The sequence below is a fragment of the Microcebus murinus genome, chromosome 4 (genome assembly GCF_040939455.1).
Source record: "Microcebus murinus isolate Inina chromosome 4, M.murinus_Inina_mat1.0, whole genome shotgun sequence".
Classification (NCBI taxonomy): Eukaryota; Metazoa; Chordata; class Mammalia; order Primates; family Cheirogaleidae; genus Microcebus; species Microcebus murinus.
The window spans coordinates 4,629,297-4,684,480 of record NC_134107.1 but is presented as its reverse complement, the minus strand read 5'-3'; the positions used below and the strand labels follow the sequence as shown (position 1 = coordinate 4,684,480).

General features: G+C 67.1%; 1 protein-coding gene across 7 annotated transcripts; it reads left to right on the top strand.

Moving 5' to 3' along the window:
* Positions 1-263: 263 nt before the first annotated feature.
* BRSK2 (BR serine/threonine kinase 2) lies at positions 264-49,867 on the top strand. 7 transcript variants are annotated; one of them, XR_012918883.1, is made up of 22 exons: positions 264-400; positions 28,790-28,884; positions 30,138-30,223; positions 32,130-32,270; positions 32,671-32,787; positions 33,246-33,279; positions 33,434-33,502; positions 34,022-34,168; positions 35,722-35,753; positions 36,053-36,217; positions 36,302-36,399; positions 36,467-36,617; positions 38,403-38,468; positions 39,918-39,978; positions 40,712-40,919; positions 41,370-41,418; positions 44,708-44,831; positions 45,808-45,988; positions 46,059-46,148; positions 46,342-46,436; positions 48,219-48,266; positions 49,727-49,765. XR_012918883.1 is itself a non-coding variant. In XM_076001591.1 (21 exons), exons 1-21 carry the CDS (start codon positions 310-312, stop codon positions 49,744-49,746), a joined length of 2,073 nt encoding a protein of 690 aa, XP_075857706.1. In that variant the 5' UTR covers positions 264-309; the 3' UTR covers positions 49,747-49,867. The 7 variants fall into 7 exon arrangements, 4 of the variants coding, with proteins under 4 accessions (XP_075857706.1, XP_075857704.1, XP_075857705.1 ...); XR_012918882.1 differs by lacking the exon at positions 49,727-49,765 and adding an exon at positions 49,350-49,383; XR_012918884.1 differs by lacking the exons at positions 38,403-38,468; positions 49,727-49,765 and adding an exon at positions 49,350-49,383.
* The last annotated feature ends 5,317 nt before the right edge of the window (positions 49,868-55,184 follow it).

The window sequence follows — 55,184 nt, the reverse complement described above, 5'->3', positions numbered from 1 at the left end:
CGCGGCTCGGCCCCGCGGCTCGGCTCGGCTCGGCTCGGCTGCGCGGCCGCGGACGGGTGTGCGCGGGGGGCGCGGGGCGCGGGGCGCGGGCCTCGGCGGCGGCGGCGGAAGCCTGGTGCCCCCGCCCGCCGGTGCTCTCGACGAGGCGCAGGCGTCGCCGCGGCCCGGCCTCGGACGGCCGCCAGGAGCGGGCGCGGGGCGCGGGGCGCGGGGCGCGGGCGCGGGGTCGGCGCTCGGCGACGCGGGCGGACGGCGGGCCGGCCCCTCCCTGCCCGCGCCGGGCGCCACTGGCCCGCGCCGCCGGGAGCGATGACATCGACGGGGAAGGACGGCGGGGCGCAGCACGCGCAGTATGTGGGGCCCTACCGGCTGGAGAAGACGCTGGGCAAGGGACAGACAGGTGCGTGGCGGGGGCGGCGGGGCCGGAGCGGGCCGGGCCTGGCGGGGAGGGGGCGGCGCGGCGCGGGCCCGAGGGAGGCCGGCCCGGGCCCAGCCCCGGCGGCCGCGAACAATGGGCGGCCGTGCGCCCCCGCCCGCCGTGCGCCCCGCCGCCGAGTCCCGCAGGCCGCGGGCTGCGGTCGGCCGGGCGCGGCCCAAGGACACGCGGCGCGGCCCGGGGCGCACGGGCGGACGGGGGCGCACGGGCCCGGCCTGGGCAGCGCCCCTCGGGCCCGCTGCAGGTGCGCGACCCGGGCCGCATTGTGCGCCCGCCAGAGCGAAGGGCCCATTGTGCCGCGGAGGAGGGGGCCGAGCGGGCGCCCATCTGCCGTCTGCCGCGGCCGCGCTAATAGGCGTGCTGCCCGAGCAGCTGCGCCCCCGGCCGAGACCCCCACCTCTGCGCGGCGGCCGCCGGGCCTCCCTGGCCAGGCCTGGGCCTCCCTCGCGGTGGGGGTGGGAGCGTGCGGGACCGTCAGAGGGCTGGACAGCGCCTTGCTCTCCTCCCAGGCTCAGCAGACTGTGACGCTGCACCACCCCAGGGGAGGGAGAGGCTGACCGATGCTGAGACCAGAGTGTGCACCGGGGCCTGGGCCAGGGACAAAACCTGGACCCGCCGGGAGGAGGGGTCTTCCCCGCAGATCCTGGCCGTCTTTCCAGGGGACAGGCTAGGTCCCTGCAGGGCCCAGCCCAGGCCGGCAGTGACCACAGCTCCCCTTGCATTTGGCCAACTTTCCCCGGCCTGGCTGGGCTGGCCTGGCCAGCCCCCTCATCTGGCCAGCCAGGCGCGTTCACAGAGTCGTCTTTGTCGCGGCTGGGGCTCAGCCATTTTCTTTCTTCTCCCAGGGCCAGCCAGTCTTGGTGTCCCAGAGGTCCGACTGGCACTGTCCGCCTCTCCCTTCCTGTCTGAGAAGTTCCTTAGACCCCAGGGCGGGCAGGGCAGTGGCGGAAAGGAGGAGGCTGGGATGGTGTGAGCTGGCGCAGGGCGGGGGCTCAGGAGGCCCTCTGCGAGCCCCCCAGGGCTGCAGTGAGGCGGAGCTGGGAGCTGGTGTTGGGGATGGAAAGTGGGGCAGGGCCGGGCTCTCGGGGGAGGGCAGCCCCGTGATGTGACTAAGGCAGAAGCAGGAAGGCATCTCTGCTGGGGCCGCTGGGGCCGGAGGAGCTGCCTTGCTGGGCAGACCGCCCCCTCCCACCTGCCCTGGCCCTGGCAGGACCCCGGCCACGGCACCGGGCCGTGGGCAGTGGGGGTGGTGTGGCCCAGGTTCGAAGAAGAGGAGGTGGCAGACGGCCGGTGTTGAGCTGAGCTCAAAATACGCCCGGCTGCTGGTAGGAATGACTGCAGTTTGTGGACTCGCTGGTGAAGGTGGGGGCCAGGACAGGAGAATGCAGGAGGCAGTGAAATAATCTAATTATTGTACCAATAAAATGTTATTATAAGGAAACATCAGCGTGTAAGCGATGACAACAGTGAATTATGTGCAGTGGCACGCGGTCTCAGTGGGTAGGGGCTGGTCTCCCCGCTCTTCATTGAGCTAGGCTGCCGGTACAGTTAATTACTGGGGGTTTCCGCTGTAATTAGCATAATGAATACAAAAGGATGCGCCCCGTGCGTGTGTGTCGAGGAGCTCCAGTGTGGGGTTTGGAAAACAGCTCTGAGTGGAGTGCAGCCCGCCTCCCTCCTGGGGCGCTCGGGAAGCCATCCCCTCCCTGGTCCCAGGACGAGGCCGGCCATTGCTGTGCGTCTTCCCGTCCCTGCTGAGGGAGGGTCCTCCGGAGTTTGGTGGACACGGGGTCCCACGTGTGCGCCGGCCGCACCTGGAGAGGCGCCGGGTCTCTCAAGCCAGAGAGGGAGAGAGGCTCCTGCAGGGGACCTCAGTGGGGAACACACGGATGGGCTCCCACCCACCGCTGGGACGTGGGCCCTGGCGTGGCCACCCGTCGTGGACCTCAGCTCCAGCCGGCTCTTGTCCACGGCTGGCGGCTTGTTCGTTTCAGCCCTGCCGTTCTTCCCCTCTCCCTCTGCCGGAGTCCTTTGCCGTGGGGGCTGCTCCCCCTGAGACGGCTGCGGAGAGGGAGGCGGTCTCATGGCCAGGAACCTCGTGGTGTGGCGGGAGCCTTTCCACCCGCCCGGCTGACCCAGGTGTGCTGTGGATCTGCTCCAAAATGGTGGCTGTGGGGACTTGGGCCAGGCGGGGAGAGGTGGCACCTGGCCTCCCCGCCGGGCTGGCGTAGCCATGGCGTGTGGTCGTCTCGATTCTGCTCAGGTGTGTTCTCTGCACAGCTACGCTCGGATGGCCCGAGTGCCCCAGCCCGGGTACCCACCAGGCCAAGTGCACGGCAGCTCCAGAAGCTTGCTTCCCAATGGCGTCGGTGGTTTCTGGCCAAGGCTGTTGGCGGGGGGTGGGGGGTGGTTGGGGGCCTAGCGGGGGCAGGTGGTGCTAGGTGGGCGGGAATCCACCTGCAGAGATGCCCACTGGGCTGCCCCATGACCCGAGAGATGCTTGTTGAGCCCCCCGCCCTGGGCTGGGCAGATGTGGGCACAGTCCCTGCCCTCGAGGGACTCGGGCGGGGTGGGGGCCGGAGGGTGAGGATGTGCAGGGGCCACGTCCAGTCCAAGCCCCTGCAGCGCCAGGAGGGACTGTCACATAGCCATGTGGCCTTCATCCCTCCCGCCCCTTGGTAAACGGAGCAGGGCACCTTCCTGCCAAACCAGAGCACAGCCCGGAGGACCCTGTGGGAGGTGGGGGGCGCAGGCCCTCTGAGCTGAGCCAGGCTCCCAGAAAGACGTAGGCATGCCCCCCGGGAGCCCTGCGCCCAGGGGCGGGAGAAGGGAGGTGGCCGGGGCAGGGCTCCCAGGCTGGTGGGTGGGCTGGGGGAGGGCTCTGGGCTCCCTAGGACTGGGGACACCTCACCACAGTCCCATGTGCCTTCAGGAGGGTTGACCTGGGACCCTGGTGGCAGGAAGGATGGGGGCAGGGGAGGGGGCAGATGAGAGGGAGGGAAGGGCAAGGCAGGGGCAGGGGCCAGGCGGGAAGGGTGGGGACTCTGGTGTAGACCCTGGCGTGGCTCAGGACTTGGGAGGTGAAGGCAGAGGTGGGGGATGGCAGGGGTGAGGTGAGGGGGCAGAGGGCCTGCTAAAGGCCCTGGTGCCAGCGAGGTGGCCTGCTTGGGGCTGGGGCCCAGAGGCCGTGGCTGGGCAGATGGGACCCAGTGGCCTCTGCAGTGGTGGAGGTGGCTGGGTGCAGCTGTGGGTGGCCTGTCATGTCACAGGCAGGCCAGGGTCCCCATGAAGTCATCGGGAGGCCCCTGCGGCATCCCTGGGTGCCTCAGGATGCCACCCCAGCCCCCCCCTTCCGGGCTGGGAACTGGCCTGGGGGGGGGACTGTCCCTGTCACAGCTGCTGGCACAGGGGCTCCCAGACAGTGGGGGAGGCGCACCTTGCAGGACAGGCGGTCCCCTAGGTGGGGGTGAAGGAGCCGCCGTGGGCCCCCAAGCACCTCAGGGCAAGTCTGGGTGTTGTCCCTGTCAACACGGGTCTCTGCCTGCTGCTGGCAGGGGCGAGGGGCTTGGCCAGGCTAGGGGCCGTCCGTGTCAGGACAGGCGCCCTGAGTGGTGGGCACGGTGGCCCTGCCCGCACTGGCCGGGCGTGGGCTCTGGCCGGGCCCCTCCGTGTTGTGGGTTCCTCCACGTGGCAGCTCAAGGCCGGGCTGCCTCTCGCACCCCTGGCCCTGTGCAGGCTGAGCCAGGGAGGCCCTTCCCGTGTCACCGGTGGCTCCGTCTCTGCCCTGCCGTCACCCACGTGGGGAGTCCTGTCCAGAACCGCGGGGAACGCAGCACTCTGGGCAGCCCCCAGCTGTGCGAGGAGGCGGGGCCCGGCTGCCCCTGCGGTGGGAGGCTGGGGCCGGGCCCCCCAGGCCTCTGTTCCCAGCAGAGCCTCTCCAGGCTCCGGCTAGGGCCATCCCACTGCGGATTGTGCCTCCAACCTGGGGCTGGGGCTCCAGGTCCTGCCCCATCCCTGGCTGCCCAAGGTGGCCAGGGGTTCTGGTCCTCGCTCTGGTGGGCGTGTGGGGGCCCCCACATTCCTCATCTCCCGGCCACTCTCGCCCACCAGCCACCTGGGGGACTGTGTGGGGTCAGGAGAGCTGAACTCCGGGGCTGCCCGGGCCAACTCCTGGACGTGGGCCGGAGCAAGCGTGCACCCCGCCCCGATCCCTGGCAATTTCCCTGGTTTTCACGTCTGGGGGTGTCTGGGGGTGACCCCGGGGTGCGGGGATGAGCCTGGCGGCCAGCGGGCAGGTCAGACGCTGGGACAGCCTGAGTCGGCCCTGCCACCCCACCATCCCTTTGTGGGAAGTCTGTGGCTGGCTCGGTAAGAAGACGCCTGCTCTGCCATCTGGGGGCCCTGTCCGGAGCGCACCTGTGCCCCTGGGCCTCTCTGGGCACAGATAGGCTGCTTTGGGTACCTGGGAGGGTCCGGCCGCCTCTGAAGCCGGCACCTGGCGAGGAGGCAGGCAGGCCACTGTGAGCACTGGCCGCCAGCGCCCACCTGCGTGGGGCTGTGCTGGCCCTGAGGACCCCGTGGCACGTTGGAGCTCGGCGGTGCAGACCTGTGCCCGCGGTCCCGAGGCTGTGGACAGCCCACCTGGGCGTTGGCAACTTGGCAGCTGAGGGACTTGGAGCCTCAGGCTCCTCGTCTGCAGAATGGGCCTCCCTAGAGGCCCCAGCGCCTAGAAACGTGTGAAGCGGGGAGACGGCAAACCAGCTCGTGTTGGGGCATCAGCATTGCATGGGAGGGGACCCTCTGGCCTCCTGCGGGTCTGGGTGGTCTTCCGTGCTGCCCTGTACCCTGCAGGAGGTCTCGGCGCTCTGACCAGCCCTCCTCGGCGCCAGGGCCGCTGCCACTGGGCGGACGGCTGGCGCCAGGTCGAGGCAGTGGGGGGTGGGCCTGGTGGCTGAGCTGCCCTTGGGCCTCCCCTCGGCCTCGCCCAGGGAGGCTGCACCAGCCTCCTCGGGCTTTGGCGGGAGGGAAGCTGCTCTGGGCCCAGGCCTCGGGACAAAGCAGTGACTGTGCCAGGCGGCCGCCTCTCCGGGCCCAGCCTGCTCCGGCCAGGCCTCGATCTGCCGCCTCTGAGGGGCCAGCGTCCCGAGCCCACCGCTGGCTGGAGAGAGAGACTCCCCCCTACCCGAGGGCGTCGCCTGCTTCCCGGGCTCCTTCCGCTCCCAGGCAGATTGAGAGGGTCACGGAGGTTGATGCCGGCCCGGCCCAGGCACCGTGTGTGTCCCTGGGCCGAGGTCCGGTCCCCTGTGCCCTGCGGGTGCTGGCCTGTGGGGACAGAGCCACCTTCCCTGGCTCCCGTGGCAACCCGGGGGCCCGGCGGCGGGGGGAGAGTGGATGGTTCCTGGTCCTGGTGGCTCTGGGCTGTCCAGGTGGGGGCTGGGCAGGGGCTCCGGGCCCGTGGGGGTGGGGTGCCCCAGGGCATTCACTGTGGCCACCCACCCACTCTGCCGGGCACAGGGCCGAGGGCAGCTTGGACGGCTGTGACGCAGCTGTCCTTGGCGGGGGCGGGGGCCCTGCCTGGCCAGGAGTGTGGCTCTGAGCCTCTCGTTTGGACGCAGGGTTAGGAAGGGGGCCTGGGGTGGTGGGGAGGGGCCCATGGGTTGAGCCACGTGGCCACAGGAGCCTAAGCACCCCCCCCACCCCGTGCCCCCAGGGCTCCACAGCCAGAGCCTGGGTGACCTGCAGGAAGACAGAACCTGGGCTGGGCGGGGCGGGGGTTGCAGGGGCCTGCAGGCTGTTTCCTGGGTGGGCTGCTGACCACACTGTGCCAGGTCTGCAGTTCTCTGGAGCAGCTGGAGGTTGGCGCTCACCCCAGCTGGACAGTGCCGGGTGGAGGCAGCCCCCAGACCGGGTTCTTCACGCGCTTAAGTTTATCCTGGGGCCAGTGAGGGCGGGCTGCTCAGCTTCTTCCCAGGTGGCCCCTTCGGTGGTGACCCTGGGCCCAGGCTGGAGGCTGGCACGGGTGGGCAGGGCCAGTCGGGGGCGGCCCCCTCCCCCGGTGGTGAGCTGCAGACCTGCTGGGCGGCATCAGGACCCAGTCCCCACCCGGACTCCCCTCCTGCCTGTCTGCAGTGGACGCAGCCTGGGGGTTCCTCCGTGGGGCCCACGGGGTGCACAGGGGCTCCCTGGAGCCTCGTGGCCCCCTCCGCACTGCCAGGGTCGAGGGCAGAGCTCGGCTTCCGCCCCGTGCAGTCCGGGGTCTGCAGGTCCTCTGCCAGCTCCACGGCGGCTCCTGCCACACAGGGGCTGCAGGAGTGACCTTCCGTCCCTGCCACGGCACGTGGCCTCTTCCATCAGGAAGGAGCCGGGCAGGCCGGGACCTGTCTGCGACCGTCTGTGGTCGGCGTGTCTGCGGAGCCCCCAGGCAGGGCTGCCGTCGGGTCTCTGGTTGAGAGCCCACACGTGGCAGCCAGTTGGGCACCTGTCTCCATGCCTCAGTTTCCCTGTCTGTGCAGTGGCTTGGGGCTGGACAGCAGGGTGGTGCCCGGGGTGGGGTGGGGGGCTGTCTAACGTGCACGGGGCTGAGCCTGGGGACAGTTGGGCGGCACGTGCGCCAGGGTGCGAGAGCAGGAGACGCGAGGCCAGGAGGGGTTGCCGTGGTTGCTTCCCGTGGAGCTCTCATCTGCCACGGTGTGGGCGGCTGGGCCCCAACGGGGGGCACCGGGGCGTGGACCCTCAGGGCTCAGACGGGTGACTGCCCCACCTCAGGTTCCGGAATGGCGAAGGGGGCTTGTCCCAGCCATGTCCCTTTGCCACCTGCTGCCATGGTGACCCGGACATGTCCCTGCCCTGTGTGTGCCTCCCGCCCTGGCCCCGCCTGCTGCCTGGCCCGTGTGGGGGGACTCGGGGTGCAGGGGCAGCAGGACAGCCTTGGGCCCCACCGGGTTTTCCTGCCGCCATCTGGCCACAGCGTCCTTTGTCGTCGGGGCTGGGGGCCGAGTCGAGTCGAGGCTGCTGTGGGACCGTGAACACCGGCTCCGGCCTGCGGCGTCCTGCGGCTCAGAAGTAGAGAGCATCTGGTACCCCAGACCCCGAGACCAGCGCCCGCGCCGGCGGCCGGTTCTGCTCCACCCGCCCCCACGGGAAACACGTCCCGGGCGCCCCTCGGCTGTGAATGTTTTGGTGGGCACATCTGAAAAGCCGCGGTGCCGTTGTCACTCTCAGGCGTTCACACCGATTCCCAAAGACCAGCAGAAATTCAGTCGAATGCTGAATGCCGGAATTTTAACTGTAAACAACGCTTCCTGCAGCCTGGACCCCCGCTGCGGGCCGGTCCGTCCGCGGCAGGGCCTGGGCTCTGCTCGGGGGTGGGCTTTGGCCCACCCGTCCTGGTTCGTGGGCGCCTAACGCCGCCAGCCGCGCAGCAGACGTGGCCTGGCGATGCCTGGGGACAGCCAGCCCACGCATTCCGGAGCGTTCTCCGCAGGGCCCACACGTGCCAGTGGTGCAGTCCCCGGAGTAGATGCCACGTGGGCGGGGCCCCATCCGCCCCGTCCTGTGGGGGCGGGGCCCAGGCAGGTGAGGACGCCGCCCGCCCGGGGAGGGTGCAGCAGTCTGGGGCCCCAGGGACACTTCACGCAGGGTCAGCTCCCTCGGCCCCGGCTCCTGCTGGACGCCGGGCACTGTGCCTGCCCTTCCTCCTCTTGGTTCCCGGCTCCGGCCCGGCCTGGGACTCGGGGGACCCGTGGCGACGCCCCTCCCCCAGTCGGAGCCTGAGCGCCCACGGAGTCCCCACCTGGGCACTGGAGGCCAAGCAGTCTGGCCCCGTCTCCGCCGAGCTCCTCCGCCTGAGCATCTGCTGTGGCCTCGGCCTGTGTCCCAGGTCACCTGGGAGCGGCTGGTGCGTGGCCGCCCCTCGAGGGCTCCTCTAGGCGTCGGGCGGCTGAGGCTGGGGGCTGTGCTCGCCCCCTGGAGCCAGAGCTCACTCTGTGCAGACGCTGTCTTGACAGGCGGTGAGTGACCCAGGAGCCTGGGTCTCCCTTGACGCCCCACGGCTGGGGCCCGCCCACCTGCGAGTGCATCCCTGGCCCGTGTGGACACCTGATGCCCGGCGCTGGTGGCCCGAGGCCCTGTCTCTGCTGTGTCCTCCTGGGGACACGTGGGGGCAGCTTGCCGACCCCCAGGAGCATGTGAGGAGGGCTTTGCACCCCATCCCGGAGGCCCCGGAGAGCTGTCCGGCCTCCCGTGAGGGCCCTCCCAGCCTGGCAGGGAAGGGCCTGTGTGCAGGACTGGGGGTGCTTGGCAAGTTCCCAGTCCTGCCCAGAGCAGGGGCCCCTCCGTGGCCAGTCCCCAGCTCTGGCGGGCGCTGCCTGGTCCCACGGGGCCGAGGCCTTCCTCCGGGAGCGGCCCCCACCTGGGGTTCACTCAGCGACCTCCGACCTCCAGAGCAGCCCTGGAGTCCTGCTGACGCCCGGCTCATTGCGGGAGCCGATGGGGGCACATCCTCCCTCTCGGGTCTGCGCCCGCCGTGTGTGGTTGCCGTGGTGCAGGACGGGGCAGCCTGGGCCCCGCCGCCCACCTGGCGCTGTCTTGGGGTGGGGGGCTGGTACAGCCCTCTGTCTCCTGGCAGCCCCTTGTTCTGGGCTCTGCGGCTCAGGGCCGAGGCCAAAGGGCCTCAGGGTGGCCATGGGTGGACGGGGCTTGGGTGGGGGAGGGGCTGGCTGCGAGCCGGGTCAGGGCCATGTACCTGGGAGAGGGTCCTCTGGGGCCTCAGCGTCTGCACCTGCAACCCCACCCCGGGGCTGGGGCATTGGAGGAGGGGCAGGACGGAAGGGCTTGCCCTGGGCTTGCTGGGGCAGGGAACCAGGTGGAAATAGGGTCTGGCAGGGGCTGGGGCTCAAGGCCCGGCAGAGCAGGGGCTGAGCCAGGCAGATGGGCCGGGGGTGGGCAGCTGGGTCGTCTCTCAAGAGACAGAGGGCTCGGCTCAGAGCCGACGCTTGTTGACCCTAAACCCCAAATCCCCAGGGATTTACCATTAATCAAAAGTGGCACAGAGAGAACATCCCCGGGCAAGTGCTGGGCTGGCCGAGGGCGTCTGCAGATGGCCAGCGCCACCCCTTCATGCCCACATGGGGCAGCAGGTCCCCGGGGAGGACACCTTAGGGCCCTTGGCCTGTGGGGTGCCGAGGGCCCCGTCCCACAGCCGTCCTGTGGGGTCAGCGGCCATGTGGCCTCTGACCTCAGGGAACCTGTGTCACACCACCTGTCCCCACTGTGTCCCCAGGGGCCTGCTGGCTGCAGGACAGGCAGCCCTGTGTGCGGGGGGGGGGGTGTACCTGAGCCCAGCCGGGTCCCCAGACCAGGGGGCAGGAAGGAGGCTGCTGTGCGTGGCTGGTCGAGGAGTCAGCATGGGACGTCCCCCCACCCCGCCACGCCCACTGGGCCACAGAAGCCCCAGGCTCGCAGGTTGGGTGGGCAGGTGGGGCCTGGTGGCTGGGAGCGGGCCCTTTGGGGGTGGTTTACACCCGTGGCAGGTGGACAGAGCTCAAGTTTCGTGGACTCTGGGAACCCTGTTCTCCCCCCAGCCTGGTGCCGTGGCAGCCCTGTTGGGGGCCTGGGTGCGTGAGCCAGGGGCCCTGTGCTGGCCTGCGTGGCCTCGGGTTGGGTGCCCTCCCGATGGTGCTGGGTACGTGGTGGGTGCACCATGCCTGTGCCCACGGGTGGGTGCAGAGGCTGACATAGGACCACAGAGGCTATGCCCTGGGGTCGGGCTGGTGGGGCCGGGGGACGGTGGCCAGGCGCCCGGCCTGGCTGGTGCCACGACCCTGCGTGTTCCTGGACTTGGCTGCACCGCCTGGGGCCCTGGGGAGGACCCAGCTCCAGGAGGGCGGAGGTTCCCGGGCTGGGACGGGGATCCCAGCCCCTCCCCTGGCCAGGCCAGGACTCCCGTCAGAGACAGGCTTGCTTTGGCCGATGGCGTGTGAATAGAATTCACATCGGTCCGGGTAGAACCTTCCGGAGCCAGCAGAAGCTCCTGCAGGGATGTGGACTGGAGACGGGGCCCTCGGCGTCCTCAGCACCGCTCCCTCGGGGGCCTGGCTTCTGCATGTCCCTCCTGCCTCTGGGTCCCCAGCACCCCCCCCTCCTGCTGACCCTAATGTCCCATGACGTCCCCTCTGCGGAGGGCGGGACAAGATCACCCCCGGTCGTGTGCCTGTCCATCTCTGGACACCAGCCTGAGGGCCGGTCTGGCTGGACGTCCTGCCCTGGTCCCTGGCGTGGCCGCCGGCTCCGGGACACGGGGCGCTGGGGACGGGCTCCTGTGTCTGGGGAGGGGCAGCAGCCAGTGCGGGGGCGGCAGGCTCCATCTCCGCCCTGCCGCCTGCTAAGCGGATTCCGTCCTCACCCCCGCCTGCCTGCGGGGATCACCTCCAGGGCGGGCAGTGCTCTGTCCCTAATCCACGCCCGTGGCTGGCGCGGCCCTCTGGTGTCCGGGGAGTGGCCTGGCCAGGCGGGGAGCAGCCCACACCGACCAGAACCCCAACGCCTCCTCTCGTGAGCAGTCGGGCTGCCGAGTGCTGCACGGGGGGCGCTCGCACCCTCTGCCTGCCGGCCCTGCCTGGCTTCCTGCGCCGGCTCTCGGCTTGGAGCAGCGGGGGACAGCCAGTCCTGCCCTGCACAGAACCCGGCTGGTCCCCAGGGAGGAGGCTGGGGTGGGGAGTGACCCGTCGGCCTCTGCTCCCGGCCTGGGGGATCAGGGGAGAGCAGGAAGACAGGCTGCTGTGTGCAGACAGGGTCAGGCTGTGTGCCGAGGGAGGGGGTGTCCGTCCTTCCTGACATGACCTGAGCTGAGTGGCAGCCCACGCAGGGGATGGGCCACGCTGCCCCCCTGGTGCCCGTCCCTCCTCCCAGCCTCTGTGTCCAGAGCTGTCGCTGTCCCCAGTTCCTGAGGTGGCACCTGCTCAGTGTCCTCCCTGGGGCTGTCCTGCCCCTGCGGTGTGGCCTCTGGACCTGCGTGGCCACCAGAGGCACCTTCTTAGAAGGTAAACTGAGTCAGGTCACTCCCACGCTGGTCGGTAGCAACACTGCTCCCTCCCCAAGGTCCCAGTGGGACCCCAGGTCCCACACCAAGGTGTCACCTGGCCGGAACCCCGGTCCCCCAAGGTGTCCAGCCTCTGCCACCTGTGGCTTGAGCCCCACCAGCCTCAGGCCCCCAACACCCTCCTGCCACGCAGAGCCTGTCCGGAGCGTCCTCCCCCGCTGGGCCTGGCTCACCAGGCAAAGGCGGCCCCGGCTGCGGGGGCCACACAGCTGCGGGAGGGGCAGGAGTGCCGGCGGGCAGGCAGAGCGGCTCGGCCGTACCGGCCACAGGGGCTAGAGGTGTCCCTGGAAAGAGGACGCAGGGAAGGCCCTTTCTGCCCTGGGATCCCAGAGAGCTGGGCAGACACCGGGGGCCTGGCTGGCTGGGACCCCGGGGCCCCCCACCGCAGAGGATGCCCAGCTCTCAGCACGGGCCGGACGGGGCGGGTGTGAAGCCAGTGAGCTGAGGACAGCTAGGTAGACAACCGGCCCCGAGACTGTGCTCTGGGAGGACGTGGGGGCCCTGGGAGACGGCGGGTCTCAGCCTGCAGCTGCGGCAGAGCCCAGGGCCCTGATGGGAAGGCTGGCGGCCGGCTGCGGTCTGTGCAGGGTTACGGGCCTGTGTGTGTGTCTGTGTGCGTGTAGAGGTCTCTGCGTGTGTCGGTGTGTGTGGCCAGGTCTGGGGTGTGTGTGTGTGTGTGCAGGTCTGGGTGTGAGTGTGTGTGTGCAGGTGTGAGTGTGTGTGTGCAGGTCTGGGTGTGAGTGTGTGTGCAGGTCTGGGTGTGAGTGTGTGTGTGCAGGTGTGTGTGTGTGTGCAGGTCTGCAGGTGTGTGTGTGTGTGCAGGTCTGGGTGTGAGTGTGCAGGTCTGGGTGTGAGTGTGTGTGCAGGTCTGGGGTGTGTGTGTGCAGGTCTGGGTGTGAGTGTGTGTGTGCAGGTCTGGGTGTGAGTGTGTGTGTGCAGGTCTGGGTGTGAGTGTGTGTGTGCAGGTCTGGGTGTGTGTGTGTGCAGGTCTGAGTGTGAGTGTGTGTGTGCAGGTCTGGGTGTGAGTGTGTGTGTGCAGGTCTGAGTGAGTGTATGTGTGCAGGTCTGGGTGTGTGTGTGTGCAGGTCTGGGTGTGTGTGTGTGTGCAGGTCTGGGTGTGAGTGTGTGTGTGCAGGTCTGAGTGAGTGTGTGTGTGCAGGTCTGGGTGTGTGTGTGTGTGCAGGTCTGGGTGTGTATGTGTGTGCAGGTCTGGGTGTGAGTGTGTGTGTGCAGGTCTGGGTGTGTGTGTGTGCAGGTCTGGATGTGAGTGTGTGTGTGCAGGTCTGGGTGTGTGTGCGTGTGTGTGCAGGTCTGGGTGTGTATGTGTGCAGGTCTGTGTGTGTGTGCAGGTCTGTGTGTGTGTGTGTGCAGGTCTGTGTGTGTGTGCGTGTGTGTGCAGGTCTGGGTGTGTGTGTGCAGGTCTGTGTGTGTGTGCAGGTCTGGGTGTGTGTGCAGGTCTGGGTGTGTGTGTGTGCAGGTCTGGGTGTGTGTGTGTGCAGGTCTGGGTGTGTATGTGTGCAGGTCTGTGTATGTGTGCAGGTCTGTGTGTGTGTGCAGGTCTGGGTGAGTGTGTGTGTGTGCAGGTCTGGGTGTGTATGTGTGCAGGTCTGTGTGTGTGCAGGTCTGGGTGTGTGTGTGTGTGCAGGTCTGGGTGTGTATGTGTGCAGGTCTGTGTGTGTGTGCAGGTCTGGGTGAGTGTGTGTGTGTGTGTGTGCAGGTGTGTGTGTGTTTGCAGGTGTGTGTGTGTGTGCAGGTCTGGGTGTGTTTGTAGGTCTGTGTGTGTGTGTAGGTCTGGGTGTGTGTGTGTTTGCAGGTCTGGGTCTGGGTGTGTGTGCGTGAGTCTGGGTATATGTGTGTGTGGGGGGTCTGGGTGCATGTGTGTAGGTCTTGGTGTGTGTGCAGGTCTGGGTGTGTGTGCAGGTCTGGGTGTGTGTGTGTGCAGGTCTGTATGTGTTTGTGTGTGCAGGTCTGGGGGTGTGTGTGTTTGCAGGTCTGTGTGTGTGCAGGTCTGTATGTGTGTGTGTGTGCAGGTCTGTATGTGTTTGTGTGTGCAGGTCTGGGTGTGTGTGTGTGCAGGTTTGTGTGTGTGTGTGTGTGTGCAGGTCTGGGTGTGTGTGTGTGCAGGTCTGGGTGTGTGTGTGTGCAGGTCTGTATGTGTTTGTGTGTGCAGGTCTGGGTGTGTGTGTGTGCAGGTTTGTGTGTGTGTGTGTGTGTGTGCAGGTCTGGGTGTGTGTGTGTGCAGGTCTGTGTGTGTTTGTGTGTGCAGGTCTGGGTGTGTGTGTGTGTGTGTGTGCGGGTCTGGGTGCGGGTGCAGGTACTCGTGCATGTACGTGTGTCTGCCTGCACATGGGTGACAGGGGCCCCTGGGGTTTCCCCAACCTTGTCACCACAGCGACCCCTCTGCCGTGCCTGGGGTCTTGGCGGCAGGGCCGGCAGGTGCGGAGCGAGAGGGAGCTGCCGTGGCCTGTGCGTGCTCGGCCGTGGCAGCGTCTGTGCCCGCCACCTCCTCTCCTTCCCGCCCAGCCCTCGCAGCCCCAGGCTCTGGTTCCAGCTGTCCCCATCGGCCACCTCTGCTCTGTCCAGCACAGCACCATGGCCTTGAGAGCGGCACCGTGGCTGGTCGGGGCCCTGCCACCAGCCACGGGTCCTCTGGTCACTCCATGGTGTCCACGCCAGGCTTTCTGACCCCAGAATCCAGCTCCACACCCTCCCAGCCCAGCCCCGCGCCCCAGGAAGGAAGCTGCAGTCTCCCTGGGGGGCCCTGAGGCTGGCCACGGTGGGGGCCCAGGGCGGGGCCCAGGACAGCAACCCTTGGAGGCTGGGGAGGGGCAGTGGGTAGCATGGGAGAGTGCCCCGCAGCTGCCAGGCCAGGCGTCACCGGGACTGAAGCCCGTGGCGGGCCAGCTGTGTGATCCTGGGCGGCTCCTGCCTGCAGAGAATGAGGGCCTGTCCTCCAGCCAGGGGGTGACACCTGGGGCTGCTGCTTCGGAGCTTACTCGGCGAGACTCCCCCAGACCCTGACGTGTGGCCGCCCCGGCGAGGGCCCAGCTCAGAGCCCCGTCCCCGAGGCCCCACCAGGGCTCTGCTGCCACCATGGGTGGGCTGTGCAGCCAGAGGCGTGGGCCTGGCCAGTTCCCCACCACCGCTCCAGGGAGGTGGTCCTGCCATGCTGCAGGAGGGAGGCCTGGTGCTTCCTGCTCCTCTGCCCCCCCACTGTCTCCTCCCCTCCCTGGACTGTGCTCAGAGCTGGGCTGTGGGGGTTGGGGGGAGGGCCAGCTGCTGCTCTCCGACTGTCCAGAGACCTTCTCCAGGCCAGCCCAGCCCCTCCTGTGCCACGCCAGGTGCCGCCTCACCTGGGCAGGCTGGCAGGTAGGACAGGTGTCTCCTCGTGTCCAGTCATCCTTTCTGGGCAGGCTCTGCCATCTGTGCACAGGCGTCAGGTTGTCTGTCATGGCCTCCGAGTGTTCACAGACAGTCGGGGGTGTTGGTGTTTTTTTTGAGCAACAGGTCAGAACTCTCTTTTTATTTTTTTAAGAGACAGAGTGAGTTTCACTCTGTCACCCGGGCTAGAGTGCCGTGGTGTCAACCCAGCTCACAGCAACCTCCAACTCCTGGGCTCAAGCAATCCTCCTGCCTCAGCCTCCCGAGTAGCTGGGACTACAGGCATGCGCCACCATGCCCGGCTCATTTTTTCTATATATTTTTAGTTGGCCAATTAGTTTCTTTCTATTTTTAGTAGAGATGGGGGTCTCGCTCTTGCTCAGGCTGGTTTTGAACTCCTGACCTCCAGCGATCCTCCCGCCTCGGCCTCCCAGAGTGCTGGGATGACAGGCGTGAGCCACCGCGCCCCGCCGAGTCAGAGCTCTTGACGCACGCAGGGCCTCCTGCCCTTCTGCGCAGGGCGGCGCGCGTGTGCGATTCCGTTTATGGGAGTTCCGGGGAGGCGGCTCGCGCCACCTGCCGTGGGGGAGGGTCGTGAAGGGTGCGGGACGCTTTGGGGGATGCGCGTGCGGGCGCGTGGGCCAGACCGTCCACGCGCTGTGAATTCGTGCGCTCGGCCGCGAGCGGAGGGTGGGGGTAGGCAGGGTGGGGAGCGCGTCGGCGGCTGCAGACTCGGAAGAGGGAGGAAAAGCCGTGAGCTGCGGGGTGCTCACCGCGGAGTCCCCGCGCGGGGCGCGGGTGCGCGCGAGGAAGTGCGCCCGAGAGCGAGCGCCTGGGAATGAACGGCCAGTGGGGTGCGCAGCCCGCTGCCGGCACCGCTGACCTGGGCGCTTTTGTTCTTGCCTTGATCTCTCTCGGGGGCGCTGGAGTTTAGGTGGGGGCGGAGGCAGAGCGGCCACGCACAGTCCCGGATGCGGGGCACCTGCGCCGGCATCAGAGTCCTGGCTGCCCACCCCCTTCCCGCGGAGCCTGCTGCCTTGGGGTGGGCCTGGGGGGCGTCCTTGTGGAGGACCCTTGGCCGGGACCCGGCAGGGACGAGGGTCAGGGGGCCAGCGCTGCTGTGGCCTGGGCCGGCGCAGGGCTCCTTTTGTGCAGCGCAGGAGTTGGGTGGTCTCAGAAGCCAGGGCCTTGCAGGGTGGGGCGGGGTCTCCGGGAGGCCCCAGCCAGGGGGCGTGGCCCCGCAGGGACCTGTCTTTTCCTCTCCGTCACCATGACGACAGATGGCGGTTGGCAGGGAATGGAGGGAGGGCCTGGTAGGAGGCGGTCAGGGTTTGGAGACCAGCTGGGCATCCTCCGGGGACGGTGAGAGGGTGGGCTTCCCCCTCCCAGCCTCGCCCCCAGGCCTGAGTGGTCGACTGGGAAGGGCCAGTGCCCCCACCTGTACACCACGAGCCTGAGCCGGGCCACAGCTCTGCAGGGCGCCTGCCCTGGCATTGGTGGCGGCCTGGCCGGAACCCAGCCTTACCTGTGTGACCACTGGCTGCAGGGACGCCCCTCCCCCCACCCCTCTGGGGCCCAGAGAGAACCCAGCCTGGCCCAGCATGTGGGAGGTGGAGGGGTCCTGCTCACCTGGTTGCTCACCTGGTCGAACTCCCAGGCCTGAGGCCAGACCTGGCTCTGCCTGCAGAGTCCAAGGTCTGTCCTGGGGGTGCAGCCGGGCACCCCCACACACTCCCTGCCTGCCATGTCCCCACATGTGAGACACATGGTCTTGCCGGGAGACCCAGACAACAGCCTGTTCAGGACCAGCAGGAGGTGTGGGGGGGGGGCTCCTGGGCCAGGGAGGCGAGTGTGGTGCCACAGGGGCAAGACCACGGAACCACGTGGCCGCCTTCCTCCCAACGAGCACTGCTCCTTGCTGCCCCCTCCCAGCTCTGCTGACATCTGCCCCGGTCCCACGCCTGGGTCCTGTAGCCAGCTCCACTGTGGACCTCCCACCCCGATGGCCTTGCAGGCCCCGGCTCCCTGTAAGGCCCCCGCCCACTTTCCCCAGCCTCCCGGACAGAACGGGGGGAGCCAGGAGGAGGGGCCTGCAGCACCCCTCAAACTGATAGCCCATCCTGCCATCTGCAGGGGCATGGGTGGTCCAGGGCCAGGAGCTCCTGGGAGGAGGCCCCCGGAGGAGCTGTGGGCAGACGGGACACAGGGCTTATCCACAGGACCTGGGTGGCCACAGCCTGGCCTGCATGCTCCTCTGTACAGCAGAATATGCTGATCATCATGTGACACTCCATGATAGCTGTGCTTTCTTGGTCCATTCTATAGTTTTAAAACAAATATTCAGGCCGGGCACCACGGCTCACACCTGTAATCCTAGCATTCTAGGAGGCCGAGGCGGGAGGATCGCCTAAGGTCAGGAGTTCGATACCAGCCTGAGCAAGAGCGAGACTCCCATCTCTACTAAAAATAGAAAGAAACTAATTGGCCAACTAAAAATATGTAGAAAAAATGAGCCGGGCATGGTGGCACGTGCCTGTAGTCCCAGCTACTTGGGAGGCTGAGGCAGGAGGATCGCTGAAGCCCAGGAGTTGGAGGTTGCCATGAGCTAGGCTGGCTCCACGGCACTGTAGCTCGGGCAACAGAGTGAGACTCTGTCTCAAAAAACAAAACAAAAAACGAAAAGTAAATATTCAGTAGTTGAAAAAGAAGAATTTACCTTCAACTTTAAAGACATTCAAATATTTCACATATGAGGAAACTGAAGGTTTGCATTGACCAAAAGTGTCCCGCCCTGCAGGTGCCATGGTTCCACTGTTCCAATTCCAGATGCAGACAGGTGCTCCCAGAGGTCAGGCGGGAGGCGGTGTGGGAGTGAATGGTCATCCAGGTGCAGGGGCACTGGGAGCTTCCTCTCTGGGGAGGCTGAAGTTTCTGGGGTTCTAGGAACGAACTTCTGCCTTGAAGACGTCTCCCAGAGGCTGTGGAACCTCACAGCACGCTAGGGTAACACAGCGTGCGCGGCAGATGTGTATTTAGCATGTAGACCGAGGCAGAGCTGTGTTTGGGGCGGGATGTTTGTTTTGTCACCAGCACTGTTCACCATTGTCATTGTCTGGCGATAAAATGTGGACCGAATTTCCTTTTTTCGTTTTTGTGGGGCGGGGTTGGGGTGCGGTGGCATCATCACAGCTCCCTGCAGCCTCCAACTCCCGAGCTTAGCGAGCCTCCGGCCTTGGCCTCCCAGAGTGCGGGGACCGCAGGTGCACGCCACCACGCCGGCTAATTTTCCTATTTTTAGTAGAGACGGGGTCTCGCTCTTGCTCAGGCTGGTTTCGAACTCCTGACCTTGAGCGATCCTCCAGCCTCGGCCTCCCAGAGTGCTGAGACTACAAGCGTGGGCCTGGCCCTCGTTGTGGTTTGGGACTGAGACGGGTTTCATCACTTGAGATAAAAGGAACCCACGGAAGGGCCGGGTTCAGGGGTGTTGTAGCACATTCTCAGAGTCACGCACCCGCCGCCTGCCTCCCACCAGCCCGGGGACATTCCCGCCCCATTCGTGCTCACCCCTGACCCAGGCAGGAGCGCCTGGTCCACTTTCCACTCCGTGGGTTTGCCTGGTCCGGGCGTTTCATACACATGGACTCTCACAACACGCGGCCTGTGTCACCCGCTGCTTCTGTTCAGCATGATGGCCTTAGGTCCCCCTCCGTGTGGTAGCGTGTCGGGATTTCCTTCCTGTGCAGCTGAGTGATGTTCTGTCTTGCAGAGAGACTGCACTTTCTTCATCTGTCATCCGCTGAGAGACGCTGGGGTCGTCCCTGGGAGGTGCCTGGGGGTCCGCGCCTGGGCTGGGGGTTGCCGGTTGAGCGGTGGTTCTTCTGGCTGACGCTTGAGGGACTGCCAGGCTGTCTTCCGGCAGACCCAGTTCCAATCAGTTTTATTTTTGTTTTTAAAGTCTCCGCAGTGGCCGGGCGCGGTGGCTCACGCCTGTCATCCCGGCACTCTGGGAGGCCGAGGCGGGCGGATCGCTCAAGGTCAGGAGTTCAAGACCAGCCTGAGCAAGAGTGAGACCCCGTCTCTACTAAAAATAGAAAGAAATTAATTGGTCAACTAACAACATATAGAATAAGTTAGCCGGGCATGGTGGCGCATGCCTGTAGTCCCAGCTACTCGGGAGGCTGAGGCAGGAGAATCGCTTGAGCCCAGGAGTTGGAGGTTGCTGTGAGCTAGGCTGACGCCACGGCACTCTAGCCCGGGGAACAGAATAAGACTCTGTCTCCAAACAAAACAATAAATAAGGTCCCCACAGAGAGGGCACCCTGTGGACCCCCACCCTGCGCTGGGCTGCCTTGCCCCCTGCCCCGCCCTTGGCACGCTGCTCCTTCCCTTGTAGAATCCGTGGGCTCCTGTGTGGTTCGGGGCCGTGGCCTGATACCTGTGCAGTGACCGCTTCCTACGGCTCCCTACGGCTCCTCTCAGCTCCTGTCGCCCTGGAGGGCCACGTGGGCAGCCCCGGGGCGCCCAGCCTGGGCGGGCAAGTATTCTGGGTAGTTCTGTCCTGTCACTTAGTTTCTGCAGAGTTGGGGACGCCCCCTGCTAGCTGGGCCCTGGACCCAGGCTGGACAGAGTTCATCGTTGGCTCCCGTGGGGACCCCAAGCCACGTCCGGCACACAGGGATCTCCCAGTGGCCAGGACCTGAGACCACCTGTCAGCGGGCAGGTGGGGAGGGGCTGGGAGGGCTGCAGGGGGGGGGCAGAAGGCGGCACCTGCTTGGGGGATGGGCTGCGTCACAGTTGGGGGGAGCCCAGGAGTGCACCCGGCATATCTGGGCTGGCGCCTGTCCTTCCTGGGTGTGTCCAGCGGTGCTGGGGCTCCTCTTTGTAGTTTCTCTCCTGTGCTCGTGAATCTCAAACGGTTTAGAAGGATGCTTCTCAGATTCTCCATGGCAAAGGGCGAGTTTTTAAAAAAATTCCCGATGGAGTGCTTTAGTAAAATAAAATAAAAATTAGTGCAATAAAATGAAGTGGAGGAGAAAACCCAGAGCCTTTTGCAGCCCAAGCCCGAACATCTTGCTTGGTTTACAGACACGAGACCCCCTGCTCCAAATTGCCACAAGCGTCTGATGGTGTCCGTGACAGCACCTGTCGTGGGCCCCGTCCTGGCCGGTGGGACTCCGGTGACAGGACCGGGTCCCAGCCACCCCAGAGCCACTTCTCGGAGCCCCCCCCACCATGGTCCGAGTGCTTCTGGGGGCTCACATCCGAGTCTTGGCCACCACCGGGCAATCCCTGACGCTCCTGCTACAGAAAGTGGACAGGCTCCGTGTCCCCAGACCTGCTCTGTGGAGTGGTAGCGCCTCTTCTCCGCCACAGGAGCACTGCGTTGTCCTCACCCCTCTCTGTCCCTCCCATGCCCTGCCTGACAGTGGCTTTTACCTTCCGTTTCTTTTTCTTTTTTTTTTTTGAGACAGAGTCTCACTCTGTCACCCTGGCTAGAGCGCCGTGGCGTCAGCCTCACTCACAGCAACCTCAAACTCCTGGGCTTGAGCCATCCTCCTGCCTCAGCCTCCCGAGTGGCTGGGACTACAGGCATGCGCCACCATGCCTGGCTCATTTTTTCTATATATATTAATTGGCCAATTAATTTCTTCCTATTTTTAGTCGGGACGGGGTCTCGCTCTTGCTCAGGCTGTTTTCAATACCTTTGGTTTCTTAAAAGTACAGCATCTCTGTCCTTCCCTCGCCGGGCCATGCTCCCGGGAGCGCCTGTCAGTGTATCTCGGGGGTCGAACATCGTCCACGTGGGGATGTTGTCCCCTCCTTGTTGGGGGCCGGCTGGTGTGACCTCTCGGGGCGGTGGGGCCGTACGCTGGAGCTCTGCCCCAAGACCTGCTTTTCTGGAGCTGGGAGCGTCGGGCTCCGGAGTCTGTGGTTTCGTGTTCTCCTCGCTGCCGTCCCAGCGTGGTCTGCGTCCGTGAGACTCTGCGTCTGCATCCCCTGGCGTGCTCGGGAGTTCCGAGTGGCCTTCCTTTCTGTGTCACGCCGTCTGTGGTGACCCAGCTTTTAAAAGACGGTCCGGACACGCCGTCCGTTCTGGCAGCCCCTGTGTCCCTTGCCCCAGGCTGCTCCGGTTTGAGGAGACCCTCCTGCCGGGGCAGACGGCTTTTCCCAGATGTGACCCCCCGGCCCCCCTGGCCTGCTGCCTGCACGGTCGGGGGCTTCCCGGGCCCCCTTTATCTCAGAGCCCCTTAGAACCGCCATTCTTGGTGATCCTGCCTCCCTGCAGGTGGGACCTTCCCAGTGCCAGGTCAGAGGTCCCTGCTCAGTCCCAGCGTCCCGCACTGACGCCGTGGGACGTCCCCACTCGGTGGGCTCTGTGGGAACAGCCTCCTGCCCGAGTGTGCACACGCCTGTGCACGCGTGTGTGTTGGGCTGTTGATGGGCACACGTCCCTGGCTCTTCCTTCTCCTGTGCTGGCAGAGAGGGAGGAGGTGCTTACTGGGACGGCCCTGCACTTGCTCCCCCAGTGGGTGCTCCCGAGGTGGGTGCTCCCAGGGTGGGTGCTCCCCCGGTGAGTGCTCCCGTGGTAGGTGCTCTCAGGGTGGGTGTTCCCCCGGTGAGTGCTCCCGTGGTGGGTGGTTCCATGGTGGGTGTTCCTGTGGTGGGTGCTCCCCTGGTGAGTGCTCCCATGGTGGGTGTTCCCGTGGTGGGTGCTCCCCTGGTGAGTGCTCCCGTGGTGAGTGCTCCCGTGGTGAGTGCTCCCGTGGTGGGTGTTCCCGTGGTAGGTGCTCCCCTGGTGAGTGCTCCCATGGTGGGTGTTCCTGTGGTGGGTGCTCCCCTGGTAAGTGCTCCCGTGGTGGGTGCTCCCAGGGTGGGTGTTCCTGTGGTGGGTGCTCCCCTGGTGAGTGCTCCCGTGGTGGGTGCTCCCAGGGTGGGTGCTCCCGTGGGGTTGCAGCCCCTCTCCCTGCCCCCCGCCTGCCTCTTCCAGAGGGTTCTGGAATGTCGTGAGGTTTCTTGTCCCTGCCAGGTGCCCTCTCTCTGCAGAGGGTCGACCACGCGAGGCGAACTTGAGGGTTGCCCCTAGCGGGGCTCTGACAGCCACCCCACACAGACCCCGCCTGGACCTCCTTTCTGGGCACCCCCACACCTGTCTCAGCCCCAGAACTCCAGAAGCCCAGGCTCCTCCCCATCACCTGGGCCGGGACATCCTCTTGGGACCCCTCCTCCCTGCAGCCCCCCTGAGTTGCTCAGCAGACGCCTCTGGGGCTCCTCCACCCTTGGCTCTGGGTGGGGCCGGCGCCCACCTCCCAAGGTGCCCATGGGTGCCGGCATCTCGGGAGGGGGCCTGTGTCCCTAGGGGGCCTCCCCCAGCCCTCTGGTGGGTGCTGTGGGCAAGTCTTGACCACAGGGCTGATGGCGGCTTCTGTCAGCACCTTCCCCTTGAGTGCAAAGGAGGGGGCCCCGGAAGCACACGCAGGATTGCCTGTGGGTTTCGGGGGGCCCTGGAAGCACACGCAGGATTGCCTGTGGGTTTCGGGGGGCCCTGGAAGCACACGCAGGATTGCCTGTGGGTTTTGGGGGGCCCCAGAAGTACACACAGGGTTGCCTGTGGGTTTCAGGGGGCCCCAGAAGCACACGCAGGATTGCCTGTGGGTTTTGGGGGGCCCTGGAAGTACATACAGGATTGCCTGTGGGTTTTGGGGGGGCCCGGAAGTACATGCAGGATTGCCTGTGGGTTTCAGAGGGGCCCCGGAAGCACACGCAGGATTGCCTGTGGGTTTTGGGGGGCTCATGAAGCACTGATGCAATTACCTGCGGTTTCAGGGGGGCCCCGGAAGCACACGCAGGATTGCCTGCGGGTTTTGAGGGGCCTGTGAAGCACTGGTGCATTTGCCTGTGGGTTTGGAGGGCCCCGGAAGCACACGCAGGATCGCCTGCAGGTTTTCGGGGGCCCCTGCTGCTGTGGGCCCCCACTGGGCCCCTTCCTGGGTGCAATCCCAGGCCACCCCTTGGAGGGCGGGAGCAGGTGTGGGCGCCAGGACTACAGGGCTGGGGAGTCCTCATTCCGTCTCCCCACCACAGGGGAGCGTGTCGGGAGACCCCTGGGCTGGTGTGGCCCGGGCACCCCCGGGAGGGCAGCCCAGCCCGGCCCTCCCTCGCCCTCGTGGGGCTGCAGACGGGGCTCGGCTCCCGGGAGGGGCTCGGTGCCGCCCCCACCCCGGCCCCACGGAGCGGCAGGCAGCCCTTGTATTTGGGTGCCGGGGCGGCGAGGGCGGGGACCAGGCAGAGGCTGCCGAGCGTCTGTAGCGCCTGTGAAGTATTTCAGGGCTTAATTAATTTAATTTGAGAGGTTCCTTTTCTGAGCGTGAACAGTCGTCTCCCAAGAGACATGAGCCGCCGCCGCGGCTCTGCCTGGCGCTGGTGGGCGGACAGAGGCAGCGGGACGTGTGGGCCTCCTTCCCGCCGGGGCGGGGATCGGGCGTCCCCTGAGCAGAGGAGGCCGCAGGGGCGGGAAGAGCAGGGCCGGGTGCTGTGGAGGGGACTCTCAACGTGGCCGCTGGGTTCTTCAGCGTTCAGGAGGAAGCTTGGGGTTCTCTGTGGCCTTCCCCTTCCTCTCTGCCACGTTCCCTGGGTCCACGGGCTGCCGTGGGGCAGCACCAGGGGACGGGCCTCGGAGGCCGCTGTGCTTACTGCGTCCAGAGCACGGGACACTGAGGGGACAGACGCTGCCAGGACGGCCCTGCACACACATGCTGTCCCCAAACAGCGCCTGTGCCTCCCCCCTCCTCCTGGCCGCGCCCCCAAACCTGCCCCCAGGCCTCAGCCCAAGGGTCAGGGAAGCCCACGTGGGCCAGCTGGCCCTGCAGACCGGACCCCTGGCCGCCTGCCCCGGTACTCTGAACCAAGAACACCGTCCCGCCCTCTTCCCTTTGCTCCGAGCCACATGTGTGCTCTCGCCTGCCACCGATATCCCACCAGAGCACGGGTAAGCTCTGGAGGCCCGGCCTGGGTGTGGGGCCGTGGTCTGTGTGCCGGGGATGGGACCAGAGGCAGTGACCCGTGAGGTCGCCGCGAGCAGCCGAGAGCACCCGCAGAGCCACGGCCGAGCTGGCCGTCTGCACATAGCTGGGGAGCCCCGTCCCCTGAGGCTTGGGGGCACAGTCCGCATCCTGCAGGCCTGGCCGAGCCGGGTCCTGCTCCTGCTCTCGGCAGGACGTTGTGTAGCGACCCCAGAAACCCCGTCCACTCGGGGGCTAGGATCCTTAGTCACGGCATGGCGCCGCCTGGCCCCAGCTGCCCCCTCCATGGCGTCCACCGCTGCTTGCCGTGGGCGGCCCAGCCAGGGAGCCAGGTCAGGCTCCGAGGCATCCAGCGTTGCTGATTCATTTTTCCGGAGAGCTGGGGGATGGGGAGTTCTCCCTCTCGTCCCCAGGGAATGGGAGCCCTGCGCACGCCCCAGGACTGCAGCGCCCCATGGCAAGGATGTCCAAGAAGTGGGTCAGCGAGAGCAGAGCTGGACAGCTGAGAGCCCGGCCCAGGACGAGGTCTGCTCCGTCCAGGCACAAGTGACCCTCGGTGCTCTGGGGGCAGAGGGGGCCCCACGCTGGTCTCTGGGGAGCTTCCAGAGCTCAGCCTGCGGGAGCTGGCAGGGGTGGGGAGCTGGGCGTGTCGGCGCGTCTGCCTGTGATGGGTTTCGGCCCCCAGGACCCATGGGGAGGGCGTTGCCACCCCGCCAGCTCCACGGACCAGCCAGCTGCCAGGGCTGGTGCAGCTGCCAGGCTATTCGCAGGCCCAGGCCAAGTTCAGCACCAGGGACAGCGGCCCCGGTGCCTGCTCCCCTGGTCCTCTCCGCTTAGTCCTTGTCCTGGGCCCCTTTGATTGTCCTGGGCTGGCCGATGCGCACGTTTGTGCGATGCCTGTGGGCAGGGCGGCCGTGGCGCCCTGTGGAGGCTGGAGCCCTTCACCACCGTGGGCTCAGGTGGCCCCAGCACCCCTGGGCGTGCGCCTTGTGTCCTGGGCAGCTCCTCACGGAGCAGATCTCACCCTGGCCGGGCCTTTCACTGTCCAGCTCCACTCTCGCCGGCCCATTTCCTGCACATCCTTGTCGTGGGGTTGCTGCAGTCCCCAAGCAGCGCCCGGTCCGAGCCGGCGGCTCCTTGCTGCCGTGCGCCCAGCCCCCAGCGAGGCCACGTGCCCTGATCCGTGGCACCCTGTACTTTTCCTCTCTGCGTGAGCCTGTGCTGCGTAAAGACGGTAATTAGAGACAGAGTCTCAATTGGAAAATGAGCGCCCGCGAGCTGGAGGGCTGGTGACTGAGGGGGGTTGTGGCCCCCAATCCTGGGGGCTGCAGCTGAGCCGGGAAGGCCTCAGCCGTGCCCCCCCCCCCCGCTGCCTGCCCTCAGGGTGTGGTGGGAACGCTCAGCACCCAGATAGTCAGCTCCAGAGGACCCAGGTCTGAGGAAAACAGGTCAGAGAGGGCTGTGCTGCTGCCTGGGGCGTCACAGAAGCCTAGTCGGGGAGGGACTTCTTTACACGGGGCATCGAGGGGTGTGTAGGAGTCTTCAGGGCAATGACTTTCTGGGCAGAGGAGCTGCAAGTGAAGGAAGATGGAGTCAGGGGGTGGGCAGGGCTCTCCCTGCAGCCCTTGTTAGAGCCGTGGTGAGGCTCCTTCCCCTGAGCACAGCGGGAGCAGAGGCCCACGGCCCCCGCGGCCCATGCCCAGCCCAAGGCCGTGTTTCTGTCGCTGAGCCTGGTCCGGGAGGGCGCAGGGCGCTATGCCCTGTTCCTGGCTGTCATCTGCCAGCGTCTGAAACGTGTGTGCCGCTGGGTGGCGTGACCCCAGCTCTCTCATCGGAGAGGTGGGGGTGAGACAGGCCCCGCCCAGACCACACCTGGCACAGGTGGTGCCGGCAGCTTTGGCGGTCACAGGGGAGCAGCACCCTCATTTTACTGAAAACTTCTGGAAAGTTGGCCCAGGGCCGCCCTTGGGCTCCTGCTAGCCTTTTTCTTTATTTTGAGACAGAGTCTCGCTCTGTCACCTGGCTGGAGTGCAGGGCTGTCCCTGTAGCTCACTGCAGCCTCCACCCCCTGGGCTCCAGTGATCCTCCCGCCTCGGTCTCCCAAGTAGCTGGGACTGCAGGCCCCACCAAGCCTGCCTCCCTCTGGCTTCCATACCCACTTCCTTTCCTTTTCTGGAAGCAGGAGCACGTCGTCCCATGGGAATGCTGGCTCCTGTCACTGAGAGGTGTGCGTGGGGGGAGTGTGCATGTGTGTGTGCGTACTGGGTGTGTGTATGCCAGATGTGTGTACACGTGTGTGCACTGGACATGTGTGTGCATACGTGTTTATTACGTGTGCACACTGGGTGTGTGTGTTTATGTACTTATGCACACTGGACGTGTGTGCGTGTTTGTGTACGTGTGCACACTGGACTGTGTGTTTATGTACATGTGCACACTGGGTGTGTGTGTGTTTATGCACTTATGCACACTGGACACGTGTGCGTGTTTATGTACGTGTGCACACTGGGTGTGTGTGTGTTTATGTACTTATGCACACTGGACGTGTGTGCGTGTTTATGTACGTGTGCACACTGGATGTGTGTGTTTATGTACATGTGCACACTGGGTGTGTGTGTGTTTATGCACTTATGCACACTCGATGTGTGTGTTTATGTACGTGTGCACACTGGACGTGTGTGCGTGTTTATGTACATGTGCACACTGTGTGCATGTTTATGTACATGTGCACACTGGACGTGTGTGCATGTTTATGTACGTGTGCACACTGGACGTGTGTGCGTGTTTATGTACATGTGCACACTGTGTGTGTGTTTATGTACTTATGCACACTGGACGTGTGTGCATGTTTATGTATGTGTGCACACTGGATGTGTGCGTGTTTATGTACCTGTGCACACTGGGCGTGTGTGCATGTTTATGTACGTGTGCACACCGGACATGTGTTTATGTACATTGCACACTGGGCGTGTGTGTGTTTATGTACGTGTGCACACTGGACGTGTGTGTTTATGTACATGTGTACACTGGATTGTGTGCACATGTGTATGTGTGTGCACTAGATGTGTGTGTTTACGTGTGCGCTGGACTGTGTGCACTGGACGTGTGTGCGTGTGCTCCATTCCTGCACCGGTTCCTGCTTCTCCGTGGCCAGCGCCCTCCTGCCGTGGCCAGCTACTGGGCGTTTCTCGTGGTCCATTGGGCCACGCCGTCAGCTCAGGGCAGCTGGGAGCTGTCCGCTGTGCCGTAATGAGTCAGTGCCCACCTGCCCTCAGGTGCCGTCTCCCGCCTCCCGGCCTTGCCCTGTGACGTCCTGGGGGCAGAGGGCCAGCTCTCTGTCCTTTGGGGTCTTGGGACCCTCCTGGGGGCTGTCTGGGTCATGGTTTGTAACCCACCGCCGTCTCTGCTGCGCCATCCCGGGAGTTTGCCTTGCAGGTTTGAGGGACTCGTTCCCCTCAGGGTGAGGCTTTCGTCCCTGGTCACGCTGCCTTCGTGTGTGTCATCAGCCTTCCAGCCTTGCTGGACGGGGTGCTCCTGCTGTTTGCCGTGTGTGGGGGCTGAATCCTGCCGCCAGGCGCCTCCTGGCCTGGGGTGCAGGTGGCCTCTTGTCTGGGGAGGGGCCTCCTGGCCTGGGGTGCAGGTGGCCTCTTGTCTGGGGAGGGGCCTCCTGGCCTGGGGTGCAGGTGGCCTCTTGTCTGGGGAGGGGCCTCCTGGCGTGCCCAGGTGCCCTGGTGCCCTGGCGAGGAGGTGCAGGGTCCGGGCCAGCCCTGGGCTGGGGCAGCAGCGCATCCTGGAGGTGGTGGTGGTGTCGCTGGGCTGCAGCCGCCGCCCGCCCGGCCTCCCAGTCCCTGGGCATCTGTGTGGGGCAGGGACGTGTCTTCCACACAGGGTTCTGGCCCCCGCCTGGCCCACCCACCCACCTGGGGGCGGCAGGACCGTGGGCAGGAGACGCACGGGCCTCAGTGAACCCAACCACGCAAGAGGCAGAGTAGAGCCCAGGCCGGTGACAGGGCGGGGAGTGCACTGCAGGTGCGTGTGACGGAGGTTTAGCTCCCGTGCCACCAAAAGGCTCTTGCCAGCCGCTGGGGGGACGCACACGCAGGTGCGCACGCCAGCTAGCACGAAAGCGTGGGGAGGGGACGAGCGAAGAGCAAACCACGCCGTGGCATTGCGGGAAGGTGCCCGGCGTCACCGTTTGGTGGCGGCAGTGAGGTTCCGCCTGGAGCCACGGCAACCTTCTGCAGTGGACGTGGCTCCCGTAGCCCACGGAGCCGGCGTGGCCTGGAAGGAGCCTCGTCCGTTGCGGCCAAGTGCAATCCGGGCCAGGCTCCGTGTGCGTGTGACCCTCGCGGGCAGAGGCTGTGACAGCACGGCCCCCACACACCTGGGACCCTCGCGCGGGGCGAGGACAGCGGGAGGCCCGGGCGGGAGCCCAGTGTCAAGGCCACAGCTCAGGCCGGTGGGGCTTCAGTGGCAGCAGCTGGGCGGTGGTGGCCTGAGGTCCACGAGGGAGGGGAGGTGGGTGTTGGCCGTGGCACACGGAAGGCAGGGACATCTCCGCAGGTGGGGGTCTCGGGTGGCCCTGTGGGGACGGCCTCCTGGGACGGGGCGGGAACGAGGCAGGGGCTGCCCTGGCCCCCCGGCTGGGTGCACTGAAGGCCTGGGGAGGGGCTCGAGGAGGCGGAAGGTTCGTGGGAGGAGAACGTGGCAGGGGGGCCGGTGGCCCTGAGCTGCCCCAGACAGCGACCAAGGGCTGGGGGCAGCAGGCCCGGCGGGGACCCCCCAGGGTGCAAGGTGGGCGCAGCCACGGCCGGGGTGGGTCTGAGCCCGGCCTCCCCCCTCCGCCCCCCGCAGGCCTGGTGAAGCTCGGGATCCACTGTGTCACGTGCCAGAAGGTCGCCATCAAGATCGTCAACCGAGAGAAGCTCAGCGAGTCTGTGCTGATGAAGGTGAGACGCCGCCCAGCCAGCTGGGGGGACCTGCCACCCCGTCACATGGGCTCTTGTGGGGGGGGGGCATCCCTGCCCCTCGCCCCACCCTGCCTGCATCCTTCCTGCCTCCACACGGCAGCAGCCCCTGCTGGGGCCAGGACAAGGGAGAGGCCGGCAGCCGGTTCCCCCAGTTAGAAAGGAGAGGAGGCCCCTCCCGTCAGGGCCAGGCAGGGACGCTGCCCTCCTCCTGTGCTGGGGGCCTTGCCTTGTGGGATGTGGTCACCATCGGGGACGGGGCAGTCCCCGCACAGTGGAGGCAGCTGAGGACCCCCCGACTGTCAGCGGGTGGGGGGGCTTCCCAGGGCAGCCTGACCCTTACAGGGGGCAGTGTCCAGCTCCCAGACCCTCGGCTTCCTGGCCACACTCAGGCCTGGGTCGCCGGGACCTGGCGGGGGGCGGGGGGTGGCATGCTGGGGACCCCGTCACAGAGGCTGTGGCTGAGGCCCTGGACCTTCTGGGTGGCTCATTGCTTCTCCCCCAAGTGCAGGGCTGGGGCTGCCTGGGTGGGCAGGAGCAGCAGGTGGGCGGGAGGGAGAGCCAGTTAGGTCTTTACAGACCCCGGCCACGGAGGACGGGGGCCACAGGGGCAGCGGTAGGTCAGACGGCTGAACAGGGACCCAGGGAGAGGCAGGTTCTGAGGAGGAGCTGGGCTCCTCGTGGCCCATGGAAGGAACAGTGCGGAAAGGGGGCCCCACCTGGGGTGCAGGTGCCACAGCTGCTCATCTGCCCTGTGCCCAGCTCAGAAGCAGGACTGGGCATCCTCTGTGCCCCTCTGCCCCTCCCTGGGGTGCAGTGCCAGCTGGAGACCTGTGGGGGGGCACAGCCTGCCCACGGAGCCCCACGCGTGTGTCCTCCCCAACCCAGGAGTCTGCCTAGACCCCTTCTCCTGGGCTTCCCACGGCGGGAAAGGACTGAGCCCAGGCTCCCGGGCAGCTGGCGCAAGGACAGTCTCGTGGGCCCAGGACAGCCACCGGCCCTCTGGCTGGAGGCCTGGAGACCGGCTCTCCCCAGTCTCGGGGCTGCACCCCTGCAGCCACGGCCCAGCGGGCAGGGTGGGCCTCAGCCAGGGCTGGTGTCAGCTGACCTACCCCCACCCCCACACCCCGGCCCCCTGGCCCTCACACCTCTGCCTCCGCCACCAGCCGAGCGGCCCCACATGCAGCCCCCACCCCCGCCCCTGCCCGTGGGTGACGCCCTCCGGTCTCTCCCAGGTGGAGCGCGAGATCGCCATCCTGAAGCTCATAGAGCACCCGCACGTTCTGAAGCTGCACGACGTTTATGAAAACAAAAAATATTTGTAGGTATTGCTGGGTCCGGAGAGCCGGGGAGGCAGGGGCCGTGGCGGGCAGGGGTCCACAGCCCCACTGGCAGGGTTGGGGAGTGCGTCTGCAGTGCCACGGAGATTGGGGGTCTCAGTCCAGGCCGCAGCGGGGGTGGGGGGTGCTGCCCCACTGGCAGGGTTGGGGAGTGCGTCTGCAGTGCCATGGAGATTGGGGGTCTCAGTCCAGGCCGCAGCGGGGGTGGGGGGTGCGGCCCCACTGGCAGGGTTGGGGAGTGCATCTGCAGTGCCACCGAGAGGCGGCGGCGGTCTCGGCCCGGGCCACGGGGGGCCCCACTCCTGGACCAGGCCCGTGGCCAGCTCTGTGGGGGCTCACATAGCTGCCGGCTGGACGCACAGGAGGGGACGGGCTTCCTAGGGCTGGGGGACTGGGGACCTGGGGTCGAGGGGCAGGAACATAGGCCCTGCACCCCACCATGCCCCACCCCAGCCTGGGCCCTGCGACCCCACGGCTGCAGGGCCAGCGGAAACCTGCCCAGGCCCGGGTGGGGGCCCCGGCAGCTCTTGGGGGGGGGCTGCAGCAGTTGCCCGCCGGGCAGGGCCCCTGGATGTGGGGCCCGGGGAGGGTCAGTGCAGGGGCTGCTGCCGGCCCTGGGTCCTCTGCCCTGGGGTCTGCCTGGGGACCCAGCCAGGTTCCATGCCCAGCTGCCCCAGCAAGCAGCTCGGCCTCCTGGGCCTCAGTTTCCCCGCTTCTGTGGGGCCAGCTCCCGGCACGCAGCGTTTGAGGATCCCGAAAGATGTAGGGTAGCCTGGCTGTGGGCAGGCCCCCGTCCTTGTCACTGTGGGCCTGGGGGACGGGGGCAGGGCAGGGCAGGGTCAGCACCTGCACCTCCCCTGCTCCTGGGGTCCGCGGCCCGGCGGTACACCTCACTGTGTCCTGGTGCTGTCCTGGGAGCTTGGGGACAGGGGTCGGGACAGGCACCGCCCACATAGCAGTGCAGGACCAGTCACTTCCTCACGCTACCATGTGAGGCGTGGGGACAGCATGGGGTGACTGCAGCGTGGAGGGCAGGGCTAGGGTGCGAGTGGGCGGGCTCGGCCAGCAGAGGCCTGGGATGGATCAGGAAGGAGCCAGGGCTGGGTGGACCCAGTGCCGGCCCCAGGCCCCCTCCCTCGGGCAGCCCCGCCCCCACCACGGACACAGACCCATTTGGGCTGCGTGGAGCCTTGGGCCCTTCCTGCCCGGAATCCCACCCAGGGGCCCCTCTCTGCCCCCACAGCTACCCCGAGTGTCAAGGCCCCACACCCTGGTCCTGCATGCCCTCCCCGGGGACTGGCCCCTCAGGCCCTCACCTGGCCAGACCCCAGGGCAGGGAGGCTGCCCGCCAGTCTGCTGCTCACGGGCAGCTCAGGGGAGCGCAGGGCACTGTGGGGAGGCACCACCGGACACCTCCTCTCCCTGACCCCAGTGCCCCTTGCCACACTGCACCCCGCCTTGCACCTCGGCCCCCTGCACAGCAGCCCTGTGGGCCTCGGGCCTCGGTGCGGGGCCCAGAAGGCGTGAGAGGTGGTCTTGCTTTGCAGGCCAGGCGCGTCCCGAGGCTGGCAGGACGATGCCCGCCCTTGGCCCCAGAGCACTGGCCGTGCTCAGCCAGAGAGCCAAGGCTGTCCCCAGCCACTGACCGGCCCTAGTCCAGTCCTGCTGGGGGACAGCCCCAGCCTCCCCCAGGGCCTCTGCAAACACCTGTCTTCCGAGACGCCTGTTAGGGGGGCCGCCCAGGAGCCCGGGGCATTTGAGGCCCCCCCTTCTCTAAGGCTCCAGTACCCCGGGCTCCTCTGGGCCCTGTGGCAGGGTGGAGGCCGGGCGGTGCAGCGGGAGGCTGCCGCACAGCTGGACACAGTGATGCCCGCCTGTCTCCCGCAGATACCTGGTGCTAGAACACGTTTCCGGCGGGGAGCTCTTTGACTACCTGGTGAAGAAGGGAAGGCTGACCCCCAAAGAGGCTCGCAAGTTCTTCCGTCAGATCATCTCGGCGCTGGACTTCTGCCACAGCCACTCCATATGGTGCGAGCCCTGCCCCGGGCGCCCCTCCCCTGGGTGCCCCGTCAGCGCCTGTGCCGTGGGGTGGGCAGTGCGTCCTTGGCCCCCCCTCCAGGGGCCTCAGGAAGGTTCTGCCAGGTGACCCCCCCAAGGGCTGTGGGATGCTCCTTGGGATTGACAGGGGTCCGGCCAGTCATGTGGGGTCATCCTCTACCAGGGCAGGTGCCCCTGAGGGTGGCTGGGGGCAACCAGGGAACTGGCCCCAGGACCGGGTCCAGAGGCCAGGCAGGCACCCTGTGATTGGCTGCCTGTGACATCACCAGGCTGGGCTGCCATTGGCCGGCTGTGTGAGTTGGAGGTGGGGGAGGGGCGGGGGTCTCCCTTCCCAAGGCGCCCAAGTCAGCCCCCCAGCCTTCCTCCCCAGCCACAGGGATCTGAAGCCCGAAAACCTGCTGCTGGATGAGAAGAACAACATTCGGATCGCGGACTTTGGCATGGCGTCGCTACAGGTGGGCGACAGCCTGCTGGAGACCAGCTGCGGGTGAGTGGCCCTCCCGCCAGGGCTCTGCGGGGCCTGGACAGCTGGGCGGACCCCTGGGTGTGGGCGTGGACGCCTGGTCGGGGGCGCAGACCCCTGGGAATGGGAGGAGGACCCCTGGGCCTGTGCGCTGACCCCGCAGGGATGGGGACCCCTGGGCCAGGTGCAGTGGGGTGGGGGCAGACTGCCCTGCCCTGGAAGACTGCCCCACTCCAGGGCTCCTGACCGGCCTGGGTTAAGGCAGGGTCCGCTGGGCCTCCTGGTGTCCACTCGTGGCTGTGGGGGCTGGCCCTATGGGCTCTCAGGCTCCCTGGCGCGGTCTCCCCACAGGACTACGGGGGTCTGGGTGCACCGTGTACAGTGGTAGGGGCGTGGGAGCAGGTCCAGGCAGGGCAGGTGGACAGGCCTGGTTGCAAGTCCTGAGCCTCTGTCCCCGACCCGCTCGCTGCTTTTGCCTTCAGGTCCCCCCACTACGCCTGCCCGGAGGTGATCCGGGTGAGTAGCCGCAGACAGCCCTGGGCCCGCTGGGCGAGACCCTGGCCCCCTCCGGCCCTGGCCGGTCCCTGGGCCGACTTCCCCCAGACCCTCTGCCGGGGCCCTGGGACCCCGAGCCCTGCGCGCGCCAACGCCCGGACACTGCTGTCTGCAGGGGGAGAAGTACGACGGCCGCAAGGCGGACGTGTGGAGCTGCGGCGTGATCCTGTTCGCCCTGCTGGTGGTGAGCCCGCTGCCTCGGCCCAGCCCCACCTGTCCAGGCCCCGCCCCAGCTCGCCCCGCCCTCCGCCCCGCCCCGCCCCCACCGGCCAGGCCCCGCCCCGGCTCATCCTAGGCCCCGCCCCCGATGTGGCCAGGGGCCGCCCCCGGCCAGGCCCCGCCCCAGCTCACCCTAGGCCCCGCCCCCACGGGCCAGGCCCCGCCTTCCAGTTGTCTCGCCCCCCCATGTGGCCAGGCCCCGCCCCCGCCCTATTCCCCACCCGCGCTCTCTGAACCCCGCCGCCCCGCCCGGCCCCGCCCCCACCGGCCCCGCCCCCACCGGCCCGGCCCCGCCCCCGATGTGGCCAGGGGCCGCCCCAGCTCACCCTAGGCCCCGCCCCCACGGGCCAGGCCCCGCCCTCCAGTTGTCCCGCCCCCCCATGTGGTCAGGCCCCGCCTGGCCAGGCCCCGCCCCCACGGGCCAGGCCCCGCCCCCGCCCTATTCCCCACCCGCGCTCTCTGAACCCCGCCGCCCCGCCCGCAGGGGGCGCTGCCCTTCGACGACGACAACCTGCGGCAGCTGCTGGAGAAGGTCAAGCGGGGCGTGTTCCACATGCCGCACTTCATCCCGCCCGACTGCCAGAGCCTGCTGCGGGGCATGATCGAGGTGGACGCCGCCCGGCGCCTCACGGTGCGTGGCCCGCCGCCCCCACTCGTCCGCGGCCGCCCCTGCCCACGCCCGCGGCGCCTGCTCCGGGGCCCCCAGGGCTTCTCGGGTGTGGCTGGGTGTCCCCCTGTGCCTGTGAGCATGGAGTGGGGAGTGCTGGTGTGCCCAGGTGCGTGTGGCACTGTCCAGGTGCGTAGGGAGCATGCCCAGATGTGTGGGGACATGCCTACAGGCGAGTGGGGCACTGCCCAGGTGTGTGGGGCACTGCCCAGGTGTGTAGGGTCGTGTATACAGGTGTGTGGGGCACTGCCCAGGTATGTAGGGTCGTGTATACAGGTGTGTGGGGCACTGCCCAGGTGTGTAGGGTCATGTATACAGGCGAGTGGGGCACTGCCCAGGTGTGTAGGGTCGTGTATACAGGCGAGTGGGGCACTGCCCAGGTGTGTAGGGTCATGTATACAGGCAAGTGGGGCACTGCCCAGGTGTGTAGGGTCATGTATACAGGCGAGTGGGGCACTGCCCAGGTGTGTAGGGAACATGCCCAGGTGCATGAGAGGACGCGCCTACAGGTGAGTGAGGCACTGCCCAGATGTGTGGGGATGTGCCTACAGGTGAGGGGGGCACTGCCCAGGTGTGTAGGGTCGTGTATACAGATGTGTGGGGCACTGCCCAGGTGTGTAGTAGGGTCGTGTATAGGGGTGTGTGGGACATTGCCCAGGTGTGTCAGGTCATGTATATAGGTGTGTGGGGCATTGCCCAAGTGTGTGTGTGTATGAAGGTCTGTGGGAGAGCGTGCACAGGTGTGTATGTACAGGCGTGTGTGACCTTGTGGCAGGTGTGTGTCCGGGCACGCAGGTAGGTGGCGTGGGTGGGTGTAGCACCGGTCTGAATGGGCATGGATGTGGGAGTGGCACACAGGCGGGTGACAGACCTGTGCCCCTACGTGTGCTATGGCAATGGGGATCCCCCATCACGGCCATCCTGCTGTGGCACTCCAGGGCACGAGCTCAGGGCAGTGTGCTTAGTCCTCTGAGTGACAGCCTCAGCTGTACAGGTGGGCAGGCTAAGGCCAGCCCCCGGCCGCTCCTCCCGGCTGCCTCCAGGGCTGTCCGGGGTCAGGACAACACATGCCAGGCAGGACAGCAGACTACCCTTCGAGCTGTGCCCAGTCAGGGTGGACCAGGGGCCACGTAGCTGGCAGCCCTCCCAGCCTCCTGCTCGCACCTGCACCCAGCCCTGCCCCTACCACACAGGTGGGCCCGGCTGCTTCCCTGCTTCCTGCCTTGGGTCCTGCCTGGAGCCGGGGCCACCAGGGGCCACCGCTTCCCGCCTTGCCTCTTTCTCCTTACCCAGGCCCCTGCCCTGCCTGGAACCCCCTCCTGGCTCCTCTCCTCCCCAAAGCTGCACCTCCTCCTCCTGAGGAGTGGGCAGGGTGCTGGCCAGGTCTGGGGCGCAGCCCCCTTGCTGCCCACCCCTCCTCTGCCCTCCCCTCTGCTCTGTCCGCGGCACCCCTCCGTCACCTCCTAATGCGGGCTCTGTCCCCTCCATACTAACTCCCTGTTTCTCTTTCCTTGTAGCTAGAGCACATTCAGAAACACATATGGTATATGTAAGTAGCTTTTCACCCACTAATCGCCTGCTTTGCCTGTCGCTGTGGCCTGGAGGCCCTGCTAGGGACGGCGGGGGGAGGGCGCCGCCAGCGCAGGCCCTGCCCCCGCCTCGGCCGCCCTGGCGCGGGTGCGGGGTGCGGGCAGGACGCAGGAGGCCCGCAGGGCCGGTGCAGGGAGAGCGCAGGACTCGGGCCAGGTGCGCCAGGTGCGGGCAGGCCTCCGACCCTCCTGGCCGCCTTGGGGGAGGAGCCTCCGGCCCGCTGCAGGTGAGTGACGCGGCCGGGCCCTGTGTCCACAGAGGGGGCAAGAACGAGCCAGAACCGGAGCAGCCCGCGCCCCGCAAGGTGCAGATCCGCTCGCTGCCCAGCCTGGAGGACATCGACCCGGACGTGCTGGACAGCATGCACTCGCTGGGCTGCTTCCGCGACCGCAACAAGCTGTTGCAGGACCTGCTGTCGGAGGAGTGCGTGGGCCCAGGCCGGGCGGGCGTGGGGGGCGTGCGCGGGGAAGGGGCGCACGTGCCAGCGCCTCGCATGTCACCCGGCAGGGAGAACCAGGAGAAGATGATCTACTTCCTCCTCCTGGACCGGAAAGAAAGGTACCCCAGCCAGGAGGACGAAGACCTGCCCCCGCGGAATGAGATAGGTACGCCCGGGAGCCCCGCCCTGCGCCCCGCGGGCTCGTGCCCCGGCTGAGCCCCGTCTGTGCGCAGACCCTCCGCGGAAGCGCGTGGACTCCCCGATGCTGAACCGGCACGGCAAGCGGCGGCCCGAGCGCAAGTCCATGGAGGTGCTCAGCGTGACGGACGGCGGCTCCCCGGTGCCCGCGCGTCGGGCCATCGAGATGGCCCAGCACAGCCAGAGGTGCGTGCGCCCAGCGCTTCCCTCCCTGGTCGCCGCTGGGATGCGAGCCCGGCCCTGCGCGGGGCGGGGAAACGGGCGGGGCTGGACTGCGAGCACCTGGATTGGTTCCGGCTGGGCGCAGCTGCTCGGGGCTGGGCCGGACTGAATTGATTGCACCTGGGCTGAGCTGAACTGGGCGCAGCTGGGTTTGGTGGGCCGGCTCGGCTGAACTGGGCGCAGTTGGTTGGGGCTGGGTTGGGCTGAGCGAAGTGGAACTGGGTGGGGCTGGGCTGAGCAGGGCTGGACTGGGTGCAGCTGGGCTGAGCTAAACTGGGCACAGCTGGTTGGGGCGGGGCTGGGCTGAGCAGGGCTGGACTGGGTGCAGCTGAGCTGAGCTAAACTGGGCACAGCTGGTTGGGGCTGGGTTGGGCTGAGCTGGGCTGGGCGGGGCTGGGCGGGGCTGAACTGAACTGGCTGCAGCTTGGCTGGGTTGGGCTGAGCTGGGCTGGGCTGACCTGACTTGAGCTTTGTTTGGCTGAGCTGCAATGTGATCACACCTTGTTGAAGCCACCAGCTAGGAGTCTGTCCCCACCTGATGGGTGCAGCTCTGGGTGGCCAGTGGCAGTGTGTGTGGGCCAAGAAGTGGAATCTGGGGCTGATGGGAAGGTCTGGGCTGCCCCACACGTTCCCTGGATGGATGGAGGCTCCCAGGCTCTGCAGAGCCTCCGTGGCCAGGGCTGGGCTGGGCTGGGCTGGGCTGGGCTGCAGGAGGTCCTCAGCAGACCTCTGGAGCTGGTGCAGCCTCTCCAGGGCAAGCCTCCACCTTCCCCGAAACCTGGGGCCAGCCTTGGGGCCTGTGGCCACCACTCATGTGTCCTAGTAGGCCTGGCCACCTTTGGGCGCCCTCCCCGAGTGGGATCTGGGTGCTGCGGCAGGGCCGGCATGCTCCTGAGGAATTTGCCAGGAACTGTGGGGAAACCACAAGGCAGCTGGTCGGCCGTGAGGACAAACTGCTGGGTCTCCAGCCCTGACCCTGGTGCTGGTGGCCCCAGCCCATGGCCCGCAGGCCACAGCCCCCTGGTAGTCCCGGGTCCTCCCCGGGGGTTCTGGGCTAGCCCAGCCTCCAATGTGGGGTCCCTCCAAGACCTCCTTCCGAAGGTTCTCCAGCAAGTCCGGGCCACTGCCCTGGGCTGCTGGCACAGTCTGCCACCCTGGTCTCGCTCTGGCACCTTGCTTGTCCAGGGCACACGTTGCCCCGGCAGGACCCCTCCCGGTGGCCCAGGTGCCCACTTCCTGCCTGCGTGGCTGCCTCTCTGTGGGCTCCCTGACCCTGCAGTGCAGGCTGAGGACTTGAGTCCAAGACCCCCCCCCACACTGCCTGGCTTCAGGCAGGGGCAGGGGAGGCCAGTGTCTGGTCTCCAGGCCCGGCCGCCTTGGGGCGGGGTACTGGGGAGGTGTGGACCCTCCCGGAAGCCTCTGGAAGGCCATTTGTTCTGGCATGCCACACCCAGTCAGCAGGGACCCTAGTCGCTTGGCCTTGGACCTCCCAGGGCCATTGGCTGGGTGGAGGGGCAGCGGGGGCTGGGCATCCCCCCCTAGCCAGGCCAGGCCACCTGCCCCGCAGGTAGCCCAGGGTGGGGTACGCTGTGGCCCCAGGGCTCCCTGCCCAACCTCCTCCCTTGCCGTCTGTGCGCTGGCCTCAGACCTGCGTGGAGCTCTCGCCCGGTTTGGCCCGGGCCCGGTGGCTGGCCTGTGCCAGTGTGGCCACGTCGGTAACTCTGTTTTCTTGCTTTGTTCCTGCTGTAGTAAAGCAGTGTTCAGTAAAAGCCTGGATATCGCTGAGGCCCACCCCCAATTCAGCAAAGAAGACAGGTACACACCCTGACACGCGCCCCGCACCTCCCAGCCCCGGAAGCTGTCCCTGCCTCCAGCTGGCAGACAGGCGGGCCTGGTGGCGGGGCCGGCTCTCAGATGCCCCGGGCAGTGGGCCTATCCGGCGAGCCAGGGCAGAGCCTGGGCCGGGCTCCGCAGAGGCCGATGGTGGGCGCTGGTGAGGCCGGCGGCCAGCCCACGTGCGGCCCCACAGCCACAGCTGCCACAGGGACCCACTGTGCCATACCTCCTTGCCACGCCGACCCTCGTCCCATGTCCTCCTGCCCAAGGTCGGAGCAGCCGCTGCAAGGGCCGGGCCGCCCGGGCCCCAGCCAGGCGGGTGGTGCTGCTCCTCGGGCTGCTGCCCGCTCACTGGCCGTCGGGCTCGGGCCGGCCCGGTCCCTGCCGGGCTGCCCCCAGGGCTTGCGCCGTCTTTCCTGCCTCGGCAGGGATAGCTCAGAGTCCCCATTCGTGGCTCCCCACCCGGTCCTCCAGCTACTTCTTTTCTGCTTTTCTGGTGCCAAGTGACAAGCTCCCGGCTGGTTCCGCAGGAGGCCCTGGGCCTTGCTCCTGGCTGCTGCCTCTGGTGGGGCCGACCCTGGCTCCCCGCTCAGCTCCCGAAAGCTTTGGGCCCAGCCCTGGCCTTGGGGGGCCGTCCTGGCCCAGGCAGGCTGAGCCGGCCCCGTGGGGGCACCGCCGCCTCTAGCCCCTCGCCTGTGTGGGGCTGGGGAGCTGGAGGGTATCACTGTGGAGGCCTCAAGCTGGTTTTTACTCTTTCCATCCTCTTCACTCCTGCGTTCCCTCTGCCTCTTCCCTCGTGTCCTTCCTCAGAGGGTGGCAGGTGCCGCTGCCCAGGGCCGAGCAAGAGGCGCTTGTGCTCTGGGGTGCGGTGGAGCTGCCAGCCCCGGCCCTGCCCGGGGACAGCGGCCGGCCTGCCTCTCTGCCGGGTGCGCCAGGCCGGGGCCTCCCTCCCGCTGGGCCGGGCCAGACCAGGTCTCCCGCCAAGGGGGTGGTGGCAGGGGGAGGCCCCGTCGGCCCTGCCTGGGCCCTCGAGGTGCAGGCTAAGGCAGGCCGAAGGCTGGCCCCGGCGTCTCTTGTGGGCAGCTGTGGGTGCGGAGGGCTGGGCTGGTGGCCCACGTGGTGACAGCCCAGCTCGGAGGCCGGCCAGGCTGGGGCAGCAGGCCCTGGGGCAGAGGACCCAGCGTAGGGCCTAGAGCAGGAGGGGCTGGAGCCACAGCAAGTCCCAACTTGTCCCCCCGTCCCTCTGCCTTGCTGAAGGCCCCAGGTCCACACCCCGTGGTGTGCTGGGGAGGGCCCGGTCCAGCCCACTGGGCTCTGACAGACAGCCCTGGGCACGCAGGCGTCAGGCCCTCCCTTGGGGCAGGGCCTGGTGAGCCCCCGCCTCTTGGAGGGGCCCCCACCGAGTCGCGGCCCTGCCCTGTGTCCTAGGTCGAGATCCATCAGCGGCGCGTCCTCAGGCCTGTCCACGAGCCCGCTCAGCAGCCCCCGGGTGAGTGCCCTGCCGGTGCCCGCCATGGGCTGCATGCCTCGTCCGTCCGAGTGTGCCAGGGAGGGGGGCAGGCTGCCGGGGCCCCCCTGGGAAGCTGTCCCCACCTGCGTGCACAGGCGCGGGGCTTGGGCTGCTCTTGCTAACTGCATGTCTTTTGTTTTGTTTTCTTTTTGTTTTCTCGTCCGTCACCCGTTTTCCTTTGTGGCAAACCCTCCCCCCGCCACGCTTGCCACCTCCCCTGCCGGCCCATCTCGGGGTCCTGCTCGAATGTCCCTCTGGTCCTGGGGGGGCGGGTGCCGTGTGTGCATGCGGGGCGGGTGGGGCTCTCGGGGCGCGTGGGGCGCGGTTTCCCCCCCCCACCGCCTGCTGCCTGCATCTCCCGTAGCCTATTAGAAAGTTCATCCTGCCCCCCCCAACCCCCACGCCGGCCTCCCCGGCCTGCCCCCCGGCCACCTCCACGGAGCCCGAAGCTTGTCGGAGCACCTCTCGGCCCGGACACGCCCTCCCTCCGCAGGCCGCCCCGAGGCCCAACCCCAAGACCCAGACCTTGCCGTGCAAGGCCAAGCTGACCGACAAGCCTCTGCAGGGCACCAAGTCCAACCCGCTCCCCGCCGGCACCCAGGCCCGGCCCCCCGCCGGCTGCCTGGGCTCCCAGCTGGCCCTGGGCCCCGGCCCCACCCGGCTCCCGCCCACCGGGGCTGAAGCAAACACCAAATCTGTCCCCACCATACAGGTGACCCCTCACCCCTCACCGAGGGGCAGTCCCCTCCCTACCCCCAAGGGGACGCCCGTGCACACGCCAAAGGAGAGCCCGGCCGGCACGCCCAACCCCACGCCGCCGTCCAGCCCCAGCGTCGGTGGGGTGCCCTGGAGGACGCGGCTCAACTCCATCAAGAACAGCTTCCTGGGTTCGCCCCGGTTCCACCGCCGGAAACTGCAAGGTGAGCCCCCCCCCCAGGCACTGTGGGGGAGGGGCTGCTGGCGGTACCGGCCTCTGCATGCTGCCAGCAGGGTGGGCCTCCATGCCGCATGGCGGCGCCTGGGCCCCTGTCTGCCCCGCTGCCCCCTGTGCCCTCGACCGCCCGTCCTCCCAGGAGCCCCAGCAGCACCTCTGCATGTCTGCGTGTCCCCAAGCCTGCCCGCCACGTGTGTCTCGGGCCAGGCCACGTGCCGAGGAGCTGCCCGCCATGTGGGCCCTGGGCCGCCTGCTGGAGGCCGGAGAGGGTGAGGCCCGGCCTGAGCACCAGAGGCTCCCGTGGCCCCAGGGCCCTGCAGCTGCCGGGCGGCCAGGAGCTGGGGGACTCCCCAAGCCGAGCGTTGGTGCAGGGCGGCTGGGGCAGGGGAGGCCGGGGCACCCACCACGCCTTCCCTCTCGTCCACCCCTCATGCAGTTCCGACGCCGGAGGAGATGTCCAACCTGACCCCGGAGTCATCCCCGGAGTAAGTGGCTCCTGCTCAGAGCCTGATGCCCAGGCCGGCGGCGGGGGAGGGTGTGGGGACCTCCCGCACCCAGGGGGCCCCTGGTCCCTCCCCCCACCTTCTGTGCGGGCAGGGCCTGTCTTGGGCCGAGTCTCCTCAGCACTGAGTGCTGTGGGGGAGGGGAGGCGAGGGGAGGGGCACAGGTCTGTTCAGGAGCCACAGCCTTGGGGAGGGAGGGGTGCGCTGGGCAGAGCTCCCAGAGGCCTGGGCCCCCTGAGAGCAGAGATGGCTTATAGGGACCGCCGGGTCTTATGGGAGAAACAGCCTAGGCCCGTCGTGGGATGGGGGCCTGGCGGGAACATGTGTGCGGCGAGGGGGTGGCCTTGGCAGAGTCCAGGTGTCACGGAGCCGGGAGTGGGCACTGGGCAGTGTGGGCCGGGCAGAAGCCATTCTGAGCTCTGTGCTCACCAACGTGGAAGACCCGACAGACTCTGGACACCGGGGTGTCCCCATGGCGGCCGCCTTCCCAGCTGTCCGGCCCTGGAGAGAACCCTCCCCAGCACCCAGGCTCTCCACAGCGGCCTTTGTCACGGAGCAGTGTCTGGTGGCTGACAGTGTACACATGTGAACACGCGGGGTGACCCCGTCCGTGCAGGGCAGCCACAGAGAGCAGCAGCTGGGACAGGGCCGTGGGGGCCTCGAGCAGATGACCTCGGAAACAGCCATCGGGGGAGAGACCTCCTTCCTGCCTCTGGCCCTAAACAGGTCTCTGTGGGAAAACCCCCGCTCGGTGCTGAACTCGCCTGGAGTGGATCTGTGGCCGGGCCCAGGACCCCAGCCGACTTGGACTGAGTGGGCTGCTGTGCTTTATGGCCCGGAGGAACTGGGTTCAAGGGACGCTTCTGTGTCCACTGGTCAGGCCTGAAGTTGCCGTCTCCGCGAGAGTCAAGGGCTCTCATAAACACACTCATAATTGTATTTTTCAGAGAAGGTGGGGAAAAGCCCCGTAGCTCAGCACAGCTCAATGGCCTGTGCCTCTGCCCCCCCCCAACCCCCGACATGCTCTGGGGCTCGGCCCCTCCCGAGTCTACCTGCCAGCAGCCCCTCCTTGCTGAGGACGTGCCCACGGGGGCCTCGTCCCCACCTGCCGCCAGCCCTGTGCCCACCAGGGTCCTCCAGAGAAGCACAGCAGGCGTGTGCACCTGCGACAGGCGTGTGCACCTGCGACAGGCGTGTGCACCTGCGACAGGCGCTTATTCTCAGGAATAGGCTCGTGGGGCTGGAACTGGGGCGCCGGCCGACGTCCCCTCGAGTCTGGAACTGCAGGCCAGGGACTCAGGCAGCTCCACGTGACCATCCCCAGAAAAACTCTTGCTGCTCCGTCTTGTTCTCGCGAGGCCTGCGGCTGGCTGGACGCGGCCACCCACGTTGGAGGGACCCTGCTCTGCTCATTCGTGTTCCGTGGCAGCTACACCTTCACTGCAACGTCCCCACTGGCACCGCGGCCCCCGGAGTGGACAGCATGGACCCCCCACCGCATGCCTGCCAGGCCCCCCTCAGACACGGGGCCGTTTTTTGCCAAGCACCACACCGCTGGGTCCCAAGGAACGAAGTCTGGCTTTTATCAGTTTTCTTTGTTGCCTTCGTCGAGGGAGGAACGTGCAGAAGCCCAGCCGTGGTTTCCTGAACTGTCCGGCCACCCCCTACGTGGTCAGCAAACATTCATAGAGCGCGGCAGGTTTTCAGAGAGGCAGAGATGGTCGAGCACCAGCAGGGCCCAGACGCGGCTGCGCCTGCGCAGCTCCTCCCTCTTTGCAGCCCTGCCCCCCGGTCTGAATGGGAGCACTTGATTGGTGGAGCATGGGTCACATGTCCGTGCTGCAGAGGCGAAGGCGGCAGAGGAAAGCCCGCCCAGCTGTGCCATGTGACAATCCTGAGCTCACGGCTGCAACAGCGCACACTTATTATCGTGCCGCTCCCACGGCTGCACGGGGCCCTCCGCCTTAGGGCGCGCCGGGCTGCGGTCAGTGCATTGCGGGGCTGTGCATCGCGGGGCTGGGCTGGATCCGCTTCTGATCTCCCTCGGCTGAGGGTGGGATTCGGGTCCTCGCAGGCTGCTGGACAAAGGCTTCCATGTCACGCCGGCGGGGAGCCTGCCGGCCGAATGGGCATGCGCCCCTGTGGCCTCACTGAGAAAGGTTCCCAGGTGGTCCTGGCAGGAAGCGAGTCGCAGGTCTCGCCCACTTGGGAGGGGCCTCCAGGATGCCGGCGTCCCCAGATGTAGGGACGGGTGGCAGGATCCAAGGAGGGCTCCGGAATGAGAGCCAGGTGCAGGCGGGGCTGCGGCGGCACGGAGGCCTGTGCGCAGAGGCTGGCTCTCGCTGGGAAGGATGCCGCGGCCAGGCGTGTCCTGCAGTCGGGGGTGGGGCATCATGCCAGTCCCAGGGATGGGGACGGCCCTTCGCAGTGGTCTCTGGGAGCCGCCTCTGTTCTGGAGTGGGGGGTGCCCGCGCCAGGCCAGAGCCACAGGGACACAGGCAGCCGTGCAGCCACCGACCCAGGACAGGAGCGCGGCCCTGCGCAGCTGAGGCTGCTCCTCAGAGTGGGACGAGCTCTGCGCCGTCAGTGCTTGTGTGCGGCTCCCCCAGCACCAGGCGGGACCCTCTGCCAGGACGCCGCTGCAGGAATGCGCAGAGCTGACACTTCCAGACTCAGCCCCTTGGCCAGAGAGGCAGGGCTGGCGCAGGGGCACCCCCTCCCATCCCACTTCCAGCTCTGGGGACTGGTCAGGGCCCTGGGACCTGGTTAGGGAAGCAAGATTAGGGTTATGGCGTATGGGTTTGGGGTGGGCTTAAGGTGTTCAAGTTAGGGCTAGGGTGATGGGATCCGGGTTAGTGCATTTGGGTTTGAGTCAGGGCGTTAGGTTTAGAGTGTTCAGGTTATGGTTAAGGCTTTTGGGGTAGGGTTAGGGCATTTGGAGTAGGTTTGGGGTGTCTGTGTTATGGCTGAGGTGTCTGGAATAGGGTTCAGAGGTCTAGGTTGGGGTGTTTGGGGGATTTAGGGTAGGGCAAAAGCATTTGCAGTGTTTAGGGTGGGGTTAGGGCGCTGGACATGGAGGTTGGGGTGTGGGTTAGTGTTAGGGCATTTGGGAAAAGGCTGTGGGACTTGGGGCAGGGTTTGGTTGGGGCCATGGAGAGAGCTGTCCCCGTCCCACAGGACTTGGGTGCTCAGCAGCCGTCCCGGGTCAGGGCAGCAGGTGTGGACCGGGCCCCGCCACCCCCTGCTCACGGCAGCCTTGGTTCCTGCCCAGGCTGGCCAAGAAGTCCTGGTTCGGCAACTTCATCAACCTGGAGAAGGAGGAGCAGATCTTCGTGGTCATCAAGGACAAGCCGCTGAGCTCCATCAAGGCCGACATCGTCCACGCCTTCCTGTCGGTGAGCCCCGTGCAGCAGGCCGCTCGCCTGGACAGGCCTCGGAGGGGTGACGCTTCTCTGGGACCTGGTGGTGACGTGCAGGCCGCCATGCAGCCCCATGGGGGCAGGGCGGCAAAGGAGCAGCTGGGCATCTGCTGCCTCTGGGCAAACACCCCTGGGCCCGGGGCTCTGTCTCCTGTCTTGTCTTCCCACCACACTGCGCTGGCCTCGCTCTGCCAGTGGCTGTCCACGTCCCAGGCGGGACTCGCCTGGCTTTGCTGGGCTCTTTGGTTACAAGGAACAGAAGGGATGTGAGCCCCAGAGTCGCGTGGGGACCCCATGCTGGGCTGCCACGTGCTGGTGCCTGGCTGGGGGAGCCCCCTTGCCCCAGGATAGGTCCCCCTCAGGTGGCAGGCTGCTGTGCACCGGGCAACGGCAGGCCGTGGCTCGAGTGGCGGCTTCTCCAGCACGGGGCTGGCCTTACCCCACGGGACGTTGGTCCCTTGGGGTCCGTGGGGTACCCTGGCGTCCCTGCCCTCCGCCCACATTCCCCCCATGTTGATCCTGGTCGTGAAGGCTGACCTCAGACTCGGGGGGTGCCCTCGGCCACCCTGGGCATGGGCGGCCCGCGCACTGTGGACCCTGGTTCTGCTCTCCACGAGCAGTGGGCAGCCCCGGCTCCTGTGTGCGCGTGGGCAGGAGGGCACCGTCCCCCCCACATGGCAGGAAGCCGGGGTCCTGGCCCCTCGGGCTCCTCCACCTCAGTGCCTGCCCCCAACCCCAGCTGCGGGGCTCACTCCACCCCGCCTCCCCTTCCGTGCTGCCCTCCTCGCGTCCCATCTGCGAGGAGGCCCTCAGCCTGGCCGCGCTGTGAATCCCCCGGGCGGTGTGGGCTCTGCCGGGTGGGGCTGGACGCTTTCCCTGCCCTGCGTCCTCAGCCACGCTGGGCCCTGGGTTGCGAGGCAGCCTCGCTCACTCCGCCCCCCGCCCTCTGCAGATCCCCAGCCTGGGCCACAGCGTCATCTCCCAGACCAGCTTCCGCGCTGAGTACAAGGCGACGGGCGGCCCGGCCGTGTTCCAGAAGCCGGTCAAGTTCCAGGTGGACATCACCTACACCGAGGGCGGGGAGGCCCAGAAGGAGAATGGCATCTACTCCGTCACCTTCACCTTGCTCTCAGGTGAGCCGCCGGCCCAGGGGCGGCCTCGGGCCCAGCCCTGACCGGGGCGTAACCATCTTGTCTCCCCCAGGCCCTAGCCGCCGATTCAAGAGGGTGGTGGAGACCATCCAGGCCCAGCTGCTGAGCACACACGACCAGCCGGCGGCCCAGCACCTGGCAGGTGAGGGGCTCAGCGTCTGGGGCTATGGCTGTGCGGACGGGAGGCGTGATGACCTGGCCCCGCCGCCCGCGCTGCGGCTGCACCGCTCAGGGAGCAGGGCCCCTCCCCCGCCCCGTGGGCCTGGCCCCCTCTGCACCCCAGGGACGTAGGGCCCAGCCGCACTGCACTGAAAGGCGCCTCTTGTCCACCATAGAACCTCCCCCGCCAGCGCCAGGACTAAGCTGGGGTGCTGGGCTTAAGGGCCAGAAGGTGGCCACCAGCTACGAGAGTAGCCTCTGACGCTGGCAGGTAAGGCGTCCGGCCTGCCGCCGGGGCGGGGAGGGGCTGCGGGCAGGTCCTGAGCAGGGCCCCCCACGCCTGCCTGCAGGTCCCAGGACAGGCAAGCATGCCCCCAGGCAGCCGGCCCACCTGCTGGGCAGCGGACACAGGGGCGGCCTGCACAGGCCCCGCCACCTGGGGCACCCCCCACAGCACCTCACACGGGCCTCAGCTGCCCTCTGTGCTGCAGCCCCCCAGGCCCCTGCGTCTCCGGACTGCCCGGAGCCCGGCCCCAAGCAGGCAGAGGGGCCTGAGGCCCAGCTAAGGTGGGGGAGGGACTGCCTGGGCCTAGAGCCTCGAGGGCCCCGGAGCCCGAGGGTCTGCGGCACCCAGTGTCCGGCAGGGCTCCCCAGGGCCCACGAGTGGCGGGCATGGCGGAGGGCCGGGGCAGGTGCATGGGTGTGCGTCTGAGTGTCGGTGCGGCGGGGGTTGCTGTGAGTCACGCCAAGGTCAGCTCCATGGCGGGCTGGGCCCTCCGGGGACCCTTTGCCCAGCCTGTCTTCTCCATAGCTGTGTGGCCTGTTAGGGTCACCCCTGTGCCGCTATGTGGAGGCCGGAGCTGGCCCCACCTGTCCACCCCCACCATCCTCATCCCACCCTCATCCCATCACCTGTGGACAAACCCCCAAAACACTTACCACCCATAGGTGGGTGGAGGCTGAGCTCCCAGCAGCCTCAGCCCTAACCCCGGCCCCAGGGGCTGGCACGGTGGGCAGGTTCCCGGGCAGCAGGACACACGGGCATCTTCAGTGCTGGAGGCCGCACTGTCAACCTGTAGCAGCCTCTGACTCCTTGAGCTCTTAAGAAATAAGCCCTCTCTCTCAGGGAGGGAAACTGAGGCCAGGATTGTCTGGAGAGGCAAGCAAGCAAAGACCCAGGCTGGGTGTGTGCTGGTGGGTCCCCATGCCTGCAGTGACCACCACCGCCTGGGCACCATGGTCTCTCTCTGCTCCTGGACGGGTGGTGGGCTGGACCCCAAGCCCTGCGCCCTTTCCATCAGCACGTGGCCCCGGCCCAGTCCCGGCACCACAGTAACAAAGGTGGACGTGCCCTCCTGCGGGGCCCCCACTCCAGCCCTGCCCCCGACTCCTGGGTGCCTACCCTGGGCCTCATCTGTCTCCCCTTGGACTTGGGGAGCCCAGCCTGTCCCACTGTTGCCTCCCTCCCACGCTGGATGCCGTTGTCTGCAAGCTCAGCTGTGTCCCTGCAGGAGGAGTGCCCTCAGGCACTGCCCGTCCTCCAAGGGACCCGGTGGCCACCATGGTGGGGACCCCAGTTGGCCAAGCGGGAGAGGCGGAGGCCCCAGTGAGCAGGCTGGGTGGACACGTGAGGGCCTTGAGGGAACAGCCCCCACCCCAGGGCCCTGTCATCACCCAGCCTGGCCTCTTGCCAGCCTTGAGGTCCCCAGGCCCAGCAGAGGATGAGAGCGGGCCAAGAAAGAGGGAGCCCAGATGAGCCTAGGCTCGAGTGGAAGCCATCAGCCCAGCGCTGCTGAGTGGCAGAGTGAGGGTGCAGGCAGCCAGATCTGGGGCGACCACCACATCCAGTCTTCAGGCTCTGGCTGCTGGGACCCCTCAGCTGTCCAGATGGCTCCGCCCGCCTCTGAGCCTCGCCTCACTCAGGCCCCGCCCCCTTCTAGCCCCACCCCTTTGGGGGCCCGCCCAGTCCCAGCCCCGCCCCTCTGGGCAGCCGTCCAGCCAGGTCCAGGGGCTGCCTTTTCACTCTCTCCCCTCTTTCCATTCTGTGCTCCAGACACCACTAACTGTATGGAAATGATGACGGGGCGGCTTTCCAAATGTGGTAAGACTCCCCGCTCACCTGCACTCCGCCTGCCACGCCCACCGCTCGCGTGGCTCTAGCCACTGCCCCCATCCAGGCCGTGCCACGTCCCAGGTGTGGACACCAACGCCCCACAGCCTGGGCTCCCCAGCCCCAGCGCTCCCCACAGGCCAGCCAGGGTCCCCCCTGCAAGCTCTGGCCTGGGGACAAGGTAGACCCCAGCCCTCTGTCCACCGAGGGTCGGGGCCACCCACGCAGCCCTTCCCAGCCATGCTTGGTGCCAAGAATAAGGGCCTGCAGCTGTAGGCTCAGGTGGGGATCAGGGTTAGGAAGTGGAGTTGAGGTGCCCCCGGCAGCCCACCTGGGCGGTGTGCACAGCGCCCCAGAAGGGAGTGGTCACCCCGTTTCTGCCCATTCCTCCTGCCTCCGAGACTAGGGACCCGCCTCTGGCTGCCTGCCCCAGCCGGCCCCCCACACCCTCCACGCCTGTCCACCCATCTGTCCATCTGTTTGTCTGCTGCTGAACTCCACGTGGCCAGGGGCTGGCTCCAGGCCTGGGGGGCTGTGGCAGGCACGCCCTCCCCCTGTCTTTTGAGGGGCGCTGGCTCCAGCCTCCCCACCCCAGGGCAGGCCTCGCGCACAGGGTGCTGCTCGGCCTCAGGGCTCCTGGCAGGCTCTGGCATTTCGTTGCCACTTCCAGGCCGGGGCCAGCCAGCCAGCCTGCACGGCCAGGCCCCGAGAGGGAGAACGGGTCTCCCCACCTGCCCCGGGCCTCGGCTCTCCAAAGGCGCCCTGGGTTCTGGACGGCAGCCGAGGTGCCGAGGTCCTGAGCTGGCCTCTCGGCCCCTGGCATGCGCAGGGACCCCCGCCAGCCCCTGCCCTGCTTGCCGCCCGCCTGTGCCTGCTCCGCGCCCGTCTCTGCCCTCACCTCGTTGGGTTTTCCCTTCTCTGTGGAGGCCCCTTCGTTCATTTGTTTGTTTGTTCTTTCTCTCTCCTTCCCTCCCTTCCTCTTTCCTTTTCTTTTCTCTTTTTTTTGTCTCTGTTCTGTGTACCCAGGCAGCCCATTGAGTAACTTCTTTGACGTAATTAAACAACTTTTTTCAGACGAGAAGAACGGGCAGGCGGCCCAGGCCCCCAGCACGCCCGCCAAGCGGAGCGCCCACGGCCCACTCGGTGACTCCGCGGCCGCTGGCCCTGGCCCTGGAGGGGACGCCGAGTACCCGGCGGGCAAGGACATGGCCAAGATGGGGCCGCCCTCCGCCCGCCACGAGCAGCCTTAGACACACTAGCCCCTTCCCCAGCACAGCACTGACAGCGGCCGCCCACGCCCGCCTCTGGACCGTGGCTCCGGAGCCGGGGAGGAAGGAGGGGCACGGCGGGCCGCGGCCTGCGGGCTGGGCCACGCGCCCGCTCTTTCTCTCTCGCGGTCTCTGTCTCTGCCCGTCTCTGACAGCGTCACTTGTTTCCACTCTTGATACCAGGAATTATCCCGAAAAGCTAACATGTCACCTCCTCGAGGCCGTCCTCTGTGCCCTGCGCCGGACACTGGCTGACCGAAGGCAGCTGCTGCGGACCTGCCCTCCCTCCGCTCCTGCCACGGCCGGGCAGCGAGGCCCCGCCCACCGCCCCGTCCGCAGCCCGCGTGGCCCGAGGGAGGAGGCCCTGGCGCCCAGGGGAGGCCGCCTCCAGGGCAGGGCCCCCGCGAAGCAGCAGGAACCGCCCCGCCGCCTGGCCCACCGCACCGGACGCCCCAGCCCCCGGCCCCCACCCGCAGCCTCGCTGTCCCTTCGCACCCACGTCCTGCACCTCGCCTGGGGGCCGCGGGCACCGCCGACGTTCCCATGGAAACAGAGACGGGGTCCGGGCCGGCCAGGCTGAGGGCAGTGTCATGTGTCCGCTGTTTTAATTTGCTGAGTGTCCTCACTTCTCTGTTCAGGGAGGGCGGCCCCCGCCGAGTGTCCCCGGCAGGGGTGGGGGGCCCGGCGCCCTCTGAGGACTCGAGGGGGGCGCAGGGGCAGCGTGGATGCAGCGCCAGCAAGCTACTGTAAACTTTAAAGAATTCCTGCAAGATATTTTTATAAACTTTTTTTCTCGGTTGTTTTTGGAAAGGGGTGTGGGGGTGGGGGGCTGCTGGGCAGGGCCTTCGTGTTTCAGTTCCCGCTCTTGGTATTTCTATACACATACATATATATATTTAAAGATCCGCGCGGCGAGCTCCACCCGGGCTGTTCTGTTGCCGGGGGATGGCGCCGCCCGGCCCCCGTGCAGGCCCAGGCTGGGCGCTTGAGTCCGTGAGTGAAGGGCAGGGAGGCCTGGAGCCGGCCCCACACGGGATGGCAGGTGCACCCTGGGGCTTTTTTTATTAAAATGGAAAAAAGTTGAAAAAAAAAAAAAAAACAAGACAGAGTGGGCAGCGTGACTGCGGCGTGTTCTCCTGTACAGAGCAGGCTGAGGCTGTGGCCGCTGCCCACGCGCTCCGCCCGTCCCCACGCCCATCCGCGCCCCCTTCTGTCGGGGCGGCCGGGCCCCTCCCGCCGGCCACGAGCCGCCCCGGCGTGGCCGCGGGCGGGCAGCGCGGCGCAGGTGTCGTGCATGCCTCTGCTGTGACCCGTCCTTCGCTTGGGTGTCCCCGTGTATAGATTTTAACGCTTCTGTTAACATTAAACCTCCACCACAGGCTGGGATTTCTATACATAAGACAAATTAAACACCTATAACAGCAAAAGCCGCACAGCGCGAGCGGGCAGGGGCTCTTCCACGGAGACCGAGGATTCCGACAGCAATACCTCTCGCTAGCCTTCCTCTTTTGTACTTCGGACACACGCGGACTCACGCAGACGTCACGGAAACGGACAGCCCCACCTAGTGTACCCCTGTCAATAACTGTGAGCAACTTCAGTTCCGGAACAATAAATTCCTTCCGTAAAGACACCTGACGCCAGGTCTTCCTCCGGGCAGGGCGGGGAGAGGGGGCTGGGACAGCTTGTGACAGGCCTGTCCCCGACCGGGGCCCCTGGGGCCTGCCAGGTTCGTCTGGTGCTGCTGCTGCCCGGCTGGGCAGAACAGAGCCCTGTGCGGGGGCCACGCAGCCAAGGCCGCCACCACTTCCGACATCTCAGGATCTTATTCAGGGCAGGGGCTGGGGAGCAGCACCATTCTCGCCTCACCAGGCTGGTGCGGGGTCACCCCAGTGCCTGGGCTATCCCTTGAGAATGAACCTCTTTCCTGCCTGCTGCTTGGCAAGAGTCTGGATGGGGGGCACCATGACCCACCTTGGCAGCCCAGGGCCCGGGCTGATGGGCCAGAGAGGGGAACAGTCCCCACGTGTCCCACACACAGGGTGGACAGGCGGGGGCCCCAAGACCACCCCCTCGGCTGCAGTGCAGAGGATGGGCCCAGCTCCAGAGCCACGGAGCTCCCAGCCACACGTACCAAGGGGGCGCCTGGGAATGCTCCCCAGCCTGGAGGACTCTGCCCCCCAACCTGTCACATGCATACTGCCCGTGTGTGGAGGAGGATGCTGGCACGGCTGGCCCTGTAGCTACAGGCAGGGCCTGACCACACCGGCCATCTGTCTACACCGGCACCTTCCCCACGGCACACTGAAGCCTGGGCTGGGTAGCTTTCTGGGAGGGGCCCCTGGGAGCTGCAGGTGTCTGTCCACCAGATGCCAGCGGCTGTCCCCACGCTCTTGAGACAACCAAAAATGTCACCAGACGTTGCTGTGTGCCTCCTGGGGGCAAAGTCGCCCCTGGGTGAGAGCAGCTGCCCAGAGGTGAGCGCCCCACGCTTGGCCGGCGTAGTGAGCGCCATGCTCTGCACACCGGCAGCTACCACCAGCTCAGGCTTAACGCCCCAGATGTGGAAGGTCTGAGGGGAACCAGGGTGGTCCCCTCTGCCCCGCCAGTGCCTTCCAGGGATGGGTGCCCAGAGCAGGGGCGCTCAAGAGGCCCGGGGCTGAGGTCTGTTCCAATCACAGGACTGCAGAGTTCACCAGTTAATTTTAGCTTAAAAACTAGGTTCAGGGAAGAAACTTGGCTGCCACGGCTCAGCAAGCGTGTGATCACTGCTGGCCACAGACGGGAGGTTTTCTCAACCTCTCCGGAAGGCGCCGACACCGTAGCTCACCACCAGTTCAGTAGCTTAGAACACAAATTTCTTACAATTCCGGAGTCAAAACCAGGTAGGTCTCGCTGGCCTAAAATTAAGGCGTCGGGGCAGGGGGGTGCTGTTCCTTCTGGGGGCTCTGGGGAGGGTCCGCTGCCCTGCCTTTTCCAGCTCCCAGAGGTGCACCCATCCTCCACCCTCAGCCAGGACAAGGGCAGGGCCCTGGTTCTCCCTGGTCTGCATCTAAGGGCTTGTGACCGCACGGGCCTAGGTAACCTCCTGGCCTCAAAGCCGGCTGGCGAGCAGCCCGCACCCATCTGCCGCACTCACTCCTTTGCTGTGTGGTGGCGTACCGGCGGGTCCACAGATGACAGGTGGACACCCCCCACGTCACAAGCGCCAGTTCCCTTTGCCAGACAGGTCTCACTGCTGCGCGTGTGAGGGGACACCAGGCGTGGCTTCAGCACTCCCACACGCTGGGAATCTCCCAGGGCAGAGCCCCGGCTGGCGCACAGAGACCCTGCTTGCCCCCACGTCTCAAGGCTGCCCTCACCTTTGCCTCCAGTGGCTCGGGCACCTGGACGCCCCGCTCCACTATACCGTCACCCAATTCTACACCTTCCCGCGGCGAGTGTGGTTTCCTGGGCTGCACCCGCCGTCCCCCTGAGCCCGCGCTGACAGCCGCACTTCTCCCAGCCTCCGCCCCCGCCCAGCCCCAAGACCACGTCCCCGTTTCACGTCTGTGTGAGCAGCGCCTCACTCCTGGACCAAATCTGCACTGTGGTCACCACACACACGCAGGCCTAAGACGAGACGGCCTGTTCCCTCGCAGCTCCGGAAGTCGGGAATCCAACATGGGTCTCCCCAGGCTAAGCACAAGGTTCACAATGTCCACACCTGTTCCCAGGTCGGTCCTTTCTGGAAGCTCGGGGGAGGACCTGTTTCCTTCCTTTTCAAGCCCCCGGAAGCTGCCTACATCGCTTGTCCATGCCGAGGAATCCCTCACCCACGTGTGAGGAGCCTCAAGACACCAGCCACCCCAACAGGCCAGGCTCAGCTCCTCGTGCCAAGTCGGGTGATGAGGAACCTCATTCCCCTGGCAGCAGAGGGTCGGTCACCTGTTCCCACCTGTTCTAAGGATTAGGACCTGGACACCTCCGGGGACCACTGTTCTGCCTGACAGAGGAGAAACTGGGAAACTGGGCTGGCTGAGGCCGTGGGGGTGAGCAGCTGTCGGGGACAGGGCTGCGACTCAGCCCTGGGTCTGTCTCGAGCTGAGCACTCGCCACCGATCGCCATGGCCTTGCTGCAGGCAGAACCCAGGGGCTGGCCGGCCGCCCCCTGCACAGGCAGAGACACTGAGGCAGGAAGGCTTCCCTAGGCCGAGCTGGCCAGGACTGGGTCTGGCAGCAGAGAGCACGTGGCACCGGCCCCTCAACCTCAGCTGCCACGGCCAGCCCGCCACTCGCAGCCCACGGGAGTCCCACCCCCAGGATGTCCACAGGCCCCAAGACCGGCGCTCTGGCCCAGGGACCCGCAGCTTCTTCCTGAGCGTGGCGCCACTGGGGCCGAACGCGTCCTGGACGCCTCCCCAGGAGGTCGGGCTCCATGTGGGGACAGGTCGCTCCTCGTGCGTTGCCCGGCCCCATCCAGCAGCTCCGCTGGAACCTCAGTGTCCTCCTGGCACCGCCAGCCCCACGGCAGCCGCCAAGCCCAGCTGCTCCCTGCCGCGCCCCGCCCCCGCCCTCCCACTGGCCTCCTCGGGGCAGCCGGGCCACGTCCCCAACACACAGCCCCAGGTGTGTCTGGACTGCTCCCCACACACCCCTGGCCAGAGAGGACGGTGCCACCAGGCCACAGGCACTCACCGCCACCTGGCCCTGCTGCTCCCCGAGAGGTCCATTGGGTGCCCCAGGCTCCCACGCCCAGCCCCTGTGGTCAAGTCCTGCAGGTGTCCTTTCCACGCACAGATGGGCCGTGAGCCCAGGGCCTGTGTCTCCAGGGACCGGCTCCAGGTGCGGCCCAGGGCCAAGGCGACAGCAGGGACCATCGTCGGGGCAGCAGGGCCAGGCCATGAAGACCTCAGGCACACTCAGACGTCCTGGGGATCGGGAGGCAGAGATGCGGGGGAGCGGTGGGGGGCCTCTGACCCCAGCGGGCCCAGGGCTGCTGACGGTGACGGGGCTGCAGGAGGGCCAGGAGGGCACCGAGACCCCGAGGCAGAGAAGCCCCCCAGGCCACAGGCACGCCACCAGGCTTCACCCTCACCAGAGCCCCTCCCTCCCCCCAGCTGACTACAGTCCCAGACAAGTTCCCGGATTCATCCGGAGCCCCCCATTTCCTCCCCAAAGAGCCCCCGGCTCCTCACTGGCCACGCTGCCTGGCCAGGAGTGGCCCCCACAGCGGGCCCCACGCCGGGCTGGCAAAGCCCCCTTCCCAGGGTGCCCCCGACAACCACAGCCACGTCCCAGGGTCCTGCCACCTGCACGGGGGAAGGGGACGGTGACACTGCACATGTGACCCCCACAGCACCTGCGGTGAGGGGCGCTGCCGGCCCCTGCTGGACCTGCCCCAGGGCTGCCTGCCGGAGGGAGCGGCCCGACCCCGAGCCCAGGCCCTCGGCGCCGGGCGCCCCTGAGACGCAGAGGACGCACACAAGGCTCTGACCTGAGAGAATTCTTTTTATTACGAGTGAACAGATGAACTAAAATAAGCGGATTTCTGCTGACAGCTGCATCTCCTCACAGCCCCATCCCAGACCCTGTGCTGGGAGGCAGCAGCAGGAAGGGCTGGCAGGAGCAGGCACACCTTGAGGGCCAGCCCGGGCCTCCC

Coding starts and splice junctions, on each gene's coding strand:
- BRSK2 (XM_076001589.1), top strand. CDS start 310: ATGACATCGACGGGGAAGGACGGCGGGGCGCAGCACGCGCAGTATGTG. Junction 33,280..33,433: donor CCTGCCCGGAGGTGATCCGG/GTGAGTAGCCGC, acceptor TGCTGTCTGCAG/GGGGAGAAGTACGACGGCCG. Junction 34,169..35,721: donor ACGCCGCCCGGCGCCTCACG/GTGCGTGGCCCG, acceptor CTTTCCTTGTAG/CTAGAGCACATTCAGAAACA.